Source organism: Rousettus aegyptiacus, unplaced genomic scaffold, assembly GCF_014176215.1.
Source record: "Rousettus aegyptiacus isolate mRouAeg1 unplaced genomic scaffold, mRouAeg1.p scaffold_m13_p_1, whole genome shotgun sequence".
NCBI lineage: Eukaryota > Metazoa > Chordata > Mammalia > Chiroptera > Pteropodidae > Rousettus > Rousettus aegyptiacus.
This window is the reverse complement of record NW_023416284.1, coordinates 51,410,829-51,482,917: the sequence shown is the minus strand read 5'-3', so window position 1 is coordinate 51,482,917 and position 72,089 is coordinate 51,410,829. Positions and strand designations below refer to the sequence as shown.

Genomic DNA, 72,089 nt, shown 5'->3' with positions numbered 1-72,089 from the left:
AAGGGACTTTCCAATTTCTCTCCACAAGATCCTTTCCAATCTCCAACAACGCAGCCCTTTTATACCCTACATATTGCAGATAAGTCTTCTACCAATTTCTCAGCCAAAAAGGTCTATCTCAAAATTTATTTTGGAATTTGGCATTTATTGTTAACAGAAACTGAAATAAGAGGAATCCCATGTTTACACCTTATTATCCAAGGTAGGACTTTTTCACATAAATGGTAACACCATTTATCATGCTGAGCTAGGGGCTGTAGCCAGTTGACAGTTTCCAAACTTTGCTTTGACCCTGTTTTGCAATTTTATGACAGTTCCTTGGGCCTTATTGGTGGAGACTAAAGGGACATCTTTAGAAGTACTTTGTCTGGCTCCTTCCTGGAATCAACTGGAGTTATGTAAGACTTCATTGAAATAGGGTAACGCTGCCAAATAAAAGCCTGCTTACTCAGTAAAAACATCTTGACTAATGATTCATTCACTCATTTGCCTACTCAAAGCGAGACACCAGTTTAGGCAGGTTCACTTGGACCCTAAGCATTCAGAACTGCTATCCGCAGTTTCTAATTTTAACTGCTGTGATAAACAGCTCTTTTTAGGTCAGCCATTTACTCACTGCGGGAACTTGGGTGAGTTACTGAAATTCTGTATATCGCAATTTTCTCATCTATTAAATACTTATTTGGTAGTATCGTTTTGAATCCTTTATGTCAAGAGCCTACACAATCATTGCTGGTTCTAGGGAAATCACAGCTTTGTCCTTTCAAAGCTCCTTGGGAGCTCATGAGCGATGTTCCCAGGAACCATACTCTTTTTTGCCGTCAGTTTGAAAGACTTTACTTTGATGAAACCTGTGCAATGGGACATCATGGTGGAAGCCATTTCCTTCTCCTACTCCTTAAAGAGTTTTCTTAGAGCCTTTTGTCATGGGTATAGGCATAAAGAGCCCATCTGGGCAGCTGTTCATAAACAGAGACCTGAGCAAATCTCATTATTGGAGAGCCCAGAAACGTCCTCCCAAATTTGAATGCAGACTAGCCACAAGGCATTGGAAAGAAGCTTTATGAAGATAAAAGAATGAACAATTCTGTTATTAGAGAACTTGGTTTATACATGGAGCAGTAACAGATTTCCTATGTTTCAGCTATAGATTCTGCTAGGAAATTGCAGTCGCCTCAGTCTACTAACTTCTAACATCTCTTAGTGCCTCCAAGATCATAATTTCCATATGGAGGATGAATTGTGTTAATTTGCTGTGTCAACTGGTCTAGGCTAATAATGACCAGTTGTTTGGTTTTGATGTTGCTGTGAAAGTATTTTTACATGTGATTAATATGTAAACAATAGACTTTGAATAAAGCAGATTATTTTCCATAATGTGAGTGGGCCTCGTCCAATTATTTAAAGGCCTGAAGATCAAAAGCCAAAGTTTTCTAGAGAAGATGAAATTCAGTCTCAAGATTGTAACAGAGAAACTCTGCCTGAGTGTCCAGCCCACCTGATCTGCCCTTCAGATTTCAGACTCAAGACTGCAATGACTCTTACATGAATTTCCAGTTTGCTGGACTTCCCTACAGACTTGCCAGGCCCCATAACTAAAACTCTCTTTATATCTATTCTACTGTATGTTTCTCTGATAAAGATCTCATCTTGATACTCTTCCTGGTACCCAGCACAGTGCTGAACTGACTTTTCTGGGTGGGGTTTGTTTTTTCTTGAACATGAACTATAGAATCAATGGCCACAAGACTGGGCTCTACCTGGAAGAACATTGCCTTGGGTTGGACTCTACCCTGCCACTTACTATCTGTACCTGGCTCATCTGCAGGTTTTTTGGCAAGCCAGCCACATAGAGTCCAGGTTGTTCCCTCTGACACCGCCTGTGGTCTCTCCCTGCATTGAACCCTTTGTGGCAGAAGTTACAATGACATCAGCACCTAGGCCCAACTGACAAGACTCATGGAGGCTTTGTCTCCCTAAAATGGTTGAGAGGGGACAGGTGATACAAACTGGAAGTGCAGGAAAATTAACACCACATGGGATAGGCTTTGATAAAAAGGCAAAAGATAGGAAGGAGAGAACAGAAAAACTGCATAATCTCCCTCTCCGTGATGGGTTGTTCTGAGGTAAAGTGGTTCAACACCGATGTCTAGACTCTCCAGAGAATTCCATGTGACCAAGCACACATCTGTGGGAAAAGCTCACAGTAAAACACCACTTTGAATACAGTTTCCCACCTTTCTTGTCTCACTTTTCTTTTTACTTCATTTATGATGCTCGGGAATTGTGTGTGCGCACACACTCACACATACACATACCCCCCAATAAAGTGTTGGCACATAAGTTTTCTATAAGTTTTATTTTCTAACGACTTGGGCTAAGACACTAGCTGTATGACCTTGGTAAATCGCTTGACCAATCTAAACTCCAACTTCCTCAACTTTCATGTGAAAATAGTGAGATTATTTTCTTCATAGGGATATTATGAAGATTGGATGAGATAGTGCACAGCTCTTGGGGAAACTTTTGATGACTGACAACAATAGCTGTTGCTGCCCCCATATTGTAAGTGCACAGAGGCGGCCCCAATGGGAGAGGGGTTAAAGCTTTCCAAACTGCCTGTGATTGAGTGGCTCATTTGTCTAATTCTGGGGCTTATTAATAGGAAGGCTGTTGTTGCTGCATACATAAGCCAAGTTCTCTAGTAAGAGCAGAGTGAAATGCCTGTTCCCCAAGGACAGCTGGCTCCCAGTTAAAGGAGGACTAAGGAGCTAACCATTTCCAGCACTCCTCCTAACCTCAGTCATTTAGTATCCCTGTTTCTATAGGGAGGAGTCAATGGTGAGGCAGTTGGCCAGAAGTGTTAAGAGAAAGTTCCTTCTCATGAAAACCACGAGTGGTAAAGATATACTCCAACTGCTACCATGCATTGTAGCACTTTATCATGTCCTGCCTTTGATAAGGAGTTGTTGGGGAGGAGGTGGGGGGATTTTTCTAGAGGAAATGATGTTTATCCTGAAACAAGAAATAGGATGAATTTTGAGGCTGAGATTTTAGGGCTAGAGTACAGAGTTAGGGGAAGGAGCTGGTTCTCAGAACCAAACCCTTGCAGACTTGTCTTGGGAGAAATAGCTGTGGTATGTACGCATGTGTGTGTGCATGTGTGTCAAACAGAGAAGCTATAGAACCAAGCATGTAAAATGATTGAGAACTTGGGTTTGTGGGGGTAGGGAGATTCTATAGCTGAGTGCACCCAGGATAGGGGATCAGAAGAGAGGCATCCTCTTTGTCTACACTTAGAGAACCCCCAGCTGCACAAGGGACAGAAGGAGGGACTCTTCTCTTCTTCAGCAGTTTTGTAAAATTTTTTTACCAAGCTCCAGGATTGCTAGGCTAGGGGGTGGGGGTCCATGATCAAGTCACCAGTCTGCCAATGTTTCAGTGATACCATGTTGTACGACAGCCAACAGAAGAATCTTCAACAGACAAAAAATGTTTTCTCTTCAGGGCCATACTAATAGAGAACTCTTTAGACTGAGGAAGTCTAATTGGGATTCTAGAAGCTTCCATGATAGGAACCAAGAACTTATGATTAGAATGAATTCTCAGTTATTTCATTAGAATATTTTTAAGGTCAGGTTCTTTTTTTTTTTTTTTTTTTTTTTTTTTACATGAATTGGTAACTTAAGATGATTTCTTGTTTACACCTTAATTTTTTGGAAACAGGATACCATAATGCTTAAGAATATAAAGTCTGGAGCTAAACTGCCTGGATTTAAATCCTTGCTCTGCCACTTACAAGCTTTGTGACCCATGTTTCAGTCTCCTCAAATGTGAAATAGGGATGGTAATAACTAACTCATGGGATGTAGGGAGGATTAAAGTTACAAGTTAACACATGTAAGCATTCGAATAGTGCCTGAGACATAATAAGTGTTCACTAAATGTCAGATAGTAATATTGCCGTGTTGTTTGTTTTTTTTTTTTCCTGGAGAAATGGAGGCTTCCAAAGGGTTCCCAGAACAAGCTGAGCATGTTAACAATCAAGTCTTAATGATGGAGCCCTTTTTTCGAAAGAAAGAGATGCCGAATGCCAGAATTCAGAGTTTGAGGTTAGGGTTTCCAGCTGAGAGCTATTTTAAAGTACAAGCAGGTAGTGTCATGAAGACTTAAATGCAGCACTGTGATGCCATAGAGACCCTGCTGGCAAGCAAATCGCTTAGCTGAGCCCAGGTTGTTCCTTGGAGATTCAGGTGAGGGGCTGAACTGGATTAATTTTGTTTCCATTTTTAAGGAGAGGCTGGAAGGGAGGGGAACTTGGATTCAGAGAGTAAAATGAGGGTACTGGATAAGATGGTCCCTAAAGACCCTTCTAGCATTCTGCAAGACATTGAGTCTGTGAGCATGCCTAAAAGAAGAGAGATTTAACAATATTTAAGGCAAGAGAATTCAGGCAGATGCTCAGGAAAATATGTCCTAACCATATTCTTGCTGAGCTTCAGAATACCCTGGTAAAGGAAATGACGTGATTCATACTGAGAGTTATGGAAAATAAAATGAAGCACATGAGGTTGGGGGAAAATCTTACACTGGCAGAGAGATAAGCTCCTTTATCCAGCCAGTCTCTCCTCATTTCATCATGGTGTGAAGTTACGTTTTGTCAAAGAAAGCTTTAAAAGAATTTGAGTGGACAAGTTTAATGGTGACTACAGTCAAATTATCCCTAGTCTTTTTTGAAAATCTGTTTGAGCAATGGTTATTAGGCCCGGACTTACAAGAGTAAAGTAATTCATAAATTATATTCAAGTGTAACTCACTGAAGATCTCAGAAATAATGTAATGGCCTCACAGTCTCTAAGAAGCAGTCCAAATAATTGTGATATGCGGTATTTGTGTGTTATAAGGTCATGAAATGAGACTGTAAAACCCCATTTGATGGATAAGGGTATTAAAATAGAATTAAAGTATTGTTACAAGAGAAGAATTCTTGTACTTCGAGAGATGAAAGATGAGGAAGCTTTGAAAAGTCCAGGGATGAGACAAGCAGCTGCTTTACAAATCTCTTTGCTAATATTCTACCAGAGCATCTCTAAAGTTTCTAGTCCAGGATCTCTTGTCCTTCATGAACACCAATCATTCTGCTAAGAAGTTGGCTCAACATTCAGTGTAGGAGCTGAAGCCATTCTACTCGGCTCATCAGCAAAGCCTCAGACTCACCATGCTCCTTCTCTCTTGGCCATTCAGTCTCTAAAGTGGCCTTTGTCTCCCTGCTTATCAGTCTTTCTTTGGAGGAAAGAAGGAAAGGGAAGAGAAATCTTATAAGGCATCAACTGAAATCTGAGACGAGACAGCAGTCTTCCCCTAGTGCTGTCTTCTTACTCACTCCAAGCTTTACCATCTTAAAAAAAATCACAATTTTAAAAGGCAAAGCATTAATGTTATGGTTCCAGCTTGGGCCATTTCTTTTTGAGGCACGAGGACATGCCTGTTAACACCAATTCCCTTTATCTCCAACTGTCAGTCACTTTGGGAAAGGAATTCTCATATGACAATGACCTTGACAACACCAAGCATATTAAGTCCTTATCATTTTTGGAAGAAGTGGTTAACATCCATGCAGATTAGGATACCAGGTGAAGAAAATATATAACTCCCTCTAAAAAAAAAAAAAAAAATTGGCCTCATCTATTGGCAACTCAGATTTCCTACCTGAAAAGTAAAAAACTAGGCTCAAGCCAGTGTCTCTGTGACTAGCCAAAATGTCTGAATATTTGAAAATATGTGGGTGTGAGGTACCAAATATACTCATCGAGAAAACTGACTCACATTTTGGCAACTGTGTAATGCCAAATAGCATCTCGGTCAAAAATTTTCATGGAATTAAAAAAAAAAAATCAGCAAAAGGAATTTTTGGTGTAAACAAAATAGACCCAAATGTTCATTATAACTTTTTGAACACTCAGGGCTAGTTTAGCTCTGAATGCACCTTTGCTCCCAGGCCACCTGTCTCACCGTTTCTCAACGTTCACCATAACATATACGGAAAAAAAAAAAAAAGAAAAAAAAAAAAGGAAGAAAGAAAGAAAAGATAGGAAAAAAATGAAAAAACAAATCTAAGACTTGGGTTCAAATTCCAGTCTACTGGGAAACTTTTTGGCCACTCTGGACCTCAATTGTATCATCTGTAAAGTGGGGATGAGAGTAACTTACCCTGTGGTATTGTAGTAAGGAATAAAATGTAAGGTACTTTAAGTCCCCAGCTCAAGGAAGACTCTTAGTAAATAAATAGTAGCTTAATGAGGGCAAACACAGTGTGAATTAGCACCTACAGAGCCAGAATCATTAATCATGAAACTATTGTTTAAATTTCTTCCCACTGCCCCAGGGTTTCTCAAAAGTGTCACAGAATGCTACAGAATCCCTCAGGGTGCTTATAAGAGACAGATTTCTGGTCCCCATCCCAGATGTGGCAAATCAGGATCTCTGGGAATTACCATTTCTAACATCTCCCAAGTCTCCAGATGACTCTCAAGTTTCTGAAAATTATAGAAGCACTGAATTAGAGTGCTAGTGAAAACATGTTACTTTTTTTGGTCATTGATTTGTAAGGAGATAGATGGGTCACATGTTTCAATGATTTTTAAAGCACTTTCTGCAGTTCCTGGCTCCTGAGGCCCACAGACCCTCTGAAAGATTAAATAGTCTGGTCAAGCTTGGGAAGTTTTAAAAGTCAGTCACAGTAGTTCATAGGGAAGTTGTCTTTTTATGTTTCCTTTCTGGCCAACTGAGTAATTCCGTGCTACTATTTAGACCCAATGGGCAACACTTACCCAATTCTTTGGGTTATTTAGCACAATTTTATATTATTTGCCCATTTAGCTTAATAAAATTCCAACTACTGGAGTACATACCTGATCTAAAATCTATTTATTCTTAGAGTCAATAGTCCAAAAGAAACTCTTGACCCAGGAGCACTGAAGTCTTGAACATATATAGCTGAACAACGAGAAATTGTTCAGCAGGCATAAGACTTGGGCTAGCATGGCTACATGCTAGCTCAGAGGTGAGAGTCTGAACAGCACTTACTTTGGCAATGCAGAAGTGTGGCCCTAGAGTATCTGTTGATAAAGCAAAAATGGAGTTGGCAGAGCCATCAGGCTACCTGTCTTTGTTTAGCAGCGAGACCAGGGAAGCACCACGATGCCTGATTATAAGAGAACCTAATTCACTGGCAAAGACCGGGAGTTCCCCTCAGCATTAGTGGAGGCTTTATTAAACGGAACCCACAGCTATGAGTAGTGCTACGGAGAAGTTGGAGAGGGGCCACAAAAGGTAATCAGAATCAATCAAGCTTCGGAGGAATAAATTCTTCAAGGAATTGGCCTCCATTAGACCAGACCAATAGAGTTGTGGGCTGGGAGGGTGGCTGCACAGGGGAGATTAACGGTGCCTTTAGATGGCTAAGTGATAGTTAGGAGTATAAATATTTCTACTAAGAGTATCCAGAGAAAAGGCTCGGGCTGAATGTCAGCAGAAATTGGGCTTGAAATTGAAGGCCTGGTTGTGAGAGAGTGTTCTTGCATTTTAAGGAAAGCTCCAATGCTGCTTTACACTTCAGGCACCTGCTCCCTTCCACCTCCTCCTCACCTTACTCCTCACCCCAATAGCCACCACTTCTTAATTCAGGGCCAACAATACTCCAGATCCTGTGCTAAATGCTTTATGTTTCCTATCTCCTTTAATCCTCATGGTAACCCTGCAAGGGAAGGAGTGGTGCACTCATTTATAGATGAGAAAACAGACTCTGTGAGATCAAGCACCTTTCCCAGGGTCACACAAATGGCAAACCTGAGCATTATTTTATCCTGTTCACTGTCCTGTAGATCAGGAGGCCAGTGTGGCTGGAAGCAAGTGAGTGAGTGAGTGAGTAAGTGGGGGTGAGGGCAGGAAATGAGGTCTAAAAGTGATGGGGTAGGGCTGGGGGTGATCTCTTAATAAGTGCCCTTCAAGGCCACGGAGGATGTTGGCTTTTCTTCTGAATGTGAAGGGAAGTCCCTGGACGGAAGCAGTAGAACTCTGTGAACATCCTTTAGGAGAGAAGGGGTAGAAGTTAGGAAAACAGATGTATAGCTATTTTTAATAGTCCAGATGGGAGATGGCTTGAACAAGGTGTTAGTGGTAAAGATATAGGGAAGTGGGTTGATTCTAGAGACATTTGAAGGGTAAAACAAACAGCATGCAATGAACTGGTAAGTGATATGCCCAAGGTCACATAGGTGGTAAAACTGGACTAGGCTAGGATTAGAACAAGGCTCTGACTGTGAGACCAAACCCTGTGATATTTCCCTAACTACAGTGAGCCATGGTTACTAAGAAAGGGATTCCTGAGGCCAAAATATAGAAAGTTTGTAGCATGTGAAACTTATGCTGTTTTTAATGTGTATGCATGTGTGCGTACATATGTATATTCTGTGTGTCTCAGTGGCCTCTTCTCTCATACCAAAAGAGAGAAGAGTCAACAGCAGATTATCCAGAACACAGATAAAACACGTTAAAATACTTACCAATTACATCCTGTCCAAACATTTCAACCCACTTGGAATACTAATGGAGCGAGGTCAGCTGACAGCCTAGAACAACTACCATGGGCATGGTGAAAGGTTAATTTTATGCTTTAAACTGTATTATGTAGAGGATGGGAGGAGCTGCTCAACAGAAATGAAAAGACTCTGTGGCCACATTTACACAGCAAAAGCCAAGTGGAAGATTGAACAATTACCCAGTAACTGCAGGCTGGGGAGTCAGCCAATTTGGGTAACTCAGATAAAAACATGTGCTTTGGCTGCCTCTCTTGCCTGAATTACTCGATAATGGCTCAACTGTCTGTTTTGCTTTGTAGAAGAGAAAAAGAAACAGGTCCATCTGAGTCGGAGACCTTCCTTGGGCCATGGTGTAGCCTAGGCTGAGAAGCCAGCAGGGGAAAGGCTTTCTCCACCAGCCTGCCTTCAAGCCGGTATGATGTAGTTACCATTGATTAAGAACCTGCTCTGTCAATGTCCTCTGCTAGGTTCGTCTGAGACCCTCAGACGAATGGTCTATGATGTTTCTCAAAGTACAGTCTTGAGACACACTTGAGAAAGGATAATTATAATAAAATGTGTGAAGTACGGAGATATCCTTGGAGAAAATAATGGGAACACAAAGATGGCAATGAGCCACACTGGGATGGGCTGGAAGGTGGGAAACAACCAGGGAAGACTTCCTGGAGGAGATGATACCTGAGGTGAGTCCTAGAAAAGGAGTTGTTATTAGCCAGGAAAAGTGAGATGAGGAAGGGAGAGAGGAGGCTAGTTTGAAGGCTGGTGGCATTTTTTCACTCTGGCGGTAAGAGTTAGTTTGTCAAAGAATAATGAGTAATAGATAATATTCAGGCTTTAGTATGCACCAGACACCTTACTAAGCACTTTATAAGCATTATCTAATTGGACCTTCACAAAAACCATTTGGGAATGGTGCTATTATTATTCCATTTTATGTATGAGAAAACTGAGGCACAAGAGCAGTCCAATAATTTGCCCATAGTCACACTAGTGGGGTGTGGCAAAAACATGACTTCAGATTACATGACTTCAAAGTCTTTGCAATGCTTCTCCTTATCTTGGTTTTATCTGTAACATGGCTTCTGTAGCCCTGGGTGCCGCCATATAGCTTTCGCACATGTCTGTGACAGATCAGTATCAACTCATACTCCACAGAGACCAGAAGTCTGCTCTCAGAGTAGAACTCTAGCAGATAAATGATACACAGAAGCGGCAGCTCTGCCTTTGACCTGCTTGCTCCTGAGCCAGGTCAGCACCACCTTGACTCTACCCTCTTTTGCTTGGCACCTTGTCTCTAGCCCTGCGTGAGCTCAGTGCACTCCTCGGAACACACAAATTGCCTGCACACTCCACTTAAGCTTCACCATGTTCTCTCTCCTTCCGTCCTAGCAGGAATGCAAAGTCTGCTGGAGGGTGGGATCCAAGTCTTGGTTAGAACTTTCCTGATCCCTCTCTCACCTTCCTTTGTTACTGATCTTCTACAAGTGCCAGGCTCTGCTGAGGAGTTAGCTTTACCCACCAAGACTCCTGAGACATGTTTTAACTATTGTTATGAACTGCATTGGTTTATGTTCCGAAAGATGAACAATAAACTAGGAGAAATGCACATGGTCTTGTTTAGAGGAATTTCAACCAGAGATGAAATATTGTGTTTCAGAACTGTGCTGGCAAAGTAGCAGATTCATTCCAGTGCATCTGAAAGAAATGAGCTAATAACTAGTACTGGTTCTCCAGAGACTTCACCCTGGTTCTGGGAAGTAAATATTTTGGACTTGAATGTGTATCAGTGGTTTCCATTTTCAAATCTAGTATCGTAATTCCTTTAGATTAAAAATATATTTTTGCAAACATTTAAATCACCTCTGCAAGCTAAATTATATAGAGATTTTCTACACCCAAATTACAGAGGGTGATACTTCCACTTGCCTGAAAAACTCTTTAAGATCAAGAAGGGAGTTTTTGTAGATGGCCAATAGATGTTTTTCATTTGTCCTGAGGTTGGGATAAGAACTTCATTTGAGAACATGGAACTCATTATCGGCATAGATGCTCCACCTCTGATTTTATTTAAAGAAATGGATAAAACACCGTCCTCCTGGGGTTGCCTGGGGTATGGCAGTGCTGGTCAGATTCTCATGCTCTAACAACCCAGCCTTGGTTTCCCTGATCTCCTGCCTCTACCCTTTTAAATTAATAAATCACTTTTTGTTTTGTTTGTTTGTTTGTTTTTTTACCACGTCTTTTCTATTCATTATCTCACAAAAATCTTCCTTTTAATGTTAGGAAAACTAGCATCCAGGGAGGCTAAGCGTCCTTCTTACACAGTTCATTGGTGTCAGAGTGTGTGCTAAAATGCAAGTGTCGCAAATCTCATGCAAAATAAAATGTCACAGGTATATAAAAGCTATTTGCTGAAAGAAGGAAGAATATTTTGAGAATTTGAAGAGAACTCTTTTGGAACTTGAAGTTATCCTAGGATGTTCAAGCATAAGCATTATTCTTATTTTCTTATCAAGCTCGGTCAACTGTTTACCTAGTGTTTCCTTCATTACACTATGAGATGCAATGCAAAGCAAGCCTTTCCCAGGACTCTTTATCCCTTCTCCTGTTTCTTATCATTCTTTCCTCCTGTGATATACCCCTACACACACACACACACACACACACACACACACACACACACACACACACATACACAGAGTCCACCCCTAAACTCTGCCCTTAGCCCCTACCAAGTAAGTGCTGCACATGTTGACACTGTTTAGAAAGGTGTTTCCTGAAGGAGTCTTCACATCTTCTGTGAAAGTCTATTTTCTTTGGAGTTGCTTATGAAGCCCAAGCAATTGGAAAACACTTATAAATTTATTCTCCTGAGATCTTACAGATTTATAAAAACAAACAAACAAACAAAAAAACAAAAACTGGTGTTCCAGAGAAGTCTTGCATATTAAAATCAAATTATGTTAATCAGAGTTCCTTAAATTTTCGTTACCCCATCTGTTGAATGATATACAGAAAAACATTTGAAAAGTGTGAAGGACCATGTAAGTAAAGGTACCAACCATCGACAAAACTAATAAAATAAGATGGTATAAATAGTGACAGGTATTGAAAATATCTAGTATCAAGTGAATGCTATTTCCTAACAAATCCTAAAGAATGTTCACTTGGTTGTGTATGCAGAGTAACCGAAGGAAGAAAGATCATAAAAGTGATAAGTTGTGCTTAACTTTGCCCATTTTATAATAAATGATTTCTCTGAAATGTAAATTCAAAATTTCATATCAATAAATGAAAAATGAGGCTTTAAAAATTACCCTTTTGACCATCAAATTGGAAAAACAATTAAGATACTATTAATTCCACTGATAGGCATGATAAGCAGGTGCTCTGGAAAATATCTCAGATACACTTCTGATGGAGATGTAAATTAGTGCAGCATTCCGAGGGCAATTGATTACTTTCGCAAGTCTCAAAACTCTGCATGCACATCCATTCCACTTCTAAGAATTCATACCTGAGGAATAAGGATGTGAATAAAAAGGTAGCTATAAAGATGCTCACCATGGTGTTACTTAAAATAGAGAATGCTTAAAGTACAGAAGAATATGGTGTCTGCAGCATAGGGGATACAGTCAATAATATTGCAATAACTATGTATGGCATCAGATGGGTATTGGTTGATCACTATATAAGGTATATAAATATCTAATAATTATGTTGTACACCTGAAACTAATATAATATTGTACATCGACTAAAATTGGAAAATAATTTTTCCAACTATAATTGGAAAATATGGTATCCAGAGTCACAGCTGCTAGATTAAAATCCTAGTTTTATTATTTTTCACTGGGATACTGGGCCTACTACTATTAATGTCCACATTTTTAAATAATGGTGATAATAGAAACTGTTTCACGAAGTGGCTATGAATATTTAACAAAATACATTGAAGGCACTCAAATAGGGCAAGCTAAAAACGCTCACAATGTTAGAGTATATCCATTATAATGAAAAATTAGAAACAACCTACATATTTAAGAAATTGTTTCATCTAAGGAATATAGTGCTAGATATCAATTAACATGATGTTATGGATGAATATTTGACTTGGGAATCTGTTTATTATGTTCAAAGGGAAAAGCCAGCTATAAAGTAGTATTTACTATGTGATCAAATTCAAGTAGATGTTTCTTAAATGGTTTCTAGTGTACTTGAACTTGTTTTGAATTCAAATCCATTTCTCTCCCCCAAAATTTAGTTGTATTTCAAGAGAGCAAAAATCAAATAGGGCTAATTTCAGTTCCTTTACATCTTGGGTTTGGGGGATCATTGAGAATTTTTCCTGGGCTAATATACTTTCAGTATTTAGTGTATTGCAATCCAAACAACTTCTGTTCTAAAAAATAAAATAGAAGCACTTCTTGAACTAACAGGTAAAGCTCTTCATGCCATAACAAAGTCCCAAGATACCAGCTAGTCTCATAATGCTACTAACTGCATATATAATTTACCAAGTCAAGAAATACTAGCTATTAGCATTCCAATGCCTGTAACAATTTTTAAAAGCTTGAAGTATGACTCTAACGATGTTTATGAGATATTCAAAAGAAATGTACTTATAATTTAATATAGTAATATGAACTGTTGAAAATGACATTTACATAATGTAAAATTACTGCTAAATGTTAATGCTACCTTGTCCTATTAACAAGAATCACTTAAGGGTATTGCATTAGTATGACTTCAGTTCCAATGTCTGAATTGGTGATTCAATTGATTTCCATAGCGAAAAGTTATCTTTGCCCTTTTTCGGCTCATGAATCTCTGAATGCCTAAGAGATAATTACTTGTTACCCAGGTATTTGCTAGTCCAATGAAAGTCTACCTCCAGTCCTCACAAAGTTGTTTAATTACCCCTAATTTTAATCAGTTGTGCCTACTACATGCTTACATTGAGTATTACTAATATGAGAATACTTCAAATCTTTCCTAATTTCAAGTTATAAAATTAAGACCTTAGACTTCCACCAAAGGAAATGAAAACATAGTCATGTGTTTATATTACATACAATTTTTTTTTATTACTTTCATGTCTATCTCATTTTATTATTAAAAATTGTAGAATGCAGGATAAATAAATCTCATTCATTTTGACAGCTTTGAACCTTTCTGTTACGGAAGTTTTACTTCAACTTTGGGCATTCATCTTTAGAATTCAAAAGGATAGTAATGTGGTTTGTAAAAACTCTGAACAGTCAGAAGGTGGTGAGTACAGAAAAAAGACAAAAGACGAACACTCACAATCAAGCACCTCCTGAGCTAAATGATGCCAATTATATCCAGCTGGGAAATGCTATAAGCTGCTAACAGAGCAGAGCTTGGCTATATAACAAGTGTTTTCCTCAACATCTGGTAAAGGTAAAGCTGACCTCACCACTTTGTGCCTGGGACAGTAGACTAAAACCCAAGGAGATTAGCATCAGTTTCACAAGATCGGATAGAGTGACTATTGACTATTCTTTGTTTTTGGCCAATGGATTCTAACTGGAGTAGCAGGTTCTAAAAAGAAACTTTTTTCCTCCTTTCTTCCACAGTGAAACATAGATTTCTTGCGTCTGGTTTGAGACAGATAGTAAGTTACTTATATTTACATGATTGCTTTCTGGTTGCATTTATGATTACTAGAATAGAATTACAAATATTCCACTATTACTTCCAGTCCTCAGCCAGATGTGAATCTGCTCAGTTAAACAAAGACTTAAACTTAAGATTTTTAAGATTTTTTTTTCTCATGATCTTTTAATTTTTCCTGATAAGGAGTGAGTACTGATTAAGGTTTTTAAATCCAACAATGAGTGAGGGTGGTACTTCTTACTTTCGTAAATCTGTGACAAGTGTCCACTGCTACATAGGAGAAAGTCCTGAGGGTTAGGTTTCAGCTCTCAGAATCACACTCCCTAAAGAGTGTTCTCTGCTCTGGAAATGTTCCTCACAAATTCCAAATACTTCTAGTTCTTATTCTTGTGGCCTATTTTTCATTTCTGACTTGGGATATCCCAAAAAGTCATTTTGAAAATTTCTCCACCTTTCTTTCCCACACTAATTTTATTAGCTAGTCCAAAAGAGATAATTTGCCATATTCGATGTCTTCATGTGCTCCTCTGTTGAGTAAGTGCAATCATCTACAAATGTTCTCACAACGCCGCTCAAAACAAAATGGATTAGGAGTCATTACATTTGAAAGAAATTAATGCCAATTTATGTGGAAAACACACACAAAAAAAGACAAATTGGTTGAAACTTTCACAATAATGGAAATGTTTAATAAACTTAGAATGGTGGGCTTATTAAACTATAGTATTATTTACAGCCATAATTCATCAACCACAAACACAATAATGTGTTTGCATGGCATGCTACAACAGAAGCTTTATTCAGTTCATTCGGAAAACGTTGGCAAAATAAATTTCAGTTGCAAATTCACAGATACAAGCCTCAAAGTATAAAGTTGAATGTAACAAAAAATACAAGTAATATTTATAACAATAACTTACAGATACAAACTAATGATAAGCTACGATTTCACAAAGAATTGTAAACATTTTGCACACTTGTCAGTCCTTTCTTTTAGGCAAAGTGCTCTTTTGATGACAAATAAATTAACAGATACACACTAGAGTGAACTATTTCCAGACAATACAAAAAAAAAGTTTTGATTTGTTTTCTTCTTGTAAACATAAGTTTTACAAAAAATGAAGAATCAATAAAAGTGTCTTGCAGGCCAACTATAGATACATACCTGGGCAGCAAAATGATGTTGTATATGCTTTGGGTGTTAAATAAAAAATTAACATTATCTTTTCAATGGTATTTTATACATAATAAATGACAAGTTTATATCCTTAATCATTTCTATCCCTGAAAAAAGAAATTAGGTATGACTTATTGGCAGTTGTGTCATTGAATGGGGTAACAAGGGCTGGAGTCCAAGAGTTGTTGGTGAATGAGCTACAAAATAGAAAGAAATTTGTGGATCAGTTTTGTGGGGTGAATAAAACTGATTTAAAAACAAACAATAACAATCCAAGGCAATGTGCTTTCATTACTCATTACAGCTGAGGGCACCAACCTATACTCATTCTACTGACCTCAGCAGAAGTATAAACTTGATCGGCATAGTTAGTATATTATTAAAAGAGAATCCAGAAATGGTTTACCCCGAAATATTTATTTGGGGCCACAAGCTTTTGCTACTTTAATGTCCTCCATCCATACCCCATTCACTGCACTTTACCCTGCAGCCAAAAAGACATATGCTTTGTCTGCAGAGATATTGCTAGCTTTCATATGAAGGTGTCTGTACAGGATGAACCACCCCCCCCCACACCAAAAAAAAAAAAATTCTCCTCTCTGAATGCTTAACTCTGAACATATATCAAAACACCTTTGACTCAGGCAATACTACAGTCATTCATGTGAACACACAGCCAATTTTAACGCTGGTGTAAGAATGGTACCAGGTTTGTTTTTTTTGGTTATTTTTTTTTTATTATTTAACCAAAAGTTAAAAAGAAGATGCCACTCTCAGCAAAATCTATGTTGCTTCAAATCAAACCTCCCTGTAGAGCAACTAAGAAAGCTAGACAAAATTTTTAAAAATCCATCTGAAGGCATATGAAAGAGACCAAAATAGTCAGTTCTAGAAGTCAAATCCCAGAAGAGGAGGGAAACTTGTAGGGAGAAACTGCTTTCTCCCGACAATTTTGGGGCAATTTTGAAAGAAATGTCTGAGAGGTTGAGAAGTTTAGCAGAACTTTCCCGAATTAGACTTTTTGGCTGGGTGGTAGAAAACAAATATGAAAGGGACCACTGAAGAGGAGCCCTAGTTAAAAACAAAATAAAAGAAAACAGGCTTTGTCTGGGATCTCAAAAGGCTAAATACAAGTAATAGTGACCCAGAAATACACCAGCTCTCCTGAGCAATGATGCCGGATTGGATTAATCTGATCTCCCTTTAGCTAACTAAGTGCCAAAAGCAAAACTAAATCCTTTCTGGTGGAAGATATCATTCAGAGCCTCAAATTATTTCTAGGTTTTCATATCCAACATCTGAAGTATAATACAAAATAACAAGGCAAATAAGGAGACATGACTTGATTGAAAACAAAGAGGAAAAAACAAAAACAATAGAATAGGCCCACAAAAATCTAGATATTGGAGTTAGATGTGTACTTTAGTATAACTATCATTAACACAACAATAATCTTATAAGGAATAAAATGACATATTCCAGCATAGAAGTGGAAACTACAAAAGAATGAAGTGGAAATTCTAAAACTGAAGATATAATTACTAAAATTAGACCTCAATGAATGAGTTTTACTGCATATTAGGTAGTGAATTAGTGAACTAGAAGAAAGGTCAGAAGGAAATATCCAGACTAAAACATGGAAGGTCAAAAGGCTGAAAAATCTGAGATTTTTTTCCATAAGGGCAGAAACAGTATATGAAGAGATAAAGCTGAGACTTTTTCATAATGTAATACATCCAACTACATATTCAAGAACCATATATAGGCATATTATAATAAAACTGAAAACTAAACAAAGAGAAATGCTGGGGGGAAAAGACATCACTTTCAAAGAAGCAAGAGTAAGACCAACAGCTGACTTCAACAATAAGTGGTATCAGGTTAACTATCCATATTCTAAACAACAGAAACAATGGAAGTCAGGAGACAATGTTATCATTTCTTCAAAGTGCTGAAAAAATTAGCTGCTAATCTAGATTCCCACATACAGAGAAGATACTATTTACAACTATATCAAAACAAATATTTATGACTAAACCTCACAAAAGATGTGCAAGATCACTAAACAGAAAACTCTAGAATATAAGAAAGCATTTGAAGACAATGTAAGTAATAGAAAGACAGACTACGTTCATGGTATAAAACATTATAACACTAAGATGGTAGTTCCCTACAAAATTGATCTAGTAGATTGTATTAAAATGTCAATTTTTTTTTTTTTGGTGGAAATTGACAAGCTGGTAAAATCTGTGGAAATGCAAAGGGTCAAGAACAGGTAACACAAACTTAAATAACAATGAAGTAGGAAGATTTGTACTTTTGGATATCAAGAATTATAGTCTGACCATAATTAAAAGAATTATGTATTAATATGTAAATAGACCAGTTAAATAGGATAGAGGATATAGAGACTGACACATTATATGAACACTTGATTTATGTCAAATGTGGTAGTACAAAACAGTTTGGAAATCAGTGTTTTCATCAACATAACAAAAAAGCTTTGCTCCAATCTCACACCACATACAAAATTCACTTCCAGATGTATGGTAAATATAAATGTCAAAAGTAACGCGAAGTTTCTAGAAAACAACATAGAAGAAATATCTTCATTATCTTTGAGTAGAAGAAATTTCTTGAATTAGTCACAAAAAAAGGACTGCCCATGAAGGATAAAAACTGTTGAAACAAACTAAATTGCGAACTAGTGCTCAACAAAACAGATGCTTAATAAAGTGGGAAAACATAAGCCACTGAATATGAGAAGATATTTGCAACACATACAATCATCAAAAAACTTACATACCAAGAACTAAAACAAATCAATGTAAAAACAAAACAGACCATCTGGTAGATCAATAAGCAATTGATATAAATAGGCTCTTTGCAAAAAATGATATACAGATGCCCACTGAAATAATATTCAATCTCATCAGTCATCGAGGGAAAGCAAATTAAAATAGTGAGAGACTGCTACTATGCAACTGTCAGATTGGTTAAAATTAAGAAGTCACACCATACCAAGTGTTGGTGAGGATGCAGAGCACCTCGAATTTTCAGATGCTGCTGGTCCAGGTGTAAACTGGTTCAACCACTATGGGAAACTGGCAGAATCAACTAAAGTTGAATATTTATGTGACCTATGACTTTATGTTCCACTCTCGGGTACATACCAAATAGAAGTGTGAATTAATGTGCACCAAAAGGCATGTACCATAAAGTCCATAGCAGCATATTCATAAAAGCCCAAACAAGAAATAGCACAAATGTCTATCAACCGCAGAGTAGATAAATTGTGGTATATTCCTATATAGAATTCTACATAACAATGAAAATGAACAAATCACTAGTTTCTGCAATACGGATGAATCTCACAATGCAGTTGAAAGAAGTATGACACATAAGAATACATTCTGTACGTTTCAATTTAAGAAAAGCTCACAAACAGGCAAAACTGAAACATGATTTTAGAAGTCAAGGCAATGCTAACTTTAAAGGAAAAAGATAACTCTTGGGAAGGGACATAAGAGAGGCTTTGGGTTTTAATTAGGTTCTAGTACTTCATCTGGGTAACATTCACATGGATATGTTCATTTTATTAACTTATCAAGTTGTATACTCATTATGTGTGCACTTTTCTATATGTATGTTGTTTCAATTTAAAAAAAAAAAAAGCTTCTTTAACAAAATTAAGTAAAACCCAATCTAAAAATCTGAGTGTGAATACTTTCTTTGATGATAGGAAAATAAATTATTTAAATATTTATCAGGCAAAAAACAAAGAAAAAAATTTTTCCTAAGTAAAAGTCGAGCACTAAGAGTCTCAATATTTGAATTGCAGCTGTAAAGTGAGAGTTAGTCTTGTCCCTTAAAATACAGTCACATAAATAAGAATGGTTGGATAGTTTTGCTTCCTACTGTATTCACCCAACTTCCCAATATATTTAAGCTACTACTGAGGTAATATTTCAAAATATGAGTCTTATCAATAACCTAATATTAGAAGTTGTCAGCTATTGATGGCTTGAGAGACAGCTGTTAAATATTAGGATACCTACCATCCATATAACTATGCAGCGCAGTTAACATCGTCCCATCTTGGGGCACGTAAGCAGAATAAGCCATTTCTTCTAACATGGGTGGAGACAGCCTGGAGGGCGGGACAGCTGTGACTGGGGCAGAGGAGGAGTGATTAGGACTGACGTGTTTCTTGTGGCGTGCTCTACAATTCTGAAACCACACCTGAGGGGGAAAAGCAATGTAGCTATGTCACATATCAGCTCCTGAGAACATTACCGACTCAGTTTAAAAAGGGATGCAACTCAATTAGCTCTACCATGTAAGCACAGTAGGAATCTAAATACGTTTTTAAAAAGTTCTATAGACAGAGGAGAAACATTCTTACACAAATACCAATGGTCATTTTCTTTGCTCAAATAACTATCTGGTGATTTACTTGAAAGCCAATTCTATACGAAATCAATAGCTTTCAAAATAAAAAGAGGGGAAAGGGCTCAAGAATTCCAGAAAGGTTTCTTTGGTTTGACTGCGGGACAAAGAGAAAAGCAGAAAAAGCCATTTTTAATGAGAATTTTACAAAAATACACTACTAAATGTATTCTTAGATACCTGGACTTATTTCAAATCTTTTTTCAAATGACTAAAATCCCTACTGAGAACTTAAAGCTTTCTACAAATCTCTTGATTCAGTTATTCCAGTCACATTTTAACCTGCTGACTTCAATTTCTCTTAGTGTATACATAGGCTATGCCCTAAGAATTATGTTAAGATCAGATCTATAATAAGAAAAAAATTAGTGATATATTTTTGAAAATTTTAATAAGTTTCAAGTATATTGTACATTGGTTAGACATCTAAATTAGTGAAGTTTAAGTAGAATAAAATACAAACATCCATTGGTTAAATAGTTCACAAAATGTAAGCTAAGCACTCTGTTGTCCACTCTATCACAGAAATAAAGGAAGCAAATTCAGAGCAAGTAGAATTTTATATCTAGGTCAGGGTAAGTAAGGTTAGACTTCCCAGAATACTTCCAGTAATGAACCTGCCTGTGTCTGAACTCCTTAACATTGGGTAAAACTTGACTATAGAGTGTTTTTCTATTAATATCTTATAGCATTTATATGCCATCACTCCAGACAATTCTGTCATAAGAAGAAAGAGAAGTGGAGGGATGAAAACTTTAAGGAAACTAGGATGAGAATATTTGGGACTGGGAAGGAGGCCAGGGAAATATCGGGGGCCTAAGTCTCTGCCTAGGGCTGTAAGGTAGTCAGTCACTTGATGGCACAAAGGAACTGGGGGTGAGTAATGTAGAACAGAAGGAAGCTGCAAGATTTGTATGAAAAACTTGGCTTGATTTCTAAGACACACCCTGCCCCTGGGACTCAAAAATAAAGGGTTGGCAAAGTATAAACTCAAAGGGTTAAAACTAAAGAAATAAAAATTAATCATGTAATGAGGTATGCAGTCCTGAGCAAGTGCCTGAAAGGGAGCACCCAAGGAATGTTTCAGGAAGAAGGCTTAGGCAAATATCAAAGAAAAGTAGTGGGAAGCCACAGCTTTCTCCCTCATCTTCTGGAATGTTAGACTCTTATAGACCTGTATACAGAGACCACACCCCAAGTCTCCAGTCACAGTTCTCTCCACAGACTCCTTCACTATGATCACCCACCCAGCCAAGAAGATACACTCACGCATTCTCCAATTTACAAAAGAGAACTGCTGCCACCTGCCTTTTCCCCAGACAGCACCAGGAAGACATATACTCCAGTGACTACATATAACCTAATAAACACGACACTATTGTTTCCAGAGTTTCTTCAAAAAATCTTATGTCTCCAATAGATTATATATTAGATGGAAACTATTCAATTGTTTAAAAAACAAAATCCTGTATTTATTGGAAATAAATATGAAGACGACATAACATAAACAGTCGAATAACTACCTTAATGCCGACTACCAAATTGGAGAGAATGTAGAAGAATGGCAGTATTCAGGATTCACGTGGGTTGGGGAAAGGGAACTTTCATATGTAGCTCCAGGCAGTATAAATTGGTATGAACTTTCTGGAAGGTGATTTCTGTGCTATCAGTTAAAGGACTTAAAATGTTTTATCTTCAGACTCAACAATCACACTTCTAGAAATTTAACCTACTGAAACTATTGAATAAGTGTGCAAGGTATGCATAAAATGTTTACTGCAGCATTCTTACGATAAAAAATGGTAAACAAACTAAATAAATTATGCCATGCTCAAAATGTGCAGCTATAAAAATGATGTAGCTCTTAAGATGAAAAGGTATTCTTAGTACACTGAAAGAAATAGTGGTTAATCCTGTTTCTGTAGGATACACAACTCATAATTCACCTATTTGAAAGGGTATGTGAACAGTGATTATATCTAGATGCAGAATGTAAAAGGAAAATCATCCATCTTTATTCTGTGAATTTAGTACAATGACAATCCACTTTGTTATTAATGAATGCCTCTCTAAGCAGACTTTAGCTAGTAAAGGTGAGACCGTCTCTGTATCAGACCATAGTTTCTACCTGATCTTTGCATATAACCTAGTTTGCATATTAGAATAATAAAGGCCTAGTAATCAAAACTCTTTAACTTTTCTAAAGTGTGCCCAACGCTATTAAGTAGGTTGGGCTAACAGATCACAATTACTGTTTAAGATCACAGTAATTAATTCTTCAAAAATACAGTGAAGGACTATATATTTAAATCACATACATGTATGTAAAAATACAAACAATATATTTGCATGCTAGTATTCCTTTGCCATCTTATCAAAAATATTTTAATTAAATCCTCACATATTAAAAGCCGCCATCCAACAATATATTCTCTAAGTTATACTGTGTGGAATCAAGTTAACTAGTTCATGATACTGGTGACCAAACTACCAGGAAATTAAATGAGAAATATCTGTCTGGGGTCTTTACTTCTTCAAATAATTAGAAAGGTCTCAGAAAACCCTCCATTTTCCCTTACTTCCAACTTCAAAATAATCTAGAACATAGTCATCATGAATCTGCCTTAGCTGAAGCAGTCACTATCATTGAATATATAGAATCTTAGATTGGAAGGAACCCTCAGTCCATTGAGTCTGAATGGCCTCGATGAAGGAAGCTTCCCTTCCATGCCTTCACTTCCATGGACACTGACTGCCTTCACTGGTAGCCCATGCCATTTTTATATCCTTTCATAAGAATGTTCTACATCACGAGTGATATCTATCTTCCTGCTTTCCCTTGTAGACACATTTAATTTTGCTGTCTGCCCGACAGCCTTTCACATATATTTAAAGATACTTATTCTGTTTATACTGTTCCTTCCCTTACTGTTAACTTCCATCAGTATGCAGGCAATAAAATATTTCTCAATGAATTAGATTGCTATCTCAGTTAAGTCTCTTCAAAAAATTACTACCTGGTGGGGCATCCCACCCAGCTAATCTGTCTATCTCTAGCCTCTCTCAACTCTAATTCTTCCCATGTACTTATTGCCAGCCCTTTCCCTTTCTTCCTAAAATCAAATATGGCTTTTGCCTGCTCGGGAGAGAACTCTAAATTCACAGGCCTCTCCAATAGTTTCCTCCCCCACAATTTACAAATATAAATCTTACATTCCAATAAATTTGCTCTAATTCATCCTTTCCTAGCTTTGTTTACACTACTCCCTCTACCTGAATCTTTAACGCAGGTCATCAACACCCCTTACACACATATACACTCACTCACATACATAATCACAGAAAAGTAGGAAAAAAAATACTGACCTCAGAACCAGATCTAGCTTGGAACTGCAGCTGTCTTTTTTAGCCTGAGGATCTCAGAGTTGCTATGAACACTGAATGAATTAATTTGTGCAAGGAGTCATTTAACAAATCTTAACCCAGCCTGAGCAGGATAATTATCAGGTTAAAAAAAAAAAAAATTGATTTAGAGTGTGAAGGGACCTAAAATGAGAAGCTAATGCTTTGACATTTCTTCATCAAACAATGCACACTCATAAAGACCTAGAATAGAACTTTTAGTATCTCTTGATTAACCTTTAAAATTATCACCTGTATTACACGTCTGCTCAAGCCTGTCCTTTCTGCCAGTTTCTGGAGGGTCTGTGCATCTGGGTTGTTGTCCTGAGCAAATTGTGCTTGCATAACCTGTAGTTTTAAAAATGTAAGGGTAAGTAGCTAAAAATAAGAAGCTAAATCTTCTGCATTTTGATGACGGAAGAGAAGACATGTACAAGAAAATGGGATACTTATATTTTATTACTTGAAAATCAATATTGGAATGTATAAATGAAAAGAATGCACATATTTAAAATTTACACATGTTGCTATGTTGAGATATTGAAAAAACAATCCATTTCAACGTAAAAACTTCTCTCAACTATGCTGTTAAAAATAAGCTCACCTTTTCTTCCATTCTTACAACTCATAAATGAAATGCAACAATAGTATAAATCTATTTATTGCTTTTTTCATTCTGTTAAAAATAGCTAGCATTATAAAACTTTTAAAAATACAAAAATCACTTATCACATTTATCTCCAACCTCTATTAAGCTAAATAAACAGTGTCAAAGCCCCTACTACAATTTTCATCAGTCTGCAAATAGTACAGAGCACAATAAACGGTTCCACTTAATCGTACCATTCCATTATTAATTGTTTTGAGCACTCGCTCTACATAAAGGCATATCTGGTATCTTAAAAAAAGGGATCTGTCAGCCCACTGAATAAGAATTTGTCAGGATCTAAACATCTACGTATTGAAAAAGTTCCCAGGTGATTCTGATGTGAACCTTTGGACTGGAACCACTGTGCTAAGTGCTATGAGACAGAGACACATGAAAAACTGTCCCTGATCTCAACTTCCTGGGAGAAAGATACAGACATGCCAATAACTACCAACAATACAAGGTTAAGGGAAAGGCATTACGAGAGATGTGAGTACCAGAATAAAATTATAAGCTAATGGCTTTTAGATTCTTTCAGAAAAGGTTAATCATGGGACTCAAGCAAGAATTTGAATTTAGTGCTTAAAAGTTGATCAACAGAGGGAAGTATAATAAAGAATTATAAAGAATGAGAGAGGGAGTCAGTCATCCAACATGACTGTGTCATCCACAAGGATGGTCTGGGGATGGGGTAACTAATCAACCTAAAGACCTGAAGCATCCTTGGCCTTGATATCATCTCCAAAAGCAAAACTTAACTGTATTCTCCACTCTGCTCCTCATGTAATACTACCTTCAGCCACTGCACTTCTCACGGGATAGCTAGATAATTCATTGGCAAGTCTAGCTCTCCATAGCAGAGAGTGAGTTTCCTGAGGGCAATGTCCTACTCTTCATATCCCCTTCCTGTTAAAAAGTATATGCTTAAGAGTTTGTGACTTGACAATGTGAGGAAAATCTGAAGATAGTGTAGTGGAAAAGCCCAATGTTGTTCCAGAAAGCCTTGAGGTTTACAAATTATGTAATATTTTTCAGTTAGGTTCTCTATGGTTAGTGATTCTTCTAGAATAAGGTATCCCTGGCTTCATATCCATCTCTACGTGTCCACATGCTCACTGTAAACGCATGTATTTTTGCTTTAAAAAATGGGCAGAATCAGCCTAAAAATTTATAATCTCGCTCAGTTCACTACATTCTCCCTTACTCCAGATGTGTTACTTCATGTTTGAATAGTTATGTTTATAGGAAGTTGAGCATGTAAATCCCAAAGAGAAAAAAGAATAAGCAAATTCATTACATCTGTTTTTTAATTTTTCAAAGAGAAAAACTGAACAGATATGTAAGCATTTGCTTTCAAAGCCACTATTGATGACTTGTAAAACAAAAATGGCATGCTTTTCACAAATGCATTTCAAATTCACAAGTTTAATAAGGAAACCAAATTACATTTAATAAAGCAATTTCTCATCAAGAAATAAAGCAAAACTTAAATCAACATTGACGGTTAGCAATTGGAATATGCTCAAGGAAAAGTAAGATGTGCTTATCAAGGTTTAGTCTCACAAAAATACTTTTTAATATTGACTGTTTTATTATTCTCCAGTCAGTAATGATGCCAAAACCCACCCTATTCCTTTTCTGTGCTCTTTTAACATGGTCAAGGAGTGGGCCTTTGGAGACATTCATCATTTTAAGGCCAAAAAGTCTACCAGAACTGTCAGGAGTCTGCACAGTAGCAGTTGACCAACTCCATCTGAAAGGTTAAAGTAGGTGCTAACCTTAGTATGTTTAACATTAATAATTATTGAGCAAGTGATTCTAACTATAATAAGCAAACCATAATATTGGCTAAAATTGATTAAATATCATTTCTACAAATGAGACATCTGAAATATTTCTGCCAACGTAAATATTATTTTATTTTGTGATTATTAAACTATATTTTTTCTCTCTGTAAGTTTCTAAAGAAGAATTTTGGGAAATTATCTTGTTTATTCCTACCATTTAAACTTTCTCTGTCCAAAGCAGGAACTTCGTGAATAGTCTTGACTTACAGTTCACCTATAATATTTTATGATCTTGCTGAATTCATGCACTACTTGCATATATTAAGCTTTCTGAAAAGTAGGACAATTTGACAATGAGAATACATTGGTTGATTTATTAGAGTTCCTGGCCAAATAAAATGATTCAATTTTTTAAAAAAATCTACAGCCATCTCGGTTTTCTAAGTTATAAAGAACCACTTGAAGGCAAGGATTCTGTTTCATTTGTTTCGGTCATCCCTGACTTAGATAAATGCTAATATTAAATAAATGAGAACACACTTGAAAGCATATAATTTCTGCTTTTATCTTTTAAAACATAATTCTGATACAATTTTTTTTAAAAGGCACGATTCATATAACATTTTAATATAATAATGCATGACTCAAAGAGTTTATGAACATTTGCAATTAAGATTATAAGGCTATCTATAAGAGTCAGAATCTCTTTTGTTCTAGCTGCTACTGCTGCCATTTAAGCAGAGTTTTGTGAAGGCACAGCTCCACTCATAGTCTCCTGGGAGACCAAGCAAAATTAAAAGACCAAAACTTTGGGGAGAAGTGTCCGAATCTCTTCTCTACCATTCCGTTGGCAGTCTACCTTGAGGGGAGTTCCTGTGCCTCTCAGATGAGGCTGCCTACATCAAGAAATTTTAAGAGTTAAAGGAGATAATATAGTGAAAATGCCTGTCATAGGACTTGATACAAAAAGTCCTCCACAAATACTATTCTCTTTTTATTTAATTAGTATTTATTATCTTCCATATGAGATTGTCTATACACCTAAAGTGGTTTCAAATTTTTACATTTTAATAATAAATTTTTATATCAAATTAGAGTTATCAGCCTTATAATTAAAATTATAGCCAGCCCCTATGGGAACAGCAGATTTTAAAAACAATATATTTCTATTAAAGATTCTATTTGAACTCAGACAACTTCTGGCTACTGTATATTTTGCTGTCAGATCTGGCCCAGGTACTCATGTCTCCTAACTTAGAGCTCTATCTGATCTCATCACGACCCAATGAGGCACCCGAAAAAGCAAAGTTTAAACAGAGATTTCTTTTAATTGCCTTATCTCTCATTTATTACTTATTAACTATGTATTCTACATCTAAATTAAGAAATCCAAAAAAATCATAAGTGGCTCTAGATTTTAATACTAGATATATTTCCAGTACCATTAAGTTGCCTTGAATATTTGTGTCACGTCAAGGTTTCTTTCTTAATCACTTTCAAAAATTCTCTTCTTTAAACACTTGTATTCATCTTAAATACTGGCAAGTCCTAGAACACCATATGTGATTTTTCAAAAATTACTTTCACTCATTTGTTAACATTACATAAATATCCTTTGAAATCTGAGCTAAGATGGATACAATGTGTAAAGCACCCAGACTACATGGTAGGTGCTCAATAAATGTTACTTTATTTTAACATAAAACAAATACCTCAGCCATATTAATCTTTTAGAAAACATGATTTTGCTGAAAAAATGCCAGAAAAAAAATCATTATATGTGTAGATTTAAATATAAAGCAAGGAGTAATTATTTAATAATTTTCTTGACAATTTACATAAATCAAATTTATGATAGTTATATTTAGGGCAATTAAGCTGAAAATAATCACTCCCTTTTCAGGGGATAGAGTCAATCTTCAGCATCAGATTATAGAATGTCTCCCTCTATCTCCTTTGAAAACAAGAAAGGGTCTACTGATCAGGAGATTCCTGTTTATGGTAAGTCATATTCAATTCTTTCCTACTCAGAAAATTATAATCTTGTCTACTAAAAGACTCATTGTGGTTTGTTAAAAAGATGAACACATCAGTGTCCCATAGACTCACACGCACACTGTATGACCATTTCTGTTCAGTTTCAAAATATTTTGTCTTCTATTTCAATTATATATAATAAGAATGCCTGTGTTAAACTGATTTTCTCAGGAAGTCAGGACAAATAAACAGTTTATTTCCCCTTCCATATCAATACCAAGAGACCTCGAAAAAACAAAGCTTAAATGACTACGTCATATTATATCATGACTCTGGAAATATTGATAAATATTTTAGGGCAAAAAGTATGTTTTCATACATTCGCCAAGTTAGTTTTCACAAAAAGCAGAGACTAACCTGTTTGAAAATATAATAAAGTGATTTAGACATTATAAAGATAGAGTGGGTTTTTTTGTAGGGAGGGGCTTCAAAAATCATAAATTCATTGTCATGTCTACCTGGAGCTGATCTGCTGTAAAGCTGGTCCGAGCTCTTTTTGCTGGTTTTGGATGATTAACATCTTGCTCTGTGAGGAGGGCACCTTCGACACTAATCCCATTACCTACATAAAAAAAAAAAAAAAATACACCACATATGTTGGTAACTCAGATGGGGCCATCAGTCATGCAGTAATAGGTTTCTTGCATCTCTTGGCTTGGAGTGAAACTGTATACTTCTTGATTGGCAAATACCTTGAATTAAGTTTTTAAACATACTAGAAATATATTGTGGAAACAACAGCCAACTTGTAGGCTTGTATATTTAGTCACAAGTGCCAGAAGTTAGAAGTCCACATCTAAGGCTCATCCTTAGGAAGGCAAAGACAGGGAAACAATTAGTTGCAAAAGGCAAAACAGAATTCTAAACTCAAAGCTGCTGTCTGAGAATATGGCACAAAGCTAATATACATGACATGGCTTTCCTTGTAAATAAACAGATGGACTATCACTAACAATACAACACTTAATGAGTTTTACCACAATTATACTGCACAAAATAATGCATTAAGATGACCTTAGGAAAAATCATTTTATTTTTGTATTCACTGTTCCAAAAGTCTCAAAAGTATTTTAAGGAATATTTACCATTTTCCACTTCTCTTTTTAAATTATCCAGCATGCAGTCATAATGCACTCTGCAGAGGACTTTTTCTTCCACCAAAGCAAACTCTTCTCCCGTGGAAAGTTGCCTTTTGCAAGAAAAGCAGGCAAAGCATGCCAGGTGATAGACATTGCCCTTGGCCCTCCGGACCCAGTCAGTAGAATGGATGTGCCTCCCACAACGAGAGCAGCGAGTTCCATACCTTCTACACAAATAGAAGGGCGGGAGGAGAACATTTTAATGCTCGGTGAGGTATTTGTCAATCTGAGATGAAACTAATATGTTACTCAATGGATTAAGCTAAGTATTTAAATCTTTTGAAAACAAAACAGGAATCAATTTTTCTGTAAGTTAGTATGGTAACCAATCAAGATGAGATATATGGTCATCATTGATACCGGTTTATATAATAAAAACTTTTCATCATTACTTTAAAGAAAGATTTGATTTTTTCTTTTAAAATAAATGAGTTTCAATATCCCTCTTATAACACATATCTATGCATTTATAAATTACCTAGAGACCCAAGATACACACACCCCCGCTCTCACACACACACACGCTCCAAACAGAAACCTAAAAGTGCAAAAGCATACCACTGAAGATACAATGACTTCTTAAAACCAAGTTGAGATAAGGAAAAACTTTATATATCGTTTTTTTTTAAGTTAAAACATTTAAATATTAAAATTGATATTATCAAAGAATGAGAAGAACAGTAATTGTTCACCCTGGGAAGAATGAAAGAAAACTCAGAAAAGTTTCCTTTAATAAACAAGCTGTTGCAGTGCTGTCCACAGGAGGGGAAATACTACCTAAAACTTTTAGAGACATTAAATGCAGGTTAATCTTAACAAAACGGCAGATGTAAATATTTCTTTCTTCTCTCAGTCCAAACGACTGGACACTCTTTGTCATGTCTCCTTTCACAACTGCAGTCATGGCCTAGCATAGCCACATCAAAGTAGATAAGCATACATGTTTGTGTTTATTTATTTATTAACATATCTTTAGAGGTATTGCCAGTTTTTTAATCTTAAATACTGAATCCTAAAAATCAATTTCAGAATGTAATAAAATATGAAGTATAAAAAGTAGTGAAAAACTAGACTGTCAATAAGCCTCTGAAACCAAATCTTTCAAAGATCTTTAAATTATCATAAAAAATTAAAATTAGTACATCCTAAGTGAAAGAGGAGGCAAATTGCTACTATTTTTGAGGAAATGGAGAGTAAACCTGATGAGAAATATATGTTTTTGGTAATTATAAAATTCTGTGACTTTATAAAATAAAGGACTCTGGGTTTCACAAAGTGCTTTAAATTACCTAGCAATTTATTCAAATCAATCACTAAACACTTTGAAATCAGTTTTTGAAATTGAGTATAAACAACATAATTAGTATTACAAACTTCATTATATAGTATGAACTTCCCCAGTTTACAATGAACATTCTTCTTCATTTGGAAATGTAAATAAAAAAAATAATTTTTAAAAGTCATGCTTAAAGAAGACTTCAATTTCTAGATGGCTATCCATTAAGAACTGAATTACGCCCTAGAAGAAACTTTATATTTAGATAATTATGAAGAGATCACACAGAGAAAATGTTGCATTTAATATCTTATGCAAATATAATCTAACAGAATAAAGGTCAAAAAACAGAATGTTAAAAAAAAAAAGGATTTTTCAACAGAATAATTAGACTTGGTATATTTCTGATACTGGAATAGTTTATTCTCTGAATAATTCGGTTTATCACAGTCTCCAAACTGCTGGCATTTTATAGGTGTATAACTTCGAATCATTCTATGGTAGACCAGTAAAAGTTTAATAAGACCTTGATTTTCCCTCGAAAGCCCAAACAAGGGGCTTGGTCACAATAAGTCGTCTTATATTTCATACATTATAACTATGCACAGCAAAGATAATTCCTTGTTTTTAATACTAAAAACTTTCATTTGCCAAAGTAGGAATAATTATTTAAAATTAGGTTTTTTTAAATTAATTTTTGTGTACTGAATTCCTAACTTTTTCAAACTAGGTTTCAATAAATAAAACTGGACAAGAAAGCCTATTTGCAAAATCCTCTTTGCATAATAATTTCTTGAAATACCTACTTACTGGAAAAAAAAAGTCACAGTATACCTGAAATAATCAAGTTTGCAGAAAATGTCTTTGTCTTTAATATAACAACTGGTATGCCTTCCTAAGGAGGTTCTGCAGACACTGCAGGAGAGACACCGAACATGCCAGCACAGGTCATTCACCTGTGAAGGAAAAAGGTGAAGGATGAGAAGTTGTTCTAATATTTAAGAGTATCGTTTATTGGCTTTGTGTATTAGCCCATTTAAAAAGCTGACCCCTTAATATTTTAACACATGCTCAGAATGTTTCCATCTAAAAGGTGTCATTTACACAAATATGTGTCTAGATAGATTCTCTTTTAGATCTCAACCAGAAAAATCACAATAAAATAGTCTACATTTTAATGTTTTTATTTCTTTAAAGAATTCAAGTTTCTTTTCTAAATAGAACTTCTTTGAACACAGGGAAAATTCTTGGACACTTATTTTAAAGTCCTACATACTGGTTTGATTCATTTGTTTTCTTTTAATAACTTCTTCCCCCCATGTAATGTGGTAGCTAAAGAAGTCAAGTTACATACATTCTCAATCTACTTTTTGGCCAAATAATTATAAACTGTGCAGTAGTTAAAGAGAGAGAGAGAAAGTGAAAAAGAAGCTCTAACATAAATACTTACCTTGTAAAGAAGCCAGGCGATCCATTTTGCTTACAAAACAGAAGTTGCTAAGGTAAATTTAAATGTGGATATGACAGAAGCCCTGGCTCACTTCTAACATTAAATAAGAGAATCACAGATTAAAGTATTGAAAATTCTACTTAATGATTTGACTACTGGAGAAAAAATAAATCTGTTTATAAGTGGTTCTAAAAAAGGCAAGCAAGCACTGCTTGCCATTTATACTTCAAGAAGTAAGGCATAAAATGGCAATTTAATAAATCACAAAACTTTACATTTTCTAAATAGAAACAAAACATTACCAATTCAGGGAACAAATCATAATTACTGTCACTTTAAACTGCTGGCATCAAACTATAAGCACAACTTAAGCCTTAACGAATAAACATGTGTATTAGATTGAATTTGCCTGAGTTTTGTTTTTGTTAAATGGACACGTAAAGAACAGCAATGATGTGAAATCAACAGTTATACCATACAAATATATCTAATGCCTAAAAATAGAAGTTAGGAAATTGGAAAAATGAAAAATTGTGAAATATAGAGTTTGCTACACTATCTCATAATAAAGACTATCTGTCCAGTGAGTCTATTAGATTAGCACTACTGTTTAGGTGAGTCTGTGATATGAAATATAAAAGGTAATTCAAAACTGAAGAAAAAGTTTCACTGGTTCTAATTTCAGTTATGTGCCTTGTTCCAAAGCATAAATGAAAGAATCATTTTGGTGAAATTTAAAATTTTTTAAGTTTTGGTCTTGCTGTAAAAGAAAATACATATTTACTATAAACGAAAACATGGAAAATAGCAAAAAAAAAATCTGAGGAAATCAAAAAAATATTAACAATGGTAAATACTGTCCTGGAAATAAATACATATTTTCCTTTGATTTTTTTTTTTCCTAAAATGGGCCCAATTTTAGAAGTATGGGCTTCTTTTAGAATTCCATTGTAAAGGGCCTTTTTCCTCATTTCAGTTCTATCCAAGGGTTTTGTTTTGTTTTCCCTAAGCAAAGGTAGATTCTGACTTAAGGGCAGAGTCGTGACCACCCTGAAACTCCCTAAAGCCAGGAGACCTAATGCCTGATTTTCCACCTTTCCTTAAAGTTTACTTTAAAAAACAAAAAACAACAAACAACGACAACAACAAAAACCCTCTTTCATCTTCCATTTCTTTTCCGGGGAGCAAACTAAGGTAAAGAGCGAAAATTCTGGAGAATATATACAAACCTGCCCTGATGGCTGGTATTGACCCAGTCTGTATATGTATATGGATGTAGGACCAGGCCACAAAAACAACACCCAAGCAAGAGGGCAGTGGAGTATTAGATGGTGCAACAGATATATTTACCCCTTCTTGTACTTTTTTGTTCTAACTCCATTTTACTCACCTCAAGATATAGTGTTTTTCTATATTAAACAGTTTACACCCTCAAATACTCTAAAAGGTCTAACAATTATTGTTTACCAGTGACTTGAATTGAATTTGAATTTATCTAGATAAGACTCAAAATGGGGAGAAAAAGGTTAAAAATTTAGAGTTTTTATGTAATCATATAGTGTTAAACTTTTGTTAGACCTAACATACTAACGTATATAAAAGAAGGGTAAAATAAAGCTGTACATAGAAAACTTCACTGGGAGGACTCCTGTCCTATTACGAAGGAAAGCTTAGATGACCTAGGTATTTTGCAGTATATAAACATATTTTTAACATATAAAAGATGAACACCAGAAGCTATTTTAACTATTTCAGAGTGTGTTAAAAGTCACTTTATGATAACTTTTTTCTATATCCTCTCTGCTATAAAGTGTTAAGGACTTTATATAGATTCCTTCAGAAACATTCTTAAAGATTATGCTAATTATTGAAAGGGCTCACTAAAAATTAGAAGCTAGTTTTGATCCAAAAAATGATTTTTGAAATATCCCAAAAGGCTCAGGTCTAGAAACATTGAAAAGGAATCTTAAGAATGCAAATTTAAAGAGAAAGCTATCAATTTGCCAGCTGTAAGAATTAACCATCAATAAAAATGGACTCAGTCATTTTTTAATGTTTTCACCAAAACTTATTTTGGTGCTTTATCTGGGTTGTATATATAGGGTATTATTCCCACTTTACCGAAGAAGCAGCTTTGTACATTGTCGGAGAAATTTAAAGAAGCCCACTAACTCGGTTTTTGAACTCATACTTTCCATAATTAATCCTTTTGAAAACCTGGGGAGTGAAGGGTTGGTGCGGAGGAAATAGAAAGTGAACTGGTTTGCTACTAATTCAGTGTAGGAGAGATCATTAGTTTAAATAGTGGTTTTAAAGAGCTATTGAAGTTGAAAGCCCACAGCATTCGGATTAAGACACATGGGACCATGATCCTGCAGGCAATGACATGGATAACTGTGGCCTCCCAGAATTTATACTCCAAAATCCCCCCACAGTATTTTAAGAGAGAAGTGGAACAAATTAAGACAATCTACTCTCCGACCACTACTTAAAGCACTTCATCCCAGACTTCTTTCTTTTCTTCCTGAGTTTACATCAATTTCCATCAAATACCCCCCACACACACACCCAAGCACTAGAGATAACAAAAAAAAAAAGCACTGGGTTGTTTTGAAGTATTAAACCTTAATAAGAGGAGGAAGGCACTGAAATGGTTTTTATTTAAATGATCCTAGGAACTTTTACTTTGGAAAAGCTTTAGGTAACTGTAAATATACATAAGATTCCGTAAAAATAATAATAATAATAATAAAATAAAATCTGTCCAGATAAGAGTTTACTTTACTATGGTTCTCACCAAAGGAGACATTACAAAGGGGAATCAGTCAACACACACCAACTTGGAACTCTCGAAAGCAGGCAGGCATGTGTGGGTGTTACCAGGGGTTGAGGAAGCATAAATAACCCGGGCTCAGTAAAAATATCAGGCAGGACCCTGTTTCAGAATGGGTAACAAGGTTTCCCCACTTCCTCTACAAGTCGGTGGCTGCCTCCAGTACATCCACCCGGGGTATCAGCACTTCCAGACCACGACGTGTCACACACAAGCTGTGTTACAACTACTAGGAAGATTCTAAGATATCTTCCCCCACTCTTTCTCACCCCATAAGTTGCCCTTGATTTTGCAGAGAAAGCCTACAATCTCAAGCAAGAAAGAGGAAAAAAAACTTTTCTTTTTTCCCAAAGCTCCCGGGGTAACTCCACTCCCCTTGGGCCTCTCGGTTCCGCCCTACCTTGAGAAGGTACTTGTCCACGATCTCCAGGCCGCAGCTGTTGCACACACACTTGCCAGGGGGGCAGACGGAGCCCGAGGCCATGGACCGGGGCGAGGACGATGGGGACAGCGGGGCTGAGGAGGAGCACGAGTCCTCGTCCCCCGCTCCCTCGGGGCTCACCTGCAGGAAGCCGCGAGGCGCGGTCGCAGGCAGTTCTAGACCCCTCCTCCTCTCCTCATCCCACGGACCCCGGGGGCTTCCCCCCGCCTCCCCTCCCGCCTCCCAACCCTCTTCTCTCCACCCCCGCCCCATTCTTGAAGTCTCCCTTCTTGCCCTCACCCCGAGTCCAAGCTCCAGCCGCAACCCGCTGGGGCTGCCACCCATGACCTCAAGAACCTGGAGCGCCTTACAGCCCTGCCCAGCCCGCTACGCCGGCTCAACTTTCCACCTCGCCCCGCCCCAGACCCTCCCTCCATCCGCTCCCCCAGGGCCAGTTGGGCCCAGGAAGGAGCGTGGGACAACAGTCCCTCGTCCTGGGCCGCTCCCCATGGCCAGTGTTGCCAGCACCCACGTCCCTCCCCACTCACCAGTCCCTCTTCCCCGGCGCCTTTTCGAGTCCTCCCGGCCGCCAGGGCTGCAGTACTCCCGCACTCCTCCGACATGAGCCCCTGGCACTGCGGAGTGGGGCGGGGTGCAAGTGGAGAGAAACAAATGAGAAGTTCAGAGCCTGCACGCGCGGCCCAGAGCCTCAGCTTCCCCGCACTTGGAGTGGGCTAATGAAGGCCCCAGCGTGCGGGCCGCGCGTGCAGCCGTCAGGGCTCCGGGGCGCGGGCGCCGCGGGCCAGCGGGCGGGCGCGCAGTCTCCGTCGCGGGCCGCAGGCAGGGGCGGCGCAGCCCCAGCGCGTGGCGAGGCGGCCACCCAGAGCCGAGGGCTCGCCCCGCGCGCTACCGCGCTCTCGGGGCTCCGGCTCCGCAGCTCTCACCGGGGGTAACAAGTTAATAACAATCATCCCGGCACAAAGCATTTTCTTTCTAGACGTCAATCACAGCCGAGCGGGGATCACCGGGCCAAAGGGGGTGCACGAGGGGGGAGAGGCAGAGTGGGAGAGAAGAAAAGAAGACTGAGGAGCGGATGCGGGAAGAAACTTGATTTCTTTAATAACCTCAATTAAAAGAGCAAGACACGTATATATTTTTAAAAGGGGGCTTTTTGAATTGGATAGCCCGAAAGGTGAAGAGGTTTAATAGGATACTTGAAAGCTAATTACAGCGGGATTTAAGAAGCCTGGTGTTTGTTCCGATGACAATTTGAATGAAAATGCTTCAGATTAAACCGAGCCAGCAGCTCTTTCGTAAACTTGCAGCAATTAGAGCTGCGAGTGATTTACACTCGTCTCTTTAAGGTGTAAATTGCCACTTATTCCTCAGTAAGTCAACATTTGAGCTACTAAAGGATTATTTTTAACCAGCGCAAAAAGCGTATCGAATAATGGAAAAATATCCAGCTGAATTTAATTTGTGCCATTTAAAAAACTCTCCCAACCTCGGTCACAATGTTTTAAAGCAACAACGCGCAATACTCAAGTGTTTCCAAGCCTTTGCTGGAGTTTTGCTCTTAAACGAAAACGCAGCCTTTCTGGGAGTTTTTTGCCTTCCGGTATGAAAACTGTAGCGGGGTGGGGGACACTCGAGTGGCTCACACCTCTGCATTTCTAACTCCTACCTCCGTCCTTCCTTCTAGCAGAACACCGCCAGTTACTGTCCAAACCCGGAGTATCCCGAGGCCTCGGCCGGGACTCTACCGTGCGCTCCCTATGTGGGACCCAGCGCAGCCGCACGGAGGCCGCGTCCTCGCAGACACAAAGAAAGTTTAAGCAGAAATCCGCGCATTCGCCGGGTGTTCCCCGCCAGCGTCTGCGCAAAGACAAAGTCAGCGGTGCCTAGTGCGGGTCCCACTGAGGCGCTTAAACAGGCTCCAGTTGATTTGCAAACTTAAAACGCGAGACACCAACGGGTCCTGCCTCCAGAGTGGGGCGAGAGCTTGTTAGATTCCCCAACCTACTTTAGGAACGGTGTGACTCGCGTATCCTGGGGTTTGCTTCTTTTGGAATCGTAAGTAAAATAGCCCTCCAGGCCCGCCCCGGGAGCCCCCGAGGCCTCCCGGAAGCCGCGTCTCTTTCTGTTTTGCTGTGGGCCCGCCGCCGCGCGGATCACCCTGCAGCCCGAGGCGCGCCTTAGGGAGGGCAAGCGTCCGCGGGCATCCAGGCGCAAGGAACCGTGCCTCTATTTGGTCCCACCCGACAGTCACCTGGACCTCCCGACTCGCTCCCCCGGACCGCCGCGATCACCTCGGCAAGTTAGAACAAAAACACGACTCACATGTACCCGAGAGCGCCTTAGGCTCGGGGCTTCGTCTCCCAAATTACAGTCTCCATGCTTCAGGTTAAGTGAGCTTGCGGGGAGGGGAGGCAATGATTACTGACTAACGCTACTACGTAACCGAAAAAAAAAATTGCCAGGTCTGAAGATGAGGCCGTTACAGGTAATTTCTGAACATCGTTTAGGAACCCAAACAGCTCGCGTTTCAAGGAAACTGCGATTCAGCTGGTCTGGCCAGGCGTCAGCTCGCTCACCTTCTCAGGGGGAATTGCCAGCTCCGGCAGGTCCTTTTCTTCTAGTTTACACACAAACATCTGATCGCTTTTCCAATACATGGCACTGCTAGGGCTGCTTATCTCATACCAACTCCAGAGGGTCAGAGGCTGTCCGTGTCTGCCGATCTCCCCCCTCCCCCGCCCCAATGCTCTAATAAAAGCTGACACTGAGAAGAATAAGAATGCTACAAGTAAGTCTTCGTCCAGAGGCCGCTGTGGCCGTAGGCATTCCCTGATGGACTCTTCTTAAGATTCTTTTCCCAACTTCACTGAGGTCTGTCCCTCCAGGAAAAAGAAAAAAAAAAAAAGTTTTGTTTTCCAGAGGGTGGAACCTTACATAAAGGGAGGGAAGGGGTGTGTGGGGGGGAAAGTCTTTTCCTGGAGGAATAGCCTCACCTCCTTCAGGAAAACCCGCCTTCTCTACATGTTAAGATCTTTATCAGGACAAGCCAACTTACTCCAGATTTAGTATTAAAGAGGAAAAAAAAAAAACATTGGAAATGGCCCCGTTAACTTTCGACTTAAAAAAAAAAAATTGCTCTCTGCGTTTGCCCTGGCTTTTCAATCCTCGCTCCCCAACCAAAACCTAAACAAAGATTCAGGTTACATCTCTTTCTACAGCAAGCCGAAGGGGAACCGTAGGTCTGGGTGACTTGAACGTTTTAGTCATTCTCCTGAAACTCTTGGCTACCTGAGGAACGCGACCGCTCCCTGGCAGCCCGAGGGCTGACTTATCTTAGCGGTACGCGCTCCCTTGGCGAAAGTTTTCTCATTAAGATAAAGAAGGAACATCTGAGCAGCACAAAAACCTATGATTTGCGACTAGATTTGAAATCAAGGCGACCAAAAAAGACAAAAGTATGTTGCTACTAGTATTGCTCTTTCATCTTGTCCTATACAGAATTTAAGCTGTGAAAGCGGCCAGGTCCTGCCTCAAATTTTGGCTGCGGGTTTGCCGGCGGCGGTGGGAGGTGGTCGTTAGAATACCATATTTTGGATTAGGATTTGAGGGTGTGTTTGTTTAAATAGCTTCTTTATGGTATAATTTTTACTTCATTATTTACTTACGGAGGGGAATCTGGTGAGAAACTAATAATTTTTATTTCAAATTTCTCCTCTTAAAGAAACATAGCAAACTTCCGAACCATAAGTAATATATCTGGAGTATCTATTTTCCGAAGGCCTTTAACAAAATCATGAATTGTTGCTTCAATGAGACGGCTGGCTATATATGCACAAAATCTTATCTCCTTGACTTATTTGTCTAGAAGAGGACGATCGAAGTGCTCTTGCTGAGACCAGAGAGCCGCAGGCTAGAGGAGGGGCAGTGGGCAGAGAGAGGTAGACTGTCCCGTGATGAAGCGATACTGTTTAACAATGGGACTGAGCAAAGACTGTAAATCTAGTTTTTCCTCAATTACATTTTTCTCCCATAAACACGAAGGTCCCGAGCGTATTTTCCTATCGCCATTGTTTTCTTTATTGGTCAGCAGCGCATAAGTTAATATTAGCCACCCCCTTGCTGGTCCTCTCTGGGAGATCTCGCTTAAATTTACCCGGTAGGGGGAGGGGAACTCTATGCTTCATCTGTGCCCTCTTACAGAGTTGAAAGCTTGGGGTGGACTGACTTCTCAAAAACCTAACATGTCCATGGAGAATAGAGAGACTTGGTTTTTCATCAAGAGCAAAAATCAGTATTTTTTGGAAAAATTCGACCTAATGTATTTTCCATAAAATAGCATCGGCCTCGAGATGGCTCTTCCGAATGGAAAGAGTCTTGCAGAACGTTGGCTCTGTCACGCCGTGTACTGAGCAAGATTGGAAGTGGAATTAAAATAAAGATCCAGTTCGGCTACTTAGCTACAGTTTCTATTGGTTAGGGTCTGCAAAATGAATCTGGGGTACTATTTGGCTATTACTGGGGAGAATTAATCGCGCGGGTCATTTGGAGATTCCGAGAGCGCTAGAGCTGTTTTGGGAAGTGGGGCGGGGGCGCGGGCGTTTATGCGGTCTTTCCACCCACCCTCATCTAATCAGGCGGCTCTCAATCAGGTTTTCAAAATACTAATCTTGATCTAAGAGCTCCTATCAGTGCATAAGTGGAGGAAACGATTCATTTTTAGAGGCTTCTGGGCTTGGGAAAGAAGAATGGTCGTGAGACATTAAGAAGACCTAAAAGACTGGCCTGGCGGCCGCCTCACTCCCGGCGCCGGGCCGGACGCGACCCTTTCCCGCCGTGTAATTGTGCGCACCCAGTCTTGCTCCGTAGGCCTCCCGGGGGTGAGTCTATTTCTGCGTCCTGGGCGGTGTATAAGCCTTTGGCTGGGAATCCTGTGTGGAAGTGGGAGAACGGGGATGTGTAGGTATTTGCTGTGAATGTCGGGGCTCAGCGTCCTGCGGGTGCTGGGCCCAACGACTTCTTGACCACTTGTCAGGGGTGAGTGTAAAGAGGATTTTCTCCGGCTCAGTGGCTTAGCTTCTTGGAGCAAGCGGCACCTCTTACCCACGCTCCTCCTTGGCTCGGGGAGAAAAAAAATTTCCTGCCGCTTTGCAGAGTACCTCTTACTACGTTAGGTGCTTGTGGTAAAAATCAGAACTCTTATTGTCTTTGTAATGAGGCTTTTTAGCCCAACTTTGAGACCAATTTTGGTCGAACGAGGACAGACCAAAAAAACCATCATCCTTTGTGTCTGCAGGTCAGTAAGGAATCGCCCACTTTGGGGGCGATTCTTTACCTACTAATTTGAAATCTCTAGATGGCTACCTCTCCTAAAGTGAAAATCGGAGACCGAAAGCCCACCCAGCAAGGTCGGGGTAAAGAAAGCCACAGAGACTTGGAAGTGCGTCCTGTTCCAGGCTGCGAGGCACCCGGGCTCGTTAGGAGGCGCTGGGTGTGTCTCCTGAAAGCCCGAGGGGTGTCAGGGAAGGCGTCTGGGTCCCGTAGAGCTAAGATCGTAATTGGAGGTCGGGGTCTGGAGAGCGAGAACACCAACCTGCCCTGACCCCCATAGTTTCCACTCACGGCGAAGAGCTGCCTAATTGGGCTGCGAGCAGCTGCGAAATTTGTAATCGCCTAATAAGCCTTCCACCTCGGTAATTCTTATCAAAAGGCATAAAACTGATATTTTCACACTTGGCTGGCACCACAGGAGCCGTTTATAAACATCCTTCATCAGTGGGATGAAATTAAGCCTGCATTGACAGAGGTCTCTGCAACTCGATATTTAAAAGCAATAGATCCGAATTAGCAAATTATTACTTGAAGTAGGGAAAGTCCCCACCAACTTGACTATTGAACACTTTGCCTCTGAGCTCCTCGAGGTGAGTAACCACATGTTTGAGAGAATTTAACCTGGAGTTTCCGCGGTACTCAAGCAATCGCCGAAATCTCGCTTCTTGACCGCCCCCAGCACTCCCACCAGCCTTCCGGGACGCGCGGGGGTCAGACCTATGCAGACCAGGGTGAAGCACAGCTGGGGCCTGTATGAAAACCAAGTCAACATGCAGCGCGTCCAGGACTCCCAGGCCCGAAGGCTCAGGGTCAGAGACAGCCTTTGGGGCCCTATGCTTTCCTGGGCTGGCGACACTCATTGACCTCTCCCCAGGTACTCGCACCAAGGGTCCGGCAGAAGGCTGTCAGAAGGTGGAGGTCGGGGGACGCTTCCACAGCGGTAAAAAGTCCCAGCTTCTGGTTGATTCATGGGTAAATGATTACTTTCACTTACCCATGAAAGTAAAACCCCAGCCAACAAAGCTCTGAAACTGTGGGAGAGTTCACACGTGGTTCACGGTTAAAAGACTAGGTTTCCTTGGATTTTTGCCCACCCCGTCTAACCATTATAAATATTGACATGGAAAGGGACTGAAGGAGATAGCTTCCAGTGGGTTTTTTTTTTTTCTTTGCACAGACTTGCGCCTCTCAGAACCCTTGTCACCCCACAGAAATCTCGGAACGGGAAACGCGCTCACTTTGGGGCTTAGGGATCCTAGGCTCCTTCTCCGACAAGTCACTCAGTTTCTGAGGGAAAGGGAGGGGCGCGTTTATTCATGGCAGAGGAGGTTGCCCAAACAAAGGTGGCCAGGGCCAGCATCTGAGACTTACTGTCCCTTCTCTCCTCCTCCCACTACTAAAGGATGCCAAGACTGGATAGACTTTCCTGCGAGGCTAGCGGGACAGCAGGAGTGGCGTACAGACCGGGCTCGGCTATTCAGGCCCTCCCGGAGTCGGTTAAGTTCACTGCAGTAGGAAGCACCCACCAGGGGCAGTTGTCTTTAACAGTTCTAGAGACCCAACAACTGAAGTTCTGCGGCAGAGAGGGTTTTCGTGTGGACTTGGTTTCTTTTCAGCCGGTGCGCTCCTTACTGCCCCCCCCATCCCCGCCCCCAACAGGAGTAAACTTGAAGGGTTGGCTGAGGAAGGAGAGAGGGAAAGAGTTTCTCTCCTGATGGGAGGGATGATAGGAAGAAGAGAATTAGGAACCGTTTGGAAGCCGAAATTAGGCGGAGGGGAAGTCTGAGACTCTCCCAGGCTAAATGCTACTGCACAAAAGCCCATTACACCATTTACTCATTGTGACATTTCTGAGCCGACAATCTCGCTTTAAGCACGCTTGTGGTTTGAAGCTGATGACTTTAAAGGCATTTTATCGTTCAGAATGCACAACATGGCAGGACCAGAGGAAACCCGATTTTCTACCTGTTTCTATAGCTCTCTGCATACACAATTCTGTAAAAAACAAACTACAGGTGGAGAAAACAAAAACAAAACCAGCAGCTCTCTAAGCCCCTTTCGCCTGCCAGCATTTTCCTACTGTCCAAGGCGCTCAGGGATGGATCTCGCCTGGAACTCTTTAATCTAGAAAGAGGACCTTAACCCAGGCCCAGCGTGCTTCCCCTCCTCCATCTACCTGATCCCTAGGGGTTCCAGAGAGTCAACTAAAACAGGGTCAGGGAGGCAGGAAAGCCAGACTTGATGTGAGTGCGAAAACGGCCACGCCAGACCGTGTTTCTCGGATGCAGCCAGGGAGGAGTGGTGGTGGCAGGGAGCTGCCTGAGCCTCCTACCCACAGGCTTCACTCCGATTTTGATATGGGAATGCGCAACTCGGATAGTTAGCCAGAGTGAGGACTCCCGACACAAGCCCACGCTGTCCCTCTCACAATCTTAGTGTCAGTGTTTCTTCCCTGCGACACTTCCATATCCCTTTGTTGCTCATCTGATGTAAAATGATGCTTTAAAAAGGTCTACGGATAATCTTGAGTCGTAGCTTTTATAAAAGTTAAATAACTTTTTATATGGATTTCTGCTATAGGAGACTACTTATAACTGACAGTGTTTTCTTTTTTTCCTTTCTCCCCTCCCTCTCTCCCTTCTTCCTTTCCTCTTCTCCTTGTCTGTCTTCCTTCATGAAAGCTCAGGGTTTAAGAGCTAGGCAAGGTGTTATTATAATAAGAGTACGAGAGTTGAAGTTAGTCAAACCTGTAATAGATTTTCAAGCAATTTATTTAACGCTATGGTTCTCTCATCCGTAAAATGGAGATGACAGCACTAATGATGTTGAAATGTGTCCATACACACATACAGCAGTTCTCAGTGCAATCTTCTGCTCCTCCTCTGTCCTGTTTCGCTGCCCTAGAGAAATCTGGATGCAGAGGCATCACCAAAGGCTTCATTCTCCAGGTGAAGGGGACAGGCTGGTGCCCCTTAATACTGATCTAGAGATTCTAGTTGGCCATTTCTCAGACTTCACCAAATCCTGTCACCAATGCCAGAGGAGCCTCTCACGGCTGCAGGGTTCTGGAGAAGAGCACTCAGCCAGGAGCTACCTCTACCTTGGCATCTCCGCCCAAGGACACAGAATGAACAGCTTTTTCTCCCCCTTAGTCACTGGTTTATTTGGGGGTTAATCTGGCTCATGTATATGCTTGGCACCCTGACTTCTTTCAGTTTGTGCAAATTTATGAATATTGTGAAAGTGGCATTAATAATAGCTGTTGCTTATTACTTGTCAAACACCTCACTGGCACTAAAGTGCATAATCCTACTTCAGTAACTTGCCTAAGGCTTATCTTAGATGGTTCGAAGCCAGACTTACTTTCTTAAAGGCCCACCTGTTAACCATTCCATTATGTCGCCTCTTTGTGGTGTGTTCAGAAATAGATACTTTCAATTAATGGATTCATTTACCCCAACCCAAGATGGTTCTTTACATATCTGGGTCAGTCCATGTGAAGCTGTCTTTTAAAGGTTGGGGAAAAAAAAAAAATCAGTAAACAAGCCAAGCCATGATTCTTGATTCTTTAAACTGCCCCTCAAAACTAATATGTCTTTCCCCACCCCCGACTTTTTTCTATTTTTAAAAATGAATGTGTATTGTTTTGTATCACTCAGACTTTACATGTCACTTATATTTCTCACAATCACCTATGAGTGAATATTATTCTGTCCAATTCACAGATGGGGAACCTAAAGCTCAGAGAGGAGGCCCAAGTTCTCACTGAAAATTAGGAACATAGTCCTATTGACCTGGCTTGCAAATCCAGCTCAGGTGGTCCAGCTGCCAGCCTTTTTCTTGCCCCCACTGGTTTCAGGCCAAGCTGCTGGCATCTAAAATCCGGTGGGAATCTGCACCTTCTTCCTATCTCTACTCTGGCTGTGCAGATGTTTAAGAGCGTGGAGTGGTTTGGACTGTTAAATAAATCAGCCGTGGGGGAAAATGAAGCCAAGCTTTTCAACTGATATAAAATCTCCTTCTCTTTGCAGATTACAGATTGTGACTAATCATCAGTGAGTGGATCAAAGTTTGGATTGAACAAGTGACCACTCCTCTCCCCGCTCTCCCAACCTCTTGAGGTGCAAAGGCCAGAGCTCACTTCTGAAACTTTCCTTTCTGCTTCTACACAAGTTCAGGTCACTGTGTGGAGTCTGAAGAAGTGGTGATGCCCAGCTGGCTCGGGCTGTGCCCAGGTTATCTTGCTGCACCCTTTATTATTATTATTACCATTGTTTAGAAATAATTTATCTGACACAAACAGGTGAATAAAGTTGACCTCAGTAAATCTTCCCATAGCTCCAGGCCAAGAGGATGTTGGAGGCAGGAACCATATGCTGTTCCTACTCTGTGGAACCTAGTTAAGTTCCTGACACTGGGTAATGGAGATTGGCTTTTTAAATGAAAGAAAGTACATGCTGGCAGGTATTGAGAGGGTTTCATGCTTTTGTCTGCATTTTTAGTTCTAGTTTCCTACTTCTTTACATTGGCATCTTCTTGCCAAGACCTGAATCTTTTAATCCCTAGAAAGCAAGGAAGGGCATGGAGATTCTGACAATTAAAATTGTGGGAAATCCCAGGCTCCATTTTTCTTCTAGGGCAAGGGTCTTACAACCTCCAATGGATCCTCAGGCGCCATGGTTCATTTAGGTCCCCTCTGGTTTATTTTAGTCTTTCAGACCTCAGTGTTTGCAATTAAATTGGAAACCTACTCTGGGTGCCTAAGAGACCTCAGTTAATAAAGGAGGAGTCTATCAAGAATCTGGAGTAGGACCGTTTTGGAACCCAGAAGTCCGGGTAAGCCTCCGTGGACCCACTCTGACTGCATATGTGGAAATGCTGTGATCTTGGCCAGATATAGTTGTCATAAACTTTGGCCTGCCCCAGGGCAAGAAGGGGGTGGGGGAGATAGTCAGGATGGGAGCCAAGGTTAGATGCTGGTGCTGTCAGGTCTCCCTGGCCAGGAAAGGAAATGCATCACGGTCTACAGTCTACAAAAAGGCAGAGGAGCACAGAAGAGATGTGTAGGTGTTAGATTGAGTCTCCAGCCAGACAGATCCCCTCTCTGCACCAGTTAATAATTGTCTGTCCTGGGTGCCTCCAGGGCTCAGCCCAGTCTCTCCTCAAACCCAGTCTATCCAAGCTGGAAGAGTGTCTGAACAGAAACAGGTCTTGAGCAGAACCAGTAACTGCAGCACTCTGAGACTAGGGTCCCAGAGTCTTGGAAAAGGGCTGGAAGAGATCTCTTGACCTGCTGTTCACTTTACTTTGGCAATAAGAAGGAAAACGCTAGGTTTTATCTTGAAGACTAAGACTTCTTGGCAGTCACATACTCAGCCACAGCTACTGCAGGCATACAAACGTGGCAAAAATTGTTTTAAATGTGTTTAATACAATTCATTTCCTTCAAATAGCCTCCCCTCCTCTGGAGGGGCTCTGGGTGAGTTTTAAAAAGGGTTCTTTTCAGGAATAACACCTTGACTCTACTCAGCGCTTTATAGTGTGCATTTATTATTGCTTTTGAGATTCAAAGTCACCAGAAACAATAGGTAGCAGTCTCATGTGAAGCTTTTAATACATACAATGCCTTTTGAAGGTTGCTTCCTCCCCTTTCTTTCAGAATACTTCTGCCCCGCTTTAATAATTTTTGGGGTATTGTGGGGGAAACGTCTCGCATTAAAAAAAAATGTATGTGTCAGTCCATGTAAAGTCGTCTTTTAAAGGTCAGAGTGAAAAAAAATAGTAAATTAAGCCATAATTCCTGATTCTTTACATTGCGCCTTCCTCTCTAATATCTTTTTTTTCTTAAAAGACTTTGCATTTTTAGAAATGAATGTATATTGTTTCACATCGCCCAGATTTTACATGTCACCTGTATTCTTCACAATCACCTATAAGCTAAATATTATTCTGTTCAATTCACAGATGGGGAACCTAAAGCTGGGAGACGAGGCCCAAGTTCTCACGGCAAATTAGTGACAGAGTCTGGATGCAAACCCATTCCCAGGTCTTAACCCTCGCGCTATAAGTATACAATATTGTGTGAACCTTGCAGGATATGAGGGGAATCCCCGCCCCCCCACCCTACACCCCCGTTGAACCTGTGGCTCCTCCTTTTCTGAAAAGTTCCAGAAGAGAGAATGCTTTCAGGAGCTGCGGAATGGGTATGGGGGATGGGGTGTGGGACGTCAGAGCAAGGATGGGTGAGGGGGAAACTTGAGGGACCGGACCGCGCTGTCAGTTATGTAAGGTTCAGAAGCACGTGTGGAGCCTGCGGGAGGACAGGCTGGAGGGATGGGAAGCTCCCGGCCGGAGGGAGATAGATCGCGTGCTGGGAGAACATATTTCTCCTGTCCCGCTAGTCATAAATATTGTTGTATTTCCTTGGTAACCCCCAAGCCCTGCGCAGCGGCCAGCAGCTCGCCTCCTGTGGGGCCTGGGCTGGCTCTGACGGCGCTGCCTGCCTTTGGGGGTGACTTCCCGAGAACCACCCCAGAGCCTCGCAGTCCTCGCGGCATTCAGGCCCCTGTTCTGCAGCCCTCTTGGTTTCGGTCCCAGCCGGCGGCGGCCCCGGGACACCCCGGGAGTGTTCCCACCACGCGTGCACTGCTGGGTGGCGCCGAGCGAGTGGGCGCAGTGCTGGGCAACGAGGTCAAACACCCCAGAAACGTGGTCGGGTCCGAAAGCAGGCTGGAGATTCTGCGTAACCCCTCACGTCGCTGATCCAATCTCAGGAGTTAGAGGGAGGGTGGGGAGGTGGGAGGAGGGTGGCGGAGTCTCTGAGCACCCGAATGCCTGCCCCGGGCCAGGCTCTGAGTCAGGCTCATCACCCTGGTGGGTTTGACCACCGCCCTCCCTCCTCGCACTCTTTTCAAAACTTGGGAGACCCTAGGGAGGAGGCTTGGGTTTCAAAATGCGAAACATTCCTCTCCTGGAATCAGATCTGGCTTCCAGAGGATGTTAAGACTTTTCTTTCCTGAGAGAGTAAAGCGCCTATAGAACCAAGGCCCACACCTTCCACTCAGCCGTATCTACCATCAATAGGTAGGTAATTATTGCTCAACCCTTCAAGAGCACCAGAGTGCACATCCTGGCACCTCACAGAAAGGTGTTAAAAGAAGAGGGAAAACCAAAAACCCAAGCCAACAGCAAACAAAACTGTGGGGCAAGGCCTGACTAGGTCAGGACAACGTGTGCCTGAGCTGTTTAGTAAAGCCGACAGACTTGCGGATGCGAGTCGGGAATGAAGGCTGGGGCAGGACACATGTGGACCCGAGGCCCCTGCTGGTGCGGAATGACGAGCTTCCTCCAGGCCCCCAGCCTCCGCAGGCAGGCTACATAGAGTTTGGTAATAGGGGCATCCAGCCTGACCTGAACTCAGTTGGGGCGGGGTTACAGCCTCAGTGAGGGCCTTTCCAGGGAGTGGAGAGTTTGGCCTTAGTGTCTGTGGCAGACATAACCATTTGACTCTCGGTACTTTTAATGCTGTTACGCAAGGCTTGAACAGATACTTGTAATTGACCAGGCCCTTCTATATCTCTTACAGCTCTTCTAAGAGATGTGTGTGTGTGTGTGTGTGTGTGTGTATGTGTGTGTGTGTGTGTGTGTGTGTGAGAGAGAGAGAGAGAGAGAGAGAGAGAGAGAGAGAGAGAGAGAGAGAGAGAGAGAGAGAGAGAGAAAGAGAGACAGAGACAGACAGACACGGGCAGATAGATTGATTGATTTTTTTCTGCTGCTGATAAGAAAATTTTCAGTTCCAAATGATACATAAGGTCCTCTAAATTTAAGATCCTCTAAATTTCTTAGGTTAACTCAAGGACTTACTTTCTTATTATATAATTTTTTTTAAATGTGCATACAATTATATTCTTAATTTTGACCACACTGATACAGGTTTAATACTGAAATATAAGAGAAAGCCAAAGGAAAAATACTTGGATGCCAACTTTGGTTTGGAAAAATATCAGTAGCATTTCTTATTTGACAAGGAAATGCATTTGTTCAGTCTTTTTATTTCTTTATTTCTTTTTTTTTTTCAGTTGGCAAAAGCATCATTTTAAATGTATATCCCATGTTTATTGTTTCTGTTGGTACTTTGGTCATTTACAGCACATCTGTTTCTGATATTGTTCTTGTGTTAAGCACACACTATTGTGTTAGCAAGATTTTACACCATCTGTTTAAGAAAATTCTTGCCAGTGCTATTTGATGCCCAGTTGAACTTTAGCCAAACTTCTTCATTTTATAATGTTCTCTCAGTCCTGAGCATATATAATACACTTTAATGAAATTATGCTTTTATACTTGCTGACAGACTTTAGAAACACATTTGCCCAGGTCAACAGCAGATTAGCTAAATGTTGGATAGGAGGGACCATATTAAAGTAGGGAAGAAGTTAAAAAAGAAAAATGTTTTGAAACAAAACTGTTAAATTAAAATCAAGTAATCACCCAAATAAGCAACTGCTACACAAGCACGCGCGCACGCGCGCACACACACACACACACACACTCACTCACTCTCCCTCACCCCTCCACGCAAGAATTTGGACATGGCTATTGGGAGTTAATGTATCGTTCTGATGATTTATGTATTTTTTCATTATATATATTAAACTTAGGAATTTGTATTTTTGACGTTATTCTCAAGGGTGTAACAACTCGTTTAGAAAATACTAAAGTAGAATAACATTGTAATGTGACTGTATCAAATATATATTAAGTGTAACACAAAGATTTGTTTACTTCTGAGCTCTTTAAAAGCAGAGCTATTTGTGGCATTTCAAAAAATATTCAAGTATCTATATTTGGTGTCTAAGCATATATATCTATAGTGGCATAACTACAAGACTGGAATTGGCTTGAAAAGTGAATACTGGCTGTATGTCTTCAAATAATTTTTTAAAGACACAACATCACTATTGATACACTGACCTATTTTGTTTAGATGCAATGTGCATACCTCAGTGGCAAATCTTAATAATGATAATTTTACATGATATTTTAGTTATAAGTGCAGAAATATAAACCTTGACACTTGGGTTAATAACCTTCTGACATTAATTTCTGAAAATCAGTATTCTTTAATTGACAAAAAAGTTTCCTTTAATTGCAGAAAACAGGTTGCACATTGTTTTAGTTGTTACCTGGGCACTGCTTTTATTGCAGATACTATGATTAAAGGCGTGTCCATTAGATAACAGTTTAGGGGTGTATAGACTCTTTCTCTTTGTTTCTTTAGAAAAATAAATCTTTGTTTTGGTGTATTTAGTTTCTAAATAAAATGTATCCATGGTAATGTGATTAATTGATTATTTATGTAAGACATTTGGAAGTCAGTACCTTGTTACTGTGAGGTACATCTGGTTATAGAAAGGGAACAAGTCTCATAACATTTCTGCCTATATATACTTCTAAAAAATTATTTATGAAGATCTACGTTTTCCTTAAACTGTTAATTTAGATGTGCTGAAATGTAACCTATAAATTTCTTTTTTAATAACTGATGTTACAAAAAAGCAAAACTTATGAATCTTGTCTGGTTCCAATTAATCTGCTTAGACTATTTAATGGATAAAATAACAGACCTGATTTAGTCAATCTGGAATTCTGCACCAATTTTTTTTATGTGCCTCTTTCAGAACTTTTCCTACACGTGTTTAGTTCATAATTATACTCATGTAAAACTTGGGAATAGAAGAATACTTTACTAGGTATATTTTATTTTAAAAACATTTTGCAGTCCTATCAGAATGAAAAGGAGAAGGTCTCAAATGATGGTCAATGATTACTGAAAGAAAAATATAGACATCTTTGTTAGTTCAATTCCTCAAGCACCTACAATGTACAAGGTGCTATGATACAAAGAAGAGTAAGACATGGGTGGTCCTTGCTCTCAGAAAATTCCTAGTCCATTAAAGAGACTGGCAAAATTACAACTAGCTTATCTCTAAGATTTTATAATAATTTCAATCTATTCCTTCGGTTTTGAATTGGTAAAGTATCAGATGATCTCATCACAGTACTTTCTAGGTGTTTTTAAAATTTCAGAGGCTGTCATTTGTATGGGACAAAATTGAACAAATGTGAACTACCCCAGAAGGCTATATGACTTCTGAGTTAACCATACTTTCTGTAGTTTTTCAGTTGTGGGAAGGGGACAACATTAACATGCTGTTCCTGAAACATCTGCTCAATTAGTTTGAGTCTTGCATCACAATTGTTCCTGGAGTCCGTTGTAGAATCTGTTGAAAGAATAGAAGTGGGGCACTGTTTTAGAGCTAGAAAATATGTAGATTTGTTTAATTCTAAATCTGAAACTTTTTTCTCTTTCTCTCTCTTTCCTACAAAATAATTTTATACTTTTATCACTGAAAACTTTTATAGATGATTGGGAAGAGTAATCTACAAAGACTATTAGTTAAGGCAATAAATGACTGAAGCCGATATTTGCTATTTTCCCAACACATATGTGCTAGCTTTGGGAATGAATTATCCAAAAACTACAAGGCCGAGTTTATTTTTCATACAAATTGGGGATTGTTTAGTAGAATCTTCACAAAATGTTTAATGTTTTTGTTTATGGAAAGTTTTGCTGGGAATTTAGAGTAAAAAATGTAGATGTAAAGTTTCTTTAGCACTTAAGAGCCAAGAATTACAGCCACGTTAAACTTGATTACTGTTTCTAATACTTTTAGAAATTAAAGTATAATTTTCTTCTTTTATATACATTGATGAAAAATATCAAGAGAGAAAGGAGCAATCATTTGATTGGATTAATTGAATGCTTTACCCTTGGGGAAACATTGCATTTTAATTTCTTCTGTTTAATCATGGTTTTTGGAATAAGACTGTATTATGCTTTCCTCTTGGAGGATATTGCATCTCGTTTTGCCTCACCATAATCACAGATCTGTTTATGTGATCTATTGATTCCTACTGGCTGTTGTTACACATTTCATTTTGGATACTCTCCATTTCCCTCAATCCCTTGCTTCTTAAAATCCTTATTTTGTAAATATATTTTAATGCTCTGTTGATGCTTAATATTCAGTAAGAGAACAGTCGTTATAATTTGCATATCATTAAAAAAAGAGAATGTCATATCATAGTTTATTTACTGAAATCAGGTTGAGGCTTAACTCTGGTCTCTAACCGGTAGCAGCAGTTCCTTCTCCAAAGCTAGACAAAATTGTCTTAAGAAATATTAACTCTGACTCCAGTCCAAAATCTGAATCCAAGTCTAACAAAATGAGAAATTCCCAACTAGGCTTCTTCATTCTACTTCTCTTGCAATCTTTAAAGTTTTGCTTAAATGCTGCTTTGTCCTTGAGCATTTCCATTCAAGCTGGAGGTGATTTCTATTTTCTTCAGCAACCATAGTCATTGAGTTGGCCAGTTGCTTGATTATTTAGTTAGCACCTACGGCAGGCACAGCTGAATGTGATTCTCATAATGCTGTAAATCCGGCATCTTATTTTTGGTGATTCAGCCTTAGAATTTGGTGTTAAATAAACCCCACTATTGATACAGATGAGGCAGTGCTAGAAACTGGTAACATGTCATTTGTTAATAAGCTCAACATATTCTACATTATCTCCTTTATTTCAAGATTTTTCACCCATCGTATGACTTTTTTTTGGCAGTCATAATGAATTTGGACTGAAATGGTCATCCTCTATTTAGGACTCCTTAGTGGATAGTTATAGGGCAGTGGACTAAAGTCAAAGATGAAGCTGTGGGCATGGAAGAGATTAAAGGTAACTAGAATACTTGTCTGGAGCATAATATTTTATTTTCCAAAAAGCTATAAAAAGCTATCCAGCATATTTCCTGACATTAATTGTGGTGGTAAAAATATTTGCATGGCATAGTTTTTTTTAGGGGTCAGCCTCTCAGTAACCACTGGGTAGAACAGAGGTCTCCTTGTCTTGGCTAACTGGGATCTGCAGCCCTTTTCACAACTGCAAAGGATTACTGTCATTCTCTGCAAGATATAGATTACAATTCCGTGTGCGTGTGTGTGTGTGTGTGTGTGTGTGTGTGTGTATTTCAACTCATAGAATTGTGTATGAATTGATCTAATTGGTTATCAATGTCCTTTGTCAAAATATTAATAGGTGAGAGTTACGTTTGATCCTCAGAATGTTGAAGAGTCCTGATTTCCTCTATATAAACTAGGAAGCATCCAGCAAATGTATCCATCTTGTGCACATGAAGAAAATACTTAAGATTGAAATATGGAGGAGGGAGGAGGGCAAAGGTGAGAAAATAAGTGAGAAACAGAACCACTGTGTTAACTTGTGTCTCTATGGTTTAAACAACCTTGTATTACATTTTTTTGCTTCGACCAAGAGCATTCTAAATCATATACTGAGAATGGTTCAGATGTATAACAAAGAACAGTTAGCTCATACATTAGCTTTTTCCCTATACATACTTATTCTTGAGGCTAAGAGTTTAAAGACTTGAATATAAAATGACCACATAACAATCTTTGACAGAATTAGAGTTTTTGGTAAAAATTCTAAGACATGTGAAATCTAAACAGTTTTTATGTGTGGTTGAACCAGAGCCCCTTTAATAAATCAACAAATAGTTTAAAATATATAATTCAGTTCTAGATCCAGAGGCTTAGAGAATATTAAGTAATACATAAAAAACTGGATATGTTACTTTTAGGTAAATTTTGGTTATGTGGCTTTCTACTTTCCCTGAATTAGATATAATAAGAGCATGTGTATTTAGAACACAGTGACATACATAGTGCTAAATAAACCATTTGAAGTGGCTTTAATTCAGCTATGATATAGCTAGATTAAATAATTTTCTTTATTGATCAGAAAAAAAGACAACTCTTATCTACCTTTTTGTTATATAGTGAAGATCTATTTGAAAAAAAAATAAGTCTTTGGTTAAATTATAGCCTTAGACACTTCTCTAAAATGTAATTACCAATTTTTAACCAAACCTGTAGTGATTTGAGCTTAACCAGAAGCTAAGTCTATAGTTTTCATTCTATATGAGAGAATGTTAATAAGAACTCAGAATTTAAACTTTGAAATCTACACTCTGGAATGCTATTTGAAAATCAAAGAGAGAGGTAATACAGACTTATAATAGCCATATGATGTTTATCTTCCGTGATCTGATCCCTCATTTTGTTTTAAATACCTGACTTTAGTGTTAGCTTGACACTTGGTACATTCCCCTATCTGCTACCCTGTTGTTCATATGGGGTTATCTGATTCCTTCACTAGCTTAAAAACTTTTTGAGGGCAATGACTGTCTTATGGAACTTTGGATTTCTAGTGTCTCAAAAAATGGCTCTACTGTGTTTAATGAACAAATGAATGGATCAATGAATAAATGAATGACTTTTGGATGAGGTTTCAATGAAAATAACTTTAGTGATCAGGTAGTAATATGAATGTGGAAAGGGCTCGATAAAATACAATAGAAAGTAGTAAGTTTGTGACATACCTTCCATACATTCAAATCAATTTTGATTTTAAAAACCTGACTGTCAAGGCACCTATGAAGATTGCTAGTTTGGGATCCCTGAATTACATATTCTTAAAAAAAAACCAAAACTGACTTAGAGTTAAAAGACTCAGATCTGCTACTTACTGGCTTTGTTTCTATACCTGTTTTTTTCCTCTTTTTTCTTTAGAAAATGAAAATAATAACTTCTTTGACTAACTTATAGTATCATTGTGATGGTTAAATGAGATAATATATCAGAGATGCTTTTTAAAATGTAAAGCAATAAACAAATCTTAGGTAACCTTATGAATTTCTAAAGCCTAGATTGTGGAGGACATTCTAAATGCAAACAAACAAAAAGCCACAGTGATAAGGGCTCATTGGCACTTAGGGATCATAATGAGGAAGTCTGATAGTGGTATCTATCATTATTCATAGTTAAATTCAAGTAACTTGATATTGGTAGATAATGTGCAAAGTAGGAATTTAGAACTCCTTGGGACTTTTTCTAAAGCACATATAAGGTCTAAAAAAGATATCCTACTAAAAGAAAACACAATAGGAAGACCTGGTGGAATGGCAAATGGGACAGACACTCCTTGAACTAGGTTACATACCTACAGAGGTTAATTACATTTCTCCCAAAGAATTTGTGCTGATTGTTGATCTTCCCTTGACAGCCAGGTCTTTAGGAAGGCGAATTCTAAAACCTTTCTGTGGGGGAAGGAAAAGCTGTGCCACTAAGGTTCTTCCTCCAAGAGGGAGAGTCGGTAGATAGAACTGATTTTTAAAAACAAATAAACTATATGTGACCTAAGTGCTGAGCAGAGCAGCAGTAGACCCTTTCTTCTGATAGCAAGAGAATAGAAAAGATGGCCTGGGGATAGTTACTTGACAAATATTTATTGAGCACCTGCTATGTGCCAAACCTATGATAGGTACTGGGGACATACTGATCAACAGAACAAACAATCCTTCCTGATCTCTTGATGCTTACTGGCAGGTGACTGACAGAGACATCAAGAAACTTACTCTGCAAACAATTTTTCCCATAGATGAGGATGTATATTAGTACAAAAATAGTTGGGAACTAGTTCTCTAATATAGAATAATATAATTCTTTCATTTTTCTCTCCAACCTAATTTTCTTACATTTTTCAAAATAAATTTTAAAGTACTTTTTTGTTTCTCTTCTTCAAGGTTACTAATCTGATTGTTTAAGGATGTAGAATTTAATTCATTCCTGAAAGTAGACCTAGGCAAATTCTCCAAAATCTAAGTCAATAAAACAGATTATTAAAAAGCAAAAGAATTGAGAATGAAGCTACATTATGATAAATAGTTTAACTGTAAACACCCTAGCAAACTTTTTAATTTAAATCTTTGTGTCCTTGTGAGTTTTTTAAGGGTAAAAAGTTCATTAAAACATTTTTCTTATTATTTTATTTATCTCATTCATAGTAGGTGCTCAATAAATATTCATTGCATACATGAGTAAATTCATGATCAGATCCTGAAGAATGTGGAAATAAAGTGAGGAAAAAATGAGATTTTACTTCCCTCCCATAGGCTATGACCCTATGGATCTGATGACTGTAGTTTTAATTTAAGAAACAAACAACTATGTGTGTGTGTGTGTGTGTGTGTACCTATTAGTCCATAGGGCAGGAAGAATTACCAACCCTCCCCTGCCCCCCCCCCAAAAAAAAACTAAGGCAAATAAACACTAGAAGTTACTGGCTTCAGAGTCAGTTATATATCTCAGAATGCTTAACATTTCATATTTACTACCTATCTCACTTTTAGTGCAAACATGCTGTTTACAAAAATATTTTGCAAAGAGGTTTTCCTCATTTGTCAATTATTTCTAGCTACTTCCTAATCTAGTAGTTTAGATCAGAAAAAAAATCAAACTGCCTTGCTTATCATGATGCAACTGAAGCTTCCATTTTTAGGAAAGTATTTTGTACTCCTAAGTAACCATCGAATCATCAATTCACCATTTTTTACTTTATAAAATATTTTTAAGCTGTTCAATATGTAATTCAGTCATTAATTGAGTCTGATACAGGATTTAGACTTTCTTTTTTGCTAAACTTTAAACTGTCTCTTAAATGCTTTTGAGAATTTGCTTTGGGGTATTACCTTTGTTCTTTATATTGAGTTACTGTTCACTTATTTTATTTATGATATTTTCTAATTTGTGTATTTACATGGGGCAAACTCATAGATTACTTTTTTCTGTAGAGAAGAAAATTGTGTAAATTTATGTTTTAAAGTAAAGCATAGTAATCTCTTATTTTTGTAAATGTCTCTTAAAATGTACATCAGTCCTAAATAGAGTTAAGAGGAAATTAAAAACTTCAATGTGAGATATTTTGAAAATAATGAAATCGAGGGCATAAATGTATATTATTAATATTTGCCAGCCAGAAATTCAGAATGAGTCATTCTTCAGCTCTGCTAGTTGAAACTTTCTATTATATATTTCATTCATCTAGATCTTTCTCACTATTTTAATAATTGTGGGAGGGTGCATTTAAAAACTTCACAATAAATGTCTACTTCAGATGTTTCCCTCCCTTTGGTTTAGACTCTGGTTTTAAAAAGGCTTTGATGGTAAGATTAAGTGGGAATGTCTATAGTACTCTGTCATGGGGACTGAGTTCTAGAGCACACAAGTAGGGTGGAGAATTTTCCTGGACTTAACATGGCACCTGTTTTTTCTTTGGTCTAGGTTTTTATTTTATATATATATTTTTAAACAATTTGCTCATATAAGCCTTACCAACTGGCAACCTCTTAGTCTTTCTGGTGGTCAGCAGTTGTGCTGGCAATAGGTAATTGACCAAAGGCATATATATTAGTAATTCTAGAGACTTTCCAGAATTTTGGTGGTTTTTAAAAAAAGCTGTTAATGTACTGTATATGCAGTTTTAAACATGTTCATCAGTGATCCTTTTAGGTTAGAGCTCTAGTTTCTTTCTTTTTTTTTTCTCTCCTAGTAAAACTTTAAGTATAGGAAAATGCTTCATTACAAATCTGGCAGTTTACAAGTAAATACTATATTTGATGTATTTAAATGTTCATAAGTAACTAATTAATTCAGACATTTTAAGTTCAATGAAAATATAATGGGTAAAGTGCCATCATTTGTCTTTCAGGTAATGCTACTTTAGATCTACCTAGGATATTATAGTTTAATCAGCATTTTCTCTTTGAAAAGGACTTCTTGACATCTGGGGGAAAGGAGATATAAAGAAAACAATACCCTTAATACTGAAGTTTAACTCATTTTAACTGCTTTGCTATGGATTATATCTATTGTAAATTGTGGCTTTTTTTTTTTTTTTTTTTTTTTGAGAGAACACCATAAAACAAACAAACAAGAACACCAGGCCAAAAGTCTCGGCAAGATTTAAATTACAAGCAAAACGTCTCTAATTTTAGGGCATATCTTTCTTATGCTTCTCCTTGGAAAACAAGAAAATGTTTAAAATAATACTGTTAAGAAAACATCTTAAATTATCAAAGAGAAATGCTAAGTAGAAATATATGAATGACTAAAATGATAGCATGAATAACCAAAATTTCATTGAAATTACATAAATAAAGTTGATATTTATTCCATTTGGAAAAATATTCAGAACAATGGCATTGTAGAAAATATATTTTTAGAAGATTGGTCAGTAATATCTTGAATTTATTATGAGTATATAAAAGTAATTGATCAGAATTAGAATATAAATAAGTTGGATTTTAATAGACTCTTAGTTCTAAATACAATTTTATTCTTTATTTTTGATAAAGAATTTGGAAACAGAGCCTTTATTCAAGGTAAAATAGCAAGGAGTTTCAGTATTTTTTTTTGTTTTACTAACATATTCATTCTCCATGTTAAGCTGCTATTATAATGAAGGGAAATACAATATTAAGGCAGTGAAGATTAACTTCTATACTGAGTTAGAAAAGTAAAATGTTTTCTGGGAAAAATGATATTAAAACAACCACTTTAAAAATTGTGATATATTTCATTGGATATTTTCTCTCTCTCTTTTTTTTTTATGCCTACAGCACCTGGTATTCCTAGGTGGTCTCCCATCCAAGTACTAACCAGGCCTGACCCTGCTTAGTCTTCAAAATCAGACAGGATGGGGTGTGTTCAGGGTAGCATGGCTATAGACCAGGGTAGCATAGCTGTAGACCAGGGTAGGATGGCCATATACTGGATATTTTCTATTAGATTGTTGAAATCATTACTAAAATGAAATTTAAAAAATAAAAAGAAAATAAGACTGTGTAGAAATGATGAGTTTATTTCCCTCCTGATACGCTAACATATTAAACAGCCTTTGTATTAAGAAAATGATGCTGTTAAATTTAAGCTTTTCTTAAAATAAAAATAAAATTAAAATAACTAGTTTGTATTTTTAAAACTATTAGAATATGCAATTTCATTCCTCATAACCCATACACTTAAATAATTATAATTAAGTTGTATAATATTACATAATATTTTGAATATGAGGGAATTTTAAATATAGTTAACATTTATAATCCTTTGTTAATTATATTGTATCTGGTTAACAGAATATTATAAATATTAATTTTAATAGTCATTATAAGCATCTTGGAGTTAAATTAGGGTTATAATTTAGGCATTAATTTTATATGAATTCTGCTATGTGACCACAAATAAGAAATTAATCTGCTCCAAAATGTTCAAAGCCAGTGTCAAGGCAAAAAAAAAAAAAAAAAAGCAAAAAACAAAAACGCCAAACCAACAAAAAAATCACAACCCTCCAAAAAAACCCCTACAAAAAAACAACAAAGGCATTTTGAAATAATTGATGTGTTCAATCAAACCACAAAGACACTACAATGAAGAGCCTAGGTTATTTTGTTTTCTTTGGCATTTCATAAGGTATGCCAGCACTAGATATATTTTTACATTTTATTATAATTTGAGGTAATGAGGTATGTTTAGACAAAGAAACAGTGCATTTAGATTTGGAAGCTTTACTTTTTATTTTCTTAGCTGCATTCCATCCGTTTTGTCAAAAACACAGTTCTAGCAGTTTCATGATGTCCAAATCATTAGAAGCAAAGCTCTTATATATATATGTATCAGGGTAGATTTTTTTATATTGGATTTATTTTGGACAAAAGAACAGGAATAGTCATGAGTTACTTAAGTGATACAGAAATGCTTGAAGAGAAAGCCATGAACAGACCCCCCCAGTAAGAATAATTGTTTTTTTAAAAATGTATAATTTTAAGTCAGAACATTTGTTCTTTATGAACTATGTGATATGATTAATTATAATAGTAGAAATAATGACCTCCTGGCTTCCATTTTAGGACTACCAGCATTTTCCACTAATAAATATAAATATGTAATACTACGTTAAGCAAACTTTTTTTTCATGAAGGTATATCAGAAAAAGTGTTTTGAGGCTAATTAAAATTTATTCTTTTTTTTCTAACTATAAATATGATGTATATACTCATTGTAAAATTAAAATATTAAACACAAATAAAACCCCCACATATTATCTTGCGTGTAGACTGGGTTACATTTTAAATAATAAAAGGTTGTTTCTTCACTTTGTTGGATCTCATGGAAAAAGTATAGTTTCTTGAAATGTGTATCATTGATTTTATTGTTAATGAGAAAAATGGCTCTGCTTTCAGCCTGCAAAATTTTAATTAATATGTGAATATATTTGTGATGGAACAACATGGAAGTTTTTCCATCTTTTATGAAGAAATTAGGGCGAGCCAAATCTTGAAGTTAGATTATGCATGCAGACCTTGTACCTTTCCCCTACTTCCCATTTAATACTGTTAGAGAATATCTGAATTAGCTTTAATTTCCATCATATTTTTTACAACCAGAAAAAAAGACCTAAACAATTTAGAATTGTTTTATTTCTGAAAATAATCTGGGTTGTTTTGGCAGGGTTTTCCTCAATATATTCTAATATGTATGCTTGGTTAAACTTTAAGAGTGAAACATTTATGGGTAGTGATGCTGCTTATATAGAAATTTTTATAGCTTGGTTGCTAATAAATTGAAATTAATATATTACATTTATAAAATGAATGGTTCAAACTCCTTTCCCAAGTAGATTTTTAAATGTATTTTTTTACTCAGAATTTGTTAAACCTCCAAAAGTATCAAAATAAGATGGCATGAATAATAATTGAATTTGATTAGATTTTCCAATTTACAAAATAATTTTCAAAATATGTAGTTAAATAAAAGTATTCAGAAAACAAAAAAGACTTCATGGAGTTAGAAAGGCCATCTGCCATTGAGAATTTAATCATGTTATTAACCAAATATTTTATTGATATTAACCAAATATTCATATTTATGATTCATAAAATAACTTTCTTTTACAATCTCAGTGAATTAGATGGTATTTTTGTTAAATCTGTTCCTTACTACTGATGTAATAAAATGAAGAGTTTTGCAAAATTTGTTTGGAGTTTTCTCCACTTAAAACAATTATATGAAAACTCCTTTACTTTTTACTGTTTCATAATTAAGAATGTCATAGAGCATCTGAAGCTGATGCTATGCATTGTTTCTTATTGTCTAAAAATACTTTTATGCTCAATAGCTGTAAAAGAAATCCCTATAGGAGTGTCTGGATCTCATAATATCCGTACATTCACAGGCTTTCCTAATGTGAAAAAATCCATTATTTTGTAGTTGTCCGAGTCTTTAAAGTCTTTCAGAAAAGGCTTATGAATTTAAGCTCTGCTAATTTAGAGTTGATGATCATGTAAATAGAATTTGACCTAAATGGAATTTGGCCTTTCTTAAGGGAGAGTGCTCATGAATTTACACAATATTATTTTAGTAATGTTTAAATATATCAGGGAATTTTTGAAGTACAATTTATATATAAACTACCAAATGTTAAACTGGATCTTGTGTATTATTTAAACAATAAATTTTCTAACAAGATGAAATAGATTTGTAATAAGTGTGACAAAGAATAGACAAATTTATTCTATAAAAAGTTCATACAACTCAAGAAGAAAAAGCTCATGTAATTCAATACAAAATCCCATTAGTAAATGGGCAAAAGGCATTATTATTTTATAGAAGAGCAACTACAAATGGCTCAGAAATCTAAAAAATATTTTCAACCTCAGTAGTATCTGAAAAAATACAAATAATAGAGTAATGAGATTACTCATAATCAGATTAGCAAATTCTAAAAGACGTAATATTGATAAGAGCAAAATTTGTCTATACTCTTGCTAGGAGTAAAAACTGGTTCTGCTTTTAACAATACATAGCAAAAAAGCTTTACAAAATACATATAATCCATTAGTTTCCATTTTTTGTAATCTATTCAAAGGAAATAATATAACATTCTCGCTAAGATTTATAATAAAAAATATTTAGCACAGCCTTTTTTATAGCAAAGAAAAATTATAAACCTAAAATTCTTAGTGATATAGTTAGGTAAATTATGCACCACTCAAGTGATGAAACATAATGCAGTCATTAATAATAAGTATAAATGATTTTAATGCTATATGAAAATGCTTCTGATATGTTAGATGAGAAAACTGTATGGAAAAGTATATATACAAAATAATTTCAGATATTAAAATGAAAGAAAAAAGACTGGAAGGAAATATGGCTAAATGTGGTTGCTTAAGAAGGAAAGTTATGGGTATTTTTTTCCTACTGCTTTTTAATTGACCTCCAACCAAAGATCATTTTCTTTTAAATTAGGGAGGAGAGACCTTAAAAATATATTCATACCTTTTGCTTAAGCTACCTCTTATCTAAAAATCTATTCTAAGGAAATAATTCTAAATTTTTACTCATGCAGCTTTTTTGTTGTGATTTTTAGTAGTAAGCTATGTGGAGCCAGCAAGATATCAAAAATAGGCAAATCATTAAGATAATCATCTATTTCTAGAATGGAATAGTATATAGTTATTGAAGTTATTTTTCTAGAGATTTTTCAAATGAGAAAACCTTATAATTAAGTTAAAAAAGCTGTCATATATAAAGTATGATCTCAACTACATGCAAAAAAATATAGAAAAAAAAGATTGGAATGTGTCATATGTTGGTGATTTTTATTTACATGTTTTTGCATTTTCCAGATTTTTCAAAATGTGTCTCCAATTTTAAGATTGTGAAAACATAGGAATTAGAATTTTTAATAAGCAAATTTTAAAAGCTATCTGAGAAAAATTTTTTAGCTTCAAAATAATTACTTAAATAATAGCATATATTACTTATAACAAGTAATAACTTGAAAAATAGTAACTTAAAGATAATACCAGATATTAAGTTTCCAATCAACCCTTTAGCAGTAGAGCGAGCTCATTTCTCTTAACCTAAAGTAGGGAGGTTTTCATACAGAGGCATATAATTTTTTCAGTAGCCAATACAATTGGTCTTTTAGATTTCTCATATCTGAGTCACATCATTTACAAACAGAGAAATCCAAATCAACAAGACTAGCAAATGTGCTTGACAGTATGTTTTTATGCTTCTCAAAAAATCAAAGTTCCAGAATATCATGGATAAGTTTTAAAATAGTCATGACTATCTTTTACGCGTCTTATTTTGCAAAAGAGTGCAGTCCCACTGGGGATAGTATGGAAGGTAGCTTTTACCGTGCTAGGATAACACATGGAGATATTAATGATGGTACTTACAACAGTATCAAACTGAGGGAGAAGGTATAGGGAAAAGGTATAGCAAAGCCTATTTTTAAACAGTGCAGGATAATGAGGGTTCCACCGTGGTAAACAGGAATATAGACCCATTTGACTAGCTACCCTATGTTGTAGCTAGCTAGCTACATTGTCTGAAAAATTTAGATGTTCTTAACAAAAAATAGTTATTTTTACCTGTATAACATGTCAGGGATGGCTGCCAAGATCAACCTTTTACATTCTGTTCACATTCATATGGCTACAGAATCATGAGGAGTACTATCTTGGAATGTCAAATACATTCCATTAATGTACACACATCTTTCAAAATACATCAGTGGCCATTATAAAGAACTAAAATGTTTGTGTTTTTCTAAAAGGTAAGTTAAAAAATAAATTTGGACAAAAGGAAAAAGTGAAATAATTTAAAACAAAGTTTTTGTCTTCATTTAAAAAATTCATTTCAAATAAAAATATATACCATAAAAAGCATAAGACATCTACTAACATAAGAATCAAATATTCTAGAATTAAATGTTCCTCTTATTTCTTTTTTAGTTGCTCTGTTTATAGATGAATAAATGTATGCTATAAATGTGTTTATATTAAATACATATATACATAAAATCAGTTCACCTAATCATGTTGTATCTTTCTATCTCATCTTGGAAGCACACTGTAAGATTTAAACTACCCTAAAGTTACCCAAATTAACTTTCTTTTAAAAAAATAACTTCTTGAAAAGGTACACAGTTTCTAATTGTGGAGAAATGAGGATTTAAAAGTTCATAGATATCTAATGGGGGAACTTGTAAAAACCATATCTGTTGTTGCATATCACAATAATTATTTTCTCAAATTTAGTTCCACTTTTTTCTCTCCACAAAAAAGTCCTGAACCAATTAAAAAAAAAAAAATCCCATCCACAACCACTTTCTCTTCCCCATGACGCCTAAAAGCAAAAAATAAAAAACAATTTTGTTCATATGATATTTCCCTTGAGGTCTTAATTGGTTTAGTCTGTAGGATTTCCTTTTTGGGTGACATTATCAGAAGAAATTACCCTGTACCATTACCTATGGTCAATGAGGTTTGACAGGCTTTCCTTCTCTGTCATCTGCACCAAGCAATTCCCTGAGACAGGAAGGTGTCGTCTAGACATGACCCTTTGAAGTTACTTTAACTTCCATCTTCATCTCACTAAAATTTTATTTTGGATGGTCATCAACCTTAAACACTCAAAACCTATGGACAATGCTGCTTCAATTATTAGAACCATTTACTGTAGTACTCTGTAATAGAGAGGAAAGTCAGGCTGGCTATGGAATTTGCCTGGAATTCATTCTGTATCGGTTTTGGGTGGCCCTTACCCAAGCAATGGTTTCAGGCCAGGGAGGAAGACAGGGGAGAAGTAGGTAGAGAACTTAGCAAATTGGAAAGGTCCAAGGGACTTTATCTCAGTCATGCAATTGTGATATTTTGTTTGTTTTTCTGAGTCATTGGTTGCAAATTTACAGTTTAAAACTGGTAATAATAATAACAAAAGAGAACGCTGTTTTAGCTGGTTTCTTAACTAATTTAAAAAATTTGCATTGTTTTGGTTTTATTTTTGTTATATTATCCTCATAAAACAATATAGTTAAATTCTCTTGGTAATAGTACATTGTGCAAAGTTTCAAAAGAATGAAAGTTTGTTACATTAGGAAAAATGCTCAATTCCACATTGCACCCCACTCCTTCCAATGAATTCAATAGATTGTGGATAAGGGATTAGTTCTGTCTTTATTATAATCTGTGGCTTGTTCATCAAGAGTACAACATTAAAGAAATGGTGACCTTAATAAACCCTGAAACTTTTTTAGACTTGTACCTAGAAAAAAATAGATTCCAGAAGTCAGTCTCACAGCCGAACAGTACTTTTTGGTAGGGATGGGGAAGATGGGGGTTGAGTGGGGTTTACATAGTAATTCTAGATTTTTTTTTTCTTACTGATAAAAGAATAAACTTTACTATTTCATTTTACATACTCTCCCCTTCCAACCCTCCCCCCCACCTGCCCCCCGCTTTTTTTTGGTGGTGGTGTTTGTTTTAATCCCAGTAATTCCCCTGCATATGTTCTTCCTGCTGTAGGAAAAAGGTTTATTCACTTCACATTCACATCTGCCTTGTCTGGGTTGCAGTTTCAGGGAAAGTGTGGAAGTGGCCAGTTTGCCAAAAGCTTTTATAAGTAGGGCTTTACCATTCCTCTCTTAAAGCCTTAATTCCGATGAGGAGACTTACTAACAAGTTAGACAACACGGTGGGAACAGGGCTTTTAGAAAGCCACAAGAAATGTACTCATCTTTCTCAGGTAGTACTGTAGTTCTCTTATCATATAATTGAATTGAGTCCTAAGATTTAGGAGGATGATATTTTGGATTGATTCCTATCAAAGGGAAGTGAAGATCGAAGACAAGATGCGGCATAAATATCGGTAGGCCAGAGACAGCAGTCCTAGGAATAATAGTTATTGTCTTATGGAGGACTCTATAGTTTAAAACAGCATTATACCCGTTTATAATCCCAATCAAATGATCCTAAAAATAATCCTTAGATAGGCCAACATCAAATAGCCTTTACGAAGTTTCAATTTTTCAAGGTATGAAAATTAAGGCTCCTGCTTAGTAACTTTCTAAGTTTGCATAGTTAGTAAAGGGCGAAGGATTAAAATCTAGGTTTTCTGATGGCAAGTTCTTGCCACTAAGCCAAAATTTAATAAGGATACCTTGGTGGGAAGGGAATTAATTAGAGAGAAATAGGTTTCTTGAAATTCGCCAAAGGCATCATTAAGGTCAAAAATAAATCAAATCTGCAAAGTACAGGCAGGGCAAATATACATAGTTCTAAACACCCACAAATTAATTTATAACTTCTTAAACATTCTTTTACAAAGTATTTTACCAGTGTTCAGTTTTAATTTGATAGACTTTGTACGTTTTATTTGTATATATAACCATCTAATATGTCATAAACATTCCCTCCAAATTATACCACATATATTTAGGAAGTCGTTTTCCAACTGTTTTTTAGAACAAGTTATGTGGCATGTGGGATAAAGTAAGATTTTTTAGTTTGATGATTATGGCTGGGAACTGAGTAAGGTAAATTCTTAAGGCTCCTAAGAGATGAAAAATTACATATTATAAATATCTGTAAGAGTTGCTAAGATTCTTTTCTTTTGATTCTTATGGGTTGGTTTGTTTTTATTGTGAATTCAATTTTAGATTGAATTTTCTATTTTTGTTTATTTTTAAATTCATTATGCCCTAGAAAATATTGCACACATACTCTTAAAAAATCATCTATAAATCCAATAATAAAATTTTAAAAAGTAAAACTTAATTATTTGTTGATTAGGATATTAACTAAAAGTAAAAAAGAGAATTTAGTCAAACATTTTAATGGAGAGATAGTGTGTGTGTGTTTTTTTTTTTTTTTTGAGTTTGGTTTCTAATGTTTCAATAAAAAAACTATCATGTGTATTTTTATAATAAATTTTTATATGATAAATTGCTAGGAAAATAATTCAAAAGCTGAGAATTTATCATGATGTCATTTGTTTAATCACTTTTTCCTAGTTGCTATTATAATTTTTCCTGGCCTTTCACAACTTATTTTTTATTTTCTGATTTTGAAAATTAATAGGACTCTTCATTAATGTTTTATTGTATAGAAGAACCAGAGGATTTCCACAAAAAATATAGATTTCACTGTGATTCTGAATCATTCTAGTAATTTTATTGGGCCACAAAGTGTTCTGAGCCTGGAGGAAACACTCTATGTAAAACTTGCAGATTCATCTGGTAGTGATTTGTCATTTACCATGTTTTGGGCTTGCAGCCAGGTCAGCTGTTGCCAAAAGAAGGCAGACAGGGGAATAAAATTATTATCAAGAAAAGACTTGGATATATACTGAATGAAGCAAACTGGAGACAAACTTAAACAAAATCTGAAACTCCCAGAAATAAAGGTGACTGGAAAAAGAAGAGGACTGATCCCCTCTAGGCTAGTTCTTTTTATCCTTCTCTGCCCTTGACATCTCCAGTACTAATCTTTACATTTATTTAATTAATGAACAACTAGGAATAGATTTCCTCTACCATTTTAGTCTATGGCCTGGAAATTGGCCCTTGTAGTTACTTCTCCACCACTGTTATAGTAGTTAAATGTAATTTCTAGCAGGTTTATCTCTTGAACTCACTACTTTTCAGACTTGGTCAATAAAATATTTAAATCTATAATGTGAAGAAGTTTAAGAAAAAGACAGTTTAAATCTAATAAGATGACATTATGGGCTGAGAACTTCAAGTATATTTGGGGGTTGAATATATTTGAATCCTATAATTTTAGTAAGAAGAGCCTGAATAAAAAGAAAGATATCTTATAGATAAATCTCTGCAATATCCAATTCAAATATATTTGTAACAGACTTGAAATTAAGGTTCAAAAATCTTTAGACTTGAAAAAAAAATGCTTTAGGAGCTTATCAAACCTCATTAGTTCTTTCGGCACTTTTTAATTGAAGTAATTACAATAATCACTAATGTTTGCTGGGTATTCTAAGTTGATAGGCTTTACTAACAACCTGAAGATAAAATTTATGCATTCAATCAATACATTTTAATTGAACCCTCTTGTCTTATAGGAACTGTTATAAAGCACACAGTATTGATTATGACCAAGAAATAGCAGATAGAAGACACTTGGATAATTTTTTTATGTTATAATGGATCTGAAATCCAGAGAATTTCTCAGGATGATGAAGGCAATTTATATAGGCCCAGGAGACCAGTAAAATAATTTAGAATGTCGTATTAATCCATATGTCTAAAATAGTAGTTTGTATCAAATGGGTTACTTTTTGAGAGAACTGTTTATTTAAATTAAGAAGATATTCTATAGCATAAGTGGAAAGAGCACTGATTTGGCATCAGGCAGACCTGGGCAGGAATCCCAGCTCTATCATTTATAATCCAGATGACCTTGGGCAAGTCATTTTAATGGTTTCCTTATATATAAAGGGGTAGGGGTTGTAATTATAATATCTTCTCATAGAATTCTTGCTGATAATGTAGTTATAGTGTCTAGATGATAAATGATACACGTAATTCCTAACATTTCATCATAAACACGTATAAACTCATTATGTTCCATTTCTGATGTGAAGTTCTTTTAGGATTGTTTTTTGAACATATTACATTGACTTAGTCATCTCGAGATAGGTTGGTACATTGTTTGGGGTAAGTGAACTGACTTGAAGCTGGAAGTTGTTATGCTCAAATTTACCATGCTGAGACAGTGATCCTACCGAATCCAGATTATAGCTGAGGATTGCTGCTCTGGGACACAGGAAAGGCAAAAGTGTTAATGGCCCAATGCTAGGAAAAGAAAAGAGAAAAGGGTCACTCAAGAATCTCTCTGCTGTTCCAAGAGTTGGTACCATTATTATATCCACTGTGGAGCCAGCGTGTTTTTTGTTGCCATGACCATCTGTCATAGGTCCATTAGTCCTATTATTTAAGAAAGAAAAGAATTTGATAAATTTGACTGTTATATTTATAATTTTTATATCAACAAAATATTTTACAAAATTATGTGGTAATATTTTAAGACTCATCAGATATCTCTGCTTGTTTTTAAATGTCCATTAAAGCGAGGATTTGTTTTCTTATTGCTGTTCATTTCCCATGATGCTTAAGTTAGGGTCTTGCATTATGTTTTTAAATCAGTGTTAATGGATTCAAAAATCCTTATTTCTATTGAAGACTTGTGTTTTTATGAATTTTTTTGAAAAATACAGTAATGATTATTACTCCAAAGCTTTCCTGTCCTAACCACTGTACTTGTAACTACCCATAAAGATTGCAGACAAAACAACACATGTGGAATAGTAAATGAATGAAAGGCTTCTATCTCTAGAAGTTCTTAAAATAGGCATCACATATACTTATTAAACATGAAACTGTTATATAAAAACAATAATTAAATATATTAACCCAAAGTATTCACCAATATAAAGAGCTCTGTATTCCCAGATAAGGCAGTGGAGATCAGAGACTTATTTCCATCAAAATCAGGTTCAGCTGTGATCCTCTTCCAAGATATTACTTTTAGGGCATATTTATTAATTTAGAAAAGTTTATCAAATTTTAAAAATTCTTTTATTAAAATAAAAACAATGTATTTTTATTTTAGAATATTTGAAAAATATAGACATTATGCATGGTAATTTATTACAAAATGGTTCCCAGTGAGCCATGCTTATGTGAATTGAAGCCCTGTATAGTCTTTTCTCATATTTATCTAGCTAGGCCCTATGATTTGTTTGATGTAATAGAATGTAATGAAAATGGGGTTGTGTAAGTTCTGAGTCTAGGCCCAAAGAAATCTTGTAGCATTTTATTGTTGCCCCGAGATACCATAAAAGGAAACTTGAATTAGTTTATTTGAAAATGAGAGGCCTTGTGGAAAGAGAGGCCGGCTGTGGATAGACTACGAATGGAGATTCAGCCATACCCCAGCCATTGCAGCTATTCCAGTTAGGCCCTTGGCATGTGGATGAAACAACCTTAGATCCTTCTGCTCCTGTTAAGCTGCAAACTGACTGCAGATGCATGAGTGAGCTCAGTTAATACCCTACGGAGCAGACATCAGCTTCCCAAACGTATTCAGTCCATACTGCAGAATCGTTAGCAAATAAATGTTTGTCTTGTTTTAAGCACTAAATTTTGGGATGGTTTGTTATACAGCAATAATTAATATATAAGAAAATTGTGTATAATTCCACCATTTTGAAATAAACAAATATTTTGGAATAATTCATATTACGTAGAGAGTTTACAAGTTGCCCTTTTTTTCACTTAACATTGTATTATGAACATTTTCTCATGCAAAATATTTCTCATTAAAATATTTAGATTTTATAAGAAAAAAGATAAATAAAAAAATAAACAATCAAAACAAAAACACCATAAACTAGACTTTAAAGACTGAGCAATATATATGTTCTCTATATTAATGATGGCATAAATATGTGTAGGACATGGGATATACTGTATATTAATTATCTATCGCTATGAAACAAATCTCCCCAAAACTTAGTGACTTAAAATAAAAAAACATTTATTATCTCACAGTTTCTCCTGGACAAGAATTCATGGTTCAGCTTGGTGGTTCTGGCTCCTGCTCTGTCAAGAGGTTGCAGTCAATATGTCAGTTAGCCTGTAGTCATCTGAAGCTTTTATTAGGGCTGGCATATTCACTTTCTAGGTGACTTAACTCAAGAGGCTGATGAGTTAGTCCTAGTTGTTAGTAGGAGGCCTCAGTTCTTCCCTATCTGGGCTTCTCTACAGGGCTTGTTGAATGTTCTCAGGAAAAGGTGGCTGGCTTCCCCACCAAGAGCAATCCAGGAACCTAAGGTGGAATCTGCAATGCCTTTTATGACAGCCTCAGAAGTTACAGAGTTACTTCTGTAATATCATATTAGTCACCCAGGTCAGCCTTATTCAGTGATATAAATCACCTTTGCTGAAATATAGAACAATGGGAATGACCATTAGAAATATGTTGACAATTATGGAATCTGACAGAATATTGAACCATAACTGACATAGAATGAAAATAGTTTTATTGAAATATAATGTTAGGACTTGAGACATAAGGATTGCGTGGCTGTGGAAATGGTTTATATGTTCTTTTTGGAAGAAAAATTTCTATTTATTGCTATAAATTATAAATGGTGAACAATAGATTGATGATAAATGAAGAAATTAAATTAAATTGGATTTCAATATTTTAATGAAACAGTATGTCAAGAAAAAATTTCACCTTTGAGTTTTAAAAACTTCTTTGTTGAAAATTAATTTATACAGAAAACTGAGCCTGAAAAGCAATTCGAAACCATTTTAAAAAGATTTATCTCTGAGTTAATGCACATAGTATGAATATACACAAAGTGAAGTAGAGTTAAGATACTTTCTGATGGATGAGGGAGGTTTGTAATGTAGATAGTCAATCTGAAAAATGCAGGTATTATTATTTTTTTAAGTAACTATTTTCCTTTGTTGATTTATCCAAAAAATCAAAACTGACCCATAGAATCCTAGTATATTAAAACTGGATGATATTTTGGCAATCAATGAGACAGCCTTCCATCCAATGCAATAATTCTTTTGATAGATGTCTATCTTTTACTTGGCTATCACTGTTGTTGGGCAATTCTAGTTTAAAAAAAAATTTTAATGTTAAATCAAAATGTAGCATTTTGTAATCCATCAATTTCTGCCTTTAGAGATGCAAATAATTATTTCTGCTTTTATATGACAACCCTTATATATCTACTATCATCTTGACTTCTGTATGTCACATATACCAAGATTCGGCCATTCACAGATGATATTCATTGTGGTCGTTTACTTCTTTAGGACTTCATTTTGCCTCATTCTGCTATTGTAAAAACAGTTTCAAAATTACTAGGAAATATAGATGTACCTTGATCTGATAGAATTTGAATTTAATATTTTACTAGAGCATAAATTTTGTGAAGACAGGGGCTACATATTTTTACTCAGCATTATATCCCTAGCACCTAGCAAATTGCCTAGCATACAATAAGTATTTGTTTAATAAATGAATGAATGGATATGGCTCAACCTAACATATGTGTCTTTTTACTAGATCCTAGATTTGTTGTTTTCTTAAAATTTCAAGGTTACATTACCAGTGGGAAATAATACTTTGTATTTTTTCATTCACTAAGCAAATATTAATTAAACATCAATTCTGCATCAGCCAGTATCCTAGCCTCTGCAGTGAATATTTTGTGTTTTTTTAAGTTTATCCCAACATTTCAAACTATTTTGTGGACAAATTAGTGAATGATCTCTACCATTGGGCAACGACTATCTTTCATTGGACTAGCACTAGCTTAATGTCCTAAAAGCATTTTTTAAAATCATAACAAAGAAAAGTATATTATGTCCAATGAGAAAGGAAAGTGAAATAAGAACAATTCTGTGAATTGAAATAAGACCACATGACAAAGATAACCTGTTTATCCTTATTCTTACAATAGTCAGCCATAGAATTTTATAATTTCTTTTGAAAAAACAAACACCTATTTCTTTCATTTGGGGATCATTAGATTTAGGTCTGGTCAGAATGAAGACTCCTTATTGCATCGTCTACACATTTTCTGCAACTTACTAAAGCTTTTTGTTGTAAGTCTAGATTTAGGTTCATTTTATTAAGCTTATAGTAAGTAACAGAATCAATGTCAAGGTAAGACATTTCCTTTACATCAAAGCTACTTATTGACATTAGCTGGGTGATTCTAACTTTCATGTTAAAGTTATGTGAATCTACTTACTTGCAATAGTCATTCAAGAATTACTGTTAAAGCAGCCCCAACTCAATTACTCAATTGCAACCCAACTATTCAATGTATAGTCAATACATTGGAGCAAAGTGAGGAATCCCTTAAACCTAGAAATAAGACTACTTTATAAATGTAAGCCAAGTAAGAATCATCATATTTTACATGAGATTAGCCATCTGTGGAAAAAGTTAACGTGTGCCTGAGGTTGTCCATGGTTTAGGTAAAATACCCTTCCAAACTCA

At 37.0% G+C, this 72,089-nt stretch overlaps 1 protein-coding gene and 1 pseudogene across 3 annotated transcripts; both read right to left on the bottom strand.

The window, feature by feature from the left end:
• Nucleotides 1–14,903: 14,903 nt before the first annotated feature.
• On the bottom strand, nucleotides 14,904–37,568 carry LHX8 (LIM homeobox 8). 3 transcript variants are annotated; one of them, XM_016120401.2, is made up of 9 exons: nucleotides 37,200–37,278; nucleotides 35,408–35,494; nucleotides 34,839–35,000; nucleotides 30,990–31,111; nucleotides 28,826–29,046; nucleotides 28,199–28,302; nucleotides 23,520–23,615; nucleotides 19,475–19,658; nucleotides 14,904–15,613 (listed from the first exon to the last, which is right to left on the bottom strand). In XM_016120401.2, the coding sequence occupies exons 2-9, from the start codon at nucleotides 35,480–35,482 to the stop codon at nucleotides 15,537–15,539; spliced, it is 1,041 nt and encodes a 346-aa protein (XP_015975887.2). In that variant the 5' UTR covers nucleotides 35,483–35,494; nucleotides 37,200–37,278; the 3' UTR covers nucleotides 14,904–15,536. The 3 variants fall into 3 exon arrangements, 2 of the variants coding, with proteins under 2 accessions (XP_015975887.2, XP_015975911.2); XR_001593917.2 differs by lacking the exon at nucleotides 37,200–37,278 and adding an exon at nucleotides 37,454–37,547 and having other exon boundaries at nucleotides 14,916–15,613; nucleotides 19,475–19,588; XM_016120425.2 differs by lacking the exon at nucleotides 37,200–37,278 and adding an exon at nucleotides 37,454–37,568 and having other exon boundaries at nucleotides 14,916–15,613.
• A 20,226-nt stretch (nucleotides 37,569–57,794) lies between these two features.
• LOC118606940 lies at nucleotides 57,795–57,913 on the bottom strand (annotated as a pseudogene).
• Nucleotides 57,914–72,089: the final 14,176 nt, after the last annotated feature.

Coding starts and splice junctions, on each gene's coding strand:
- LHX8 (XM_016120425.2), bottom strand. CDS start 37,534: ATGTATTGGAAAAGCGATCAGATGTTTGTGTGTAAACTAGAAGAAAAG. Junction 35,495..37,453: donor TGGCAATTCCCCCTGAGAAG/GTGAGCGAGCTG, acceptor CCCACTCCGCAG/TGCCAGGGGCTCATGTCGGA. Junction 15,614..19,474: donor GCTGCATAGTTATATGGATG/GTAGGTATCCTA, acceptor TCTATTTTGTAG/CTCATTCACCAACAACTCTT.